Raw genomic sequence first — 72089 nt, 5'->3', positions numbered from 1 at the left:
AATACCATCAGTCTAGCGGCCAATATTTCGCAATAATTCGTTAAGTGTGTAATTGAAAGGAAGCTGATGGAGTGTAGGCGGTAGTCGTCGTTAGGTTGGGGTGGTGTAGAATGTGGCAGCTGCAGACACGCACGCTTTAAGAGAGGCGTGCTGATGCCGCTGTCTTTGTTGTTCGCACAGCAATTAAGTTTTGAATTGATTTTTTTATTTTTAATTGAAATGTAAGCAAATCTATTGCTTTGATAAGCTCAGTGGTAAGCTGAAAACTCAGACGGATGAGTTGCGCCAGCTGGGCGGAGTTGAGCTGAAAAGTTGAGTGCACCATGACATTGAAATTGGATGCGTTTACTGACTCATAGATGATGAGAGATTGAAGCAATTGAGTTGAAATAATAAATATTGCATGCAACCGCAGCTGGGGCTTTATTTATGTTATTGTTTCTATAATAAACTAATACTTATGTACATTTAATGATTGCAGCAAAAAGAAGGCTTTTCAATTCAATGTCATGTGTTTTGTGAGGCGGTAGCTAAGGTTTTTTCGCGATTGATTTCAGAAGCTATCAGCTTAAAACAATTGAATGAATTCAATAGAAACAATACAAAATAATACTGGAAAGAATAACAACAGCTTGCGGCTCAATGTTAACTTTTCGTCAATATTTTTGTACTTAACAAAAGTGACAAGGGCACATTTAAATAAATATACCTTCCTTTAGAAAAACGTAATGTTTCCCAACTGATTGATTGGATTGAAGTGCTTAGTGCTGTCAATCAAAATTTACATAAATTTAGCAGCTCATTGAAAAAAAGTTGTTTGCAAAATGTATCCGTATACATTTTTTTCTGGTACTGAGCTAACTATACGAGGTGTAGCTACTAAATAACAATACTGCTTTGCTTTGGCTCAAATATATTTACTTATCACCAACACCAATATACGTCCCTTCCTCATATCTTTAACGCTCAATGCAAATCTTCCAATGCTAGCAATCGAGAAGTCTTTGTTTAGCACTGAGATGTTGTACCTGGCTAGAAACCCTTTGACAGACATGTTTAAGCCTTTTACGGAGTTCAGCAGATACGGGAAAGTACAATAGTAATGCTAACGAATAGTTTAACTTTAAAACTGAAGGCTAAAACGAACCAGAATACCTATTTTTTCCTATTATTATCCATTCTTGACGTGGAAGAGTGATTCGAGCGCCATCCGAGCACCTTATTTTCGATAATATTGAAAACGTTTATGCCATGTTCAACCACTTAACATACAATTTTTTACTTTTTAAAAGATTATAAGTTTCATGTGAAATCTCACAACAATACGTTGCCTTATTTGATAAGTGTATCATTTTCGGGCGAGTCAAGAAAAAAATTCTAATACATTTCATGATTCGTTTAGTGAAACGACAGGTACAGAATACAGAAGAGATGGCTTCGCGCTAAACATCTGGCGCCGCTGGTATTTGGAGCATGCGTACTTCTTCTAGAACAGCTTAGTCCCACACTGAATTAACAGGGACTTCTGTAAAAACTCGCATGACTCTGCATATTTCGTATTGAAAAAGTGGTGAACATCATTTTCTGCTTTCAATTGGAACAAATTTGTATCCAATTTGCAGATCCAGAACGCTGACACGCAATGATATTGAATGAAATTAAAAGAGAACGGCTAAATGAAATCGAGGCTGACTCCGTCGTTGAATTATATGACGATGGTCTAGGGCTTCTTTTCCAGAGTTTCTATCAGCGATTGATATTGTGAGAGGCATCATTATCGCCTACACTGATGTCTTAAAGATGAACGGCTTGTGGGGATTTGCAGATTAAATAATCAACCCCCATCTAACTACAGAGCCTTTCAAGCATGGACGAAGAGCTTTTAGGTGATTTCTGTTTGGAGGATTTACAGAATAGGTAGTCGAATCGTATGCCGTCTGAGTATGGAGGCTTTTAAGCAAAGATTCGAAATAGAGAGGACAGACCGATGCACTGAAGGCAATAGGACCCTAAGAAGTGAAGTTAATAATTGTAATTTCTAGTGATTCAATTAAAGAATAAGATGGTCAGGCAAGTATCAGAAATTGATATTAGCAAGGCAGATATGTAAAACTTTCTGTCTGTCTGCCTAACCATTTGTACACACACGTATATTCCATATATGCACCCACTTACCTAGCTACCCAGATATGATATCATTAAAATAATCAAAGTTGAGCCTTCCCGCGGGGAGCGTCTGCCAAGCGATCAACCGAATCGGCTGGTGGGGGAAAATGATCGTTGGACCTTCCCCTTCCACTAGAAACCGGTCCCAGTTCGGTGGCAAGAGCGGTGCCGTCAACATCGCTCCGCGCGTGAAAGCTGTTTTAAAAGTGTGTTAGGATTTTGCAGTGGCGAAAATCCATTGCGTGTGGGGAAAAGAGTCGTGAAGTATTGGAAAGTGACGAACAGGATAATACTTTAGACAATTGTATCACAGGAGATGAAACTTGGTGCTTTGAGTACGATCCTGAGGGCGAAAGAAAGAGTGCGGAGTGGCACACCAGCCAGTCACCGCGATCCAAGAAGGCGCGCATGTCGAAATCCAAGGTCAAAATCATGCTGATCATCTTTTTCGACTCTCGAGGCATCGTCCACAAGGAGTTTGTACCTACAGGAAGCACTGTAAACGCGGCATTTTACAAAGAAGTGCTCCTTCGGTCTCCTCCGGGTTTCTTCTTGTTCCCGCGCCTGAAAAGACTCCATCAAGGGGATCCAAAAAACTGTGACAGCCAAATTGAACGCGATTCCGGCGGATGAGTTTAAAAAATGTTTCCTGCAGTGGAAGGACCGCTATCAGCGGTGTATTGACGCTCAAGGGTCCTATTTTGAAGAATATTAGTTGTATAAGCCAAAAGGTTTAATAAAACTGCTTAAAAAAATAAGGCTCATTACTTTTAAATCAAACCCTGTATGCCATCTGTCTAGGTGCAGAGATAAACTTAGACTTAGAATGAGCGAATTGCCATTCTGAGCAATAGTTAGCCGGCACTCAAGGCCCTGCCATCCTATGAGCTTACTGTTCTTACTGGTTCTTTGGTGCTCACACTCACCAACGTAAACGTACGCCCATATCAGCTGACGCTGCACCATTAAGTGTATCGTGGCACTGATTCTACTAGGAACGTACAATCGCATTCGGCTAATTTAAGTCCCAGGATACAGGGTTATAACTGCAAACGAAGTAACGGACGCATTGGTGAGAGAGGCTGTGGCTGCGTCATTAATAGTACCCGAGTCCTTCCTTGCTATGGGACAACACACCATCGCGAAGAGCTAAGGCTAAGGGAGATTAGCTTGGACCAACGCCAGGCGAAATCCTCATTGGAAGGGTACAGTCAAAGGAAGTTCAAAAAACTCATAACACTGCTCAAGGAATAACTGAGAATGTTCACGGGTATTCTCACAGGCCACTGAAGACTGCGTGGTCATCTGCACATGATCAGAATATGGTGAACCGATTCTTGCCGATTCTGTGACCAATCCAATGCGATATAGCGTGGAGAAGGTTGAGACATCCCAGCCAACTACAGCCAGAAGAAAGGCACGTACGCTTAATCCAACCAAGCGCTATCCTGAGTTTAATAAGGGATCTGGGACTGGATGAGGTACTGTGGTGAACACAGCTCAGTGGTGCAGACCTCAAAGCAATGTATTCTATTCTAATATAATATGTATGTATGTAAATATATTAATGTAGTTAGCCTGAGCTAGTTGCATATTGAGATTGAGTAAAATTGGGCACTAAGAATGTTCCCTATTCATAAAATAACAATTTTAAGAAATTCCAAAATACCATATTTTAGTGATTAAAATGGAATATTTGCTATAATTTTGTATGTGGAGTAATAAAAATAAAGTGTATTATTTAAAAAATAGGCATTACATCCCATCTTTTACTCTAATCGAAGTTGGCTTTTCAAATTTTGCGAGCAACGTACATTTAGTTTTCGAGTTTTTTTGTTATGCACATTATTAGTTTATTTTTGACTACACCAACACCTGTGTTCACAACAATATCAGCACGACATATTGCAAAGCTATGACTATTTATTTATTTTTTATTAAATTATTTTAATTTTTTTATACAAAGATATTTCATACTACAATAAAAACCAATTTCGGTGATTTTTCAAATTTTGTGTTTTTTTCGCTGGCGATCAAGTGCATTTTTTCTACATAAAAAAAATTTAGAGCATTCGTTATATGGAAGAAAATGTATGCCACGGTAAAAAAACAAGTTTCTATAATTAATGTTGGGCCACTTTGAACTTGTGCAATATTATTCAAGAAATTATTAATTTTTCAAGAAATTGTGATGAAAATTTTTTTGTTTTAAATTTTTTTTAAATTTTTTTTAAATTTTTTTTTAAACTTTGTGTTAAGTTTTAAACTTTGGGATGATGGCGGCCGCCGTAGCCGAATGGGTTTGTGCGTGAGTACCATTCGGAATTCAGAGAGAGAAAGAAAGAAAAAGTTTTTTCTAATAGCGGTCGCCCCTCGACAGGCAATGGCAAACCTCCGAGTGTATTTCTGCCATGAAAAAGCTCCTTATAAAAATATTTACCGTTCGGAGTCAGCTTGAAACTGTAGGTTCCTCCATTTGTGGAACAACATCAAGACGCACACCATAAATAGGAGGAGGAGCTCGGCCAAACACCCGGAAAGGGTGTACGCGCCAATTATAAATATATATATATATGTATGGTTTTTGTTGTAGTATGAGCTATGTTTTTATAAAAAAATAAAAATAATTTGATAAAAAATAAGTAAATCGTGAAATCTTTGTGATATGTCGCGCTGCTATTATTGGGTGTTTTTGGCAACTTTTTGCTATCGAGAAAAATTTATCAAACGATATGTATTTTACCAGACGTGACCCCCTGTTACCAAAATTTAAAAGGACTATGAAAGAACAAATATTTATCTCAATTGCCGAGATAAAGACTGCATCGCTGGAAGAACTCGCGCCTTTTAAGAAATGAAGGAGCCTAATTTTATTACTTGGAAATAGAAACTCATGTTGTTTTTTGACTTTTAGAATAAACTTACCAAACTATTTTCTTTGGGTCAAGTTGTGTAAGGTAGCGAAATAAGAAATCACTTGGTATTCACTCACCTGAAAATAACAGAAAATAAATTAAATTAGTCAAATAATTCTAACTGAAGCATTTTAAACAAATTTTGAAACCAAAATGATTAAGTGGGCTTGTGTATACAAAAATATACGCTTATTAGTTAGGAAAAAATCCAATTCTTGCTGTTCCGGCAACACTCTAATTTGCAATTATAATTGGGCCAAGGAAACAGTGCGCTGACGAAATTTCAAATACTTGTGTTGTGTGTGACTAGCGAGTAACTTACCCATTACCATAACCAAGTGTTAGGGGAAACAATTGAATTCAATTTCCATCGTAAAACAATAAAATAAATATTTTTCAAATGCACTTGTCCAATGCACATAGCGGCTATTTTTCTTCGTCATCAACCTGTTTTCTATCCCCTCTGTTAATTCAGACAATCCTTTCATCTCACTGCTATTTCATTTGATCACTATTGTCTGGGGAATTGAATTTTAACACGCCCACTGGCAATTGCTACAATAGTTAGTTGGCGTTAATAATAATCACCGATAGTGTTTGTGGGTGCGCTTTAATGTTGACTACTCGTACAGTTGGTCGCGCTTTAATGTTGCAATAAATGTTTTTCTCTGTGAACTGTTGAGCGCATTTACGGTATAAAGGCTGTTTGGTGTGCTTAGTGATTGCCACCTATGTGAACGTTGTTTTTTTTTTGTATTAAAAAACACGAATGTGACCAACCAATCCTCTTATGAATGTGGTTGATCTGTGTCCACTTATAGTGATAAAAAGCGCATAATCGATATGGGAAAGAAACACATTAAAGTATTTTTGACAATAGAGTTGCATACATAAGTACAAAACATACATTAGGATGGCTCAAAGAAAAAAAGTTGCTTGATGCTGCCCTCTAAATTTTGTATTATGACTAAAATTATGAGAAATTTTTTATTATTATTCTTATTATCGCACACCACATACCGACTTCTTACAGACCAATAAGTCTGCTTGATATTTTATCGAAAGCCTTCGAAAAACTTTTATCAAATCGGCTCAACCCTATAATGGCACAAAGAAATCTTATCCCTACACATCAGTTATAGTTCAGAAATATTCATTCATTCATTAAATAATTCAGCACTGTTCAGAGAATACTGTTTGCCGTCTTCCTAAAAATATCATAAGCATTTGACAAGGTATGGCAAGGGGCCCTGCTATGCAAGCTAAAAATGAATATTCCTCATAATTTGTTTATGCTGCTAAAATCCTACTTACAAAACTGTCATTTTCGAGTTAAAATAAATCAAGAAGTTACCAAACTCTATGAAATCAATGCAAGCGTGCCCCATGGAAATGTTCTGGAATCAGTACTTTATACGCTTTCCATTGCCGACCTTCCTTTAACAGTAAGCACACATACAGATGACACTGTGGTAATGGCTAGAAATAGTCACGCTTCTACTGCTTCTAATCAACTTCAGCAAAACCTTGACAGCTTTAGCACATGGCTGAATAAATGGCGTATAAAAATGAATAATAACTGCGAGACACTCCAAACGGACCACGCTAAATACTCAGGTATTCATAACATATTTTGAAAGCGAAAGCAGCTTGGAATAAAATTTCGTTCTCTTCATTAGCTAATTACTTGGCCAGAAATCACAGCTTTCGGTGGACAATAAGTTGCTCATATAAAGATATACTGAAACCAATATGGACATATGTAGTGTACATTTGGGGCTCAGTGCAGACGTTTGTCTGCAGCGATATAATTCCCCGTGACCTTGGAGTGCTATCGGTACATGAAGAAATTAGCAACATCAGGCATCATTGGCATTGCTAGTCATCTGAGTCCTTGGGCGCCAAACCCTTCACACCATACCAACGTCCCTCGCAGACTAAAAATTCGACAAATATTTCATTCTAATTCAAGTTTTTAAATATAATTTCTAGAAATATATTTTTATGCACTTTTATAGCTTATTAAATTTTAGTAAAATAAATTGCAAGTTCGAAGTTGCCAAACAATTTTGTTTTCCTGTTTTGTTTCTGTTTTCCTTGATTTTTCTTTTCGTGACGGTGTTGCGCATTTTCTCGCAGAAAAATTTCGAACCCAATTGTTTCAGCGAAATGGAGAGAAAACTTTGTAAAAGTCGCTGGTTTTCTTGGACTAAGCTTGAAAATAGTTCAACTCTTATTAATCGTATTAGCTTTCTCATATTGATAAGACTCCTCTTTCGTGCAGATATTTATTTGAATCAACGTTTCCCAGAGTTTGAGATTCAAACTTTAGAAAAATTAAAGAGTCTTATAAAACTGAAATAAAAGTTCTGTGGTAAGACTTCCATCGTGATTTGGCTCCAATGAGAGTTGCCAAGTAGTAGAGAATAACATTTTGCTTCTCTGAAAAATATTAATTTTTGTTTCAAATTTAAATTCACATTCGCTAAATCAACTCGTAAAATAATTGATTGCATCGTTTTCTGTTGCTTATTAGAGGCAATTGTAATAATTTTTTAATGCAGGGACAGCTTTATATATCATATTTATATTATATATGTAACATATCTTATACTTTTTGTAAATTTGGAACAGAAATTACATGATCACTTTGATCAAAACCTTCAATAATTCACTTTATTTATGATTTATAAATCATGTATACTTCATTAGAAGGGAAATATCTACTATAAGCCACTACAAACACCCACAATTAAACTCTTAATTGCATTGAGCTTCATTAATGAACTCTTCTTGGCTACAATATAAATAATTTTAATAAATCAGTTACCTCTTCAGTCTCAATAAAAAGTGCAATACCCAAACCCACAAACGGCGATAGTCTAACGCGGGTGGTAGCTGCTTTGTTTGTGTAGTAAACTCGATTACTTGATTATTCACAATTAAGCAACGGAAGCAACAACAATATACCTATATATGAAAACTGTAACAAAACTGCACCAAATTAGTTCAGCTACCAGTGTGATACCTTAAGTGAATTTCGAAATCATCTACAAATACTGGCACATGCAACTACATTTGGCTTAGGGTCTTTCAAGTTCAAGTTTCTTTTTAAAAATCTAATTAAACATATAAATATTGTAGCTGGAAATCCATTATAGATTTGTTGACATATATAGCAGAGGGTATAAAATTAATCAATATGATGATAACTGATATTTTTACTATTTCTAATATGACAGAAAAATAAAATTTTACAAAAAAAATCCATAAATATTTCCTAAAGTATATTTTATTCTAAAAAATTAGGAAAGAAATATGTGGCTTTAAGAACTCTATACTAATTTTCGACATTGAATAGATCTCAAAATTATTAATTTTGTTTCTTTTATTTTTCAGTTTACTTTTTTTACTGTTTCTAATATAAAAAAAAATATTACAAAAAAAATTCCAAAAATTTTATCTAAAGCATAATTTATTATAAAAAATAAAAAAAAAAAATATTTCGCTTTAAAAACTCTAACTAAAGGGTAAGACTCCGTCAGAAAATATGAGATTTGCAAGTGGTCTTTCGATTTCTTTGAAACTTTGGGAAATATTAGTTCTAGGTAGTTCCTCATCATGTTGGTCTCCTTGTCGCGGGGATGAGGCTTAAGTGTTGGTTTGACCCCCATATCATGGGGACCAACCCAATACGAACTAAGAGGGAAGCTCCATATGAGGATTGGCTAGCCATCATGGCAAAATTGGTGGCCATCCAATCACCATATGAAGATCACCGTACCGACGCACCTGTTAATCCTTAACCCTCATCATCCCATCATCTCCTCTCCTCACCCCCCCCCTAACCCAAGGTGTCATGCGACCCGTGCCTATTGGGTGGTTTGCAGTCAGGGGGTTCTCTGTCCGACTGTATTTCTACGGAGCTACCTCGATACCGGGTCACCTCGGGGTATAACCATGACCTTGCCGTGGTATGGGGCGCTGCCACGGTCGACCATCATGTTTCCCCTTCCTTTTTATAAGATCACCATGTCTGCCACGGTGGACGGTGATCGTAAGAAACAGATGGAGTCTTTCAATCAAAAAACCTCAATGGACAAGCAGTCCCTAAATGCAAAGGAAGCTATAGCTTCCATCCCCAAATCTGGACCAAACCAGATTTCTCTTAGTACGACGGAAGCTGGGATAACTAAACCTAGTGGAAGTGACAGTACATCGAAGCCCTTCACGGCTAGCCCAATTCGTACGGCGGAAGCTGGTGCTGAGGACAAACCTGGCAACAGCAGAAGTGGCGGTACTCACAACAAAACTACGGCCAAGAAGTCAACTTCCTCTACCACCAATACCGGGACTAGCCCTGGTAAAGGTGGCAAAGCTGAGTCTGGAACGACTGATACCTCCGCAGTAGCAGAGCCTGCACGGCATGGCTACAAGGAGAGACGTGCTGCCTTCAGGCTACTGGAGCGCCTGAAAACGATTCCAGAGGGGGAGTGGTCTGTTAAACAGAAGCACTCATTCAGCTGGGCGACAAGGGTAACGGAGGAGTCCCCTCGGGGCTCTGAACCGAACCCAAAACGTCAGTTGTCGGACGACCCACCCAGCAACCCCAGCACGTTGAAGAAGCCCCGAATCAACAAGACTTCTCCAGCTACGTACAGCGAAGCTGTCAAAGGCCAACAGCTATGGGCGGTGGTTGATAAAAGCAACCCTGACGGCACTATTTCGCCTGACAATTGGAAGAAAGTGGAAGCCAGGCTCTCAAGCGTCTTCTTCCAAATTCTGAAGGAGCATCCTGGTCCAGCTCCTTTCTGTCGCGATAGTGGATGGCATCAGAGTCATGTGAAGCTAATCGCCTGTGCCGATCAGAGATCCACTGATCTATACAAAATAGCCATCTCAAGGATTGGCGAAGTATGGCCTGGGTCTAAACTCGAGGTAATTTCAAGGGATGACATCCCTAGTTTACCAAGAGCTAGGGCCTGGTTACCAGCGGAGCCATCAGACCCTAAACAAATCCTTGAGATGCTTCGGGTATGCAATCCAGAGCTTCCTACATCGTCTTGGAAGGTCACAAAGCTGGACGATCCCAAGGGCGAGTACCGAAGCGCTACTTTCGTAGTCTGCAAGGACTCGGCGGACGCACTGGCGCGATTGGACGGTGTAGTAAGCTATGGGTTTTCGTCCATAACTCTGAGGGTCTACAACAAGGACAAGGCGCCTAACTTAAAGGACCCGGTTGGAGCTGAGATAGGCCCCACGGCGGAATCTGGCTCCGGTCCTAACACTGCTACAGCGCTACGGAAGGCATCTACTGACGGCAGTATCTCTTCCTTGTTAGATAGAGTACTTGATACTACTCTCACTGATGAGGAAGAGCTACTGGCGTCAGATTCAGATGAGCCCAACAAAACGGTGGTGGAGAGGAAGCCCAGTAACCATGATGTTACGGGTTCTTCAGATTAACCTTCACCACTCAAAGGTTGCGTCCGCCAACCTCATAATCTACCTGGCCAAAGGTGGACATCATATTGTCCTGATTCAAGAACCATGGGTATCACATGGACTTGTGTGCGGACTAAGGACTCAACAATATAAACTGATGTATGCTCGCAACAAAGGTAACCCTAGAGCGTGCGTACTAATAAGAAAAGGGATAAATGCTTTCATGCTCTCTAATTACAGCGACACCGATCAATTGACCATTAGCCTGGAGTCGGGAAATGAACGGATGTGGCTATCTTCCTGCTACCTCGCACATGACCACGAGGAGCTACCGAGATCAATATTCAAAGATCTGGTAGCGCAGGCGCAGAAGCTTGGCGCAAAGCTAATCATTGGTGCGGATGTAAATGCGCATCACGAGATATGGGGCAGCACTGATACCAACGCTAGAGGTGAGTGTCTCTTTGATTATCTGATAGGTACTAGACTACAGATTTGCAATAAAGGTAATAAACCTACTTTTGTCATTAGTAATAGACAGGAAGTGTTAGACGCTACTTTTGCTTTTGACTCCGTTATTAACAGAATTAGGAACTGGAAAGTTTTGGAAGAACATTCTTTTTCTGATCATAGATATATCTCGTTTGAGGTTAGCAAAAATCTACCGAAACCTAAGCCTGGTAGAAATATCAGGAAAACAGACTGGGAAAGGTATATAGATTGTATCGGGGCTACCCTAGGAACATGTCCATCAGCGGTGCCACAAAGCATAGAAGGACTAGAAAATTTGGTTGACAAGATTACCTACACCATGAATGCTGCCTTGGCGGTAGCCTGTCCCATAAGAAGACTGAGGGGTAAACCCAAGCCTAAGTGGTGGACGGTTGAGCTAAGCGAGCTTCAAAAAACAAGCCGAAGCGCTTTTAATGAGGCAAAGAAAACACGTCTCGATGAAGATTGGAAAGGCTATAAAGATGCCCTGAGAATCTACAAGAAGGAAATCAGAATTGCCCAAAGGCAATCTTGGAAATCCTTTTGTGAAGAGGTTGAGGGGGCAACTGAGGCCTCCAGACTTCGTAAGATTTTAGCGGGAAGCCCTCAAAATTGGGAACTGCTACAGAAAAGTGATGGCACTTTCACTACAACCAGTAAAGAGTCTCTAGAACTTTTACTCGACACTCATTTTCCAGGCTGCTCAGACATTACTGGGCATGACATGGAAGATACAACACACTGTCGTGAAGTCAGAATAGACGCTATTTCTGAGGATCGGCTCTTATGGGCGATTGAAAGTTTCAAACCTTTTAAATCACCGGGCCCAGATGGCATTTACCCGGTGGAACTGCAAAAGGCCACCGGATATCTAGCACACGGACTACTAGCAATCTTCAAAGGTTGCTTTCTCTACGGTCATATACCTCTTAAGTGGAGACAAGTCAAAATTGTTTTCATTCCAAAAGCTGGTAGAAACTCACATACCCATCCAAAAGACTTAAGACCGATATCTCTCTCCTCCTTCCTATTGAAAACTTTGGAGAGGCTGATAGAATTTCACTTAAGCCTAACTATAGATAGAAATCTTATCTCTACGTCACAACATGCCTACACGAAAGGGAAATCGGTAGAGACAGCTCTACATAACCTTATTTACACGGCAGAGAGTTCACTGCACAAACAGGAATTTACTTTAGCCGCTTTCCTTGATATTGAAGGGGCCTTTAACAATGTTGAAGGAGGGGCAATTACTGCAGCACTCACTGATCTTAGGGTAGAACCGGGCTTGGTAGGCTTCATTGGCAAAATGCTAAATAGCAGAATCATTGAAGCGGAACTAGGAGAATCGGTGCTCAGGAGATTGGTAAGTAGAGGTACACCGCAAGGTGGAGTCCTCTCACCGTTTTTATGGAACGCAGTTGTAAACAAACTTCTGTTAATACTGGAATCGGTGGGCTGTAAGGTGATAGCTTACGCCGACGATGTTGTTATTGCTGTCTCTGGTAAATTTGTATCTACATTAAGAGACCTAATACAAAATGCTCTAGATATACTTTCTAGGTGGGCAGGAAAGTGTGGTCTAGGAGTCAACCCAGACAAAACACAACTCATATTGTTCACTAGGAAACACAGAATCCCTCAGCTAAGTCCAATTACGCTCAAAGGGGAAGCTCTTGTGATTTCGGAAGAAACCAAGTACTTGGGACTAAACATAGATAGGAAACTGACTTGGAAGTCAAACACCTTAGAAAGGGTCAGGAAAGCGAACCTAGCTTTTTATGCCTGTAAGAGAGCTTTAGGGAAGACCTGGGGAATTAAACCTAAGGTTACTCATTGGCTCTACACTGCTGTCGTCAGACCCATTCTTCTATATGGAAATGTTGTCTGGTGGTGTGCTATGCAGAAAAAAACCTATTCTAATTTATTGAATAAGGTGCAGAGATCAGCGGAACTAGCAATATGTGGCGCCATGAAAACCACGCCATCCATGGCTTTGGACATCATGCTACATCTGCCACCCCTAGATCTCTTCTGCAAATACTCAGCGGCCTGCGCCGCTTTAAAGCTCAAAGCGAGCTCACAGTGGAGAACTGTCACACATGGACATTCAACCATTTTAGATTCCTACACGGATATACCCAGTGACTGTGATTATCACCCTCCCATTCTTTGCTTCGAAAGGAATTTCCTAATGAAAATCCCTTCTAGACTGGAATGGCTTGAGGAAGATCCAACACCCAATACACCCGTTAAGATCTACACGGACGGATCCAAAATGGACACCGGTGTAGGATCAGGGTTATTTTGCGAAGAGCTTTCTATTAGTGAATCCTTTAAATTACCGGATCACTGTAGCGTTTTTCAAGCGGAAATAAACGCTATTCATGAAGCCTTAAAATGGTTAAAGATAAACAGAATATCATCAACGGATATCTGCATTCTATCAGACAGCCAAGCTGCCCTACGAGCCCTGGATGCATTCCAAACAACATCAAGGAGTGTCTTACGTTGTCGCCAATCTCTAAATGAGATGGCCAAACAATATCGTATAATATTATGCTGGGTCCCAGGCCACAGAGATATACCAGGGAACTGTAGGGCAGACCAACTTGCAAGAGAAGGTACCTGTATGCCAGACATAAGTAATTTTATGGAGATACCTCTCGCAACTTGTAAGCTTCTCATTAAGGACGCACTAATCAATTCTGCAAATCAGAGATGGATTAGCGCTAACACCTGCGAAATTGCTAGGCAAACATGGCCAAGGCTTAATTTACGTCTGTCCAAGAGTATTATAAAACTGAGTAGACTTCAAATCAGGACCTTAGTAGGGGCCCTCACAGGACATTGTCTCATAGGAAATCATGCAAGGAGATTAGGCGTATACACGCATGATTTCTGTCGTAGCTGCAGAAATGAGGAGGAATTGGAAACAATTCAACACCTTTTTTGCACATGCCCAGCTCTAGCCAGAAGCAGAAACCGATTTTTAAAATCCTACTTCTTAACGAACATAGATAATCTATACACTTTAGGTATCAACAACCTTTTACGCTTTGTCAAAAGCTCAGGATGGTTCAATATGGAAAGGGAAATGTAGCCCAGCCCCCGCGGCTCACAACGGACCCACTCCGTGGTCTAAGTGGCATCGTTGTCTCTATGTGCGATGCGGCTGCCAAACCTACCTACCTAGTTCTAGGTAAGATACATTCAAGCCTAAAAGGATTTTGAAAAATTTTCAAAATTGAGTCATCTACGCCATGTTGAATATCGGGACCGTGTTTTTTCAAAAATCAATATTTCTTGAACCGGTGGATGGATTTCAATGCAATTTACAGACAATATAGAAACAAATAAGTAGTTTAAATTAGTATTATGTAAAAAAAAAATTTCGAAATTTTGACCAAAAAAAAGTCAAAAAATTTTTTTGAATCAATTTTTAGTTGATTTGGCCACTTTTTTAGATTTTCTGTTATACACGTAACGATTCCTTATGATTTAACCTTTATTTTGAAAAAAAAAATTTTATGGTGTCTATAATAGTTCTCGAGATATTGCGATTTTAGTGGAAGCGAACACCGTGAATTTCGCGGTTACGCAGCGCAGGAGTAGAAAAACGCGCACAGACCTGCAGCAGTCTGCTCCAGTCACTTCATACAGGAACACATAACGCAGCGCGAACCGTGCGTGCGTACGCGAAAGTGCGTGCGCGCTTCCACTAAAATCGCAATATCTCGAGAACTATTATAGACACCATAAAATTTTTTTTTTCAAAATAAAGGTTAAATCATAAGGAATCGTTACGTGTATAACAGAAAATCTAAAAAAGTGGCCAAATCAACTAAAAATTGATTCAAAAAAATTTTTTGACTTTTTTTTGGTCAAAATTTCGAAATTTTTTTTTTACATAATACTAATTTAAACTACTTATTTGTTTCTATATTGTCTGTAAATTGCATTGAAATCCATCCACCGGTTCAAGAAATATTGATTTTTGAAAAAACACGGTCCCGATATTCAACATGGCGTAGATGACTCAATTTTGAAAATTTTTCAAAATCCTTTTAGGCTTGAATGTATCTTACCTAGAACTAATATTTCCCAAAGTTTCAAAGAAATCGAAAGACCACTTGCAAATCTCATATTTTCTGACGGAGTCTTACCCTAAAATTTTCAATTTTGAATAGATCTCAATATTATTAATTTTCTTAACACTTTGCACTTTTCAGTTTCCTGTTTTTTACTATTTCTAATATAACATACGAAAATGTTAACACAAATGTTATAAAAGTATTAAAACGAAAACGAGGAATAAAAAAAAAACGCATACAAAATTTAATAATAAAACTGTTAAAAATAACGGAAACTATTTCGCTTTAAAAAGTCTTGGCTACAATTTTTGACTTTGAATGTATCTGAAAATTATATACCTATATATTTTTTAAATTTTCAGTTTATTTTCGTTTTACTATTTATAATAAAACAACAACAAAAAATTATAAAAAAATCCATAAATTTTTTCTGAACTGTATTTTATGTTTCGCTTTAAAAACTCTATACTAAAAATTTTCGACATTGAATAGATATGAAAATTAGTAATATTTGTTTTTTGATTTTTCAGTTTACTCCTTATGCTGAAAATATTTGAAGCATTTGTCATTCATTCGAAACTCCATCTGCGATTATCAGTAAAACCATTCAAAGTGGATTCTAAGTATTATTAAAGAGTTCTCGTATGAAACGGTCACTACTACAATATTTTCCTAAACCCACCTTCGACAAGCTGTTCAAGACTAACATCCGCTCACGCAGAGAGTGGCAAACTCAAAGGCCATGGAAAAGAGGGGATATACATTTTTACACGGGTGAATCAAAGCTAGAAAATAAGTAGTAGGTTTTTCCAAAAGAATTAGGAATAAAGTTATATGTTCGATTTCCTTCTGTTTTAGCCATAAAGGAGGTAACTGTGTATCTTCTCGGATAACTAGGCGGCCATCAAATCAATGGAGGGTACAACTGCTAAGAGCAAGGGTTGCTCAGGAATGCGTGACAGCTCTAAATGATATTAGCACCGTCTTCAAGGTCAGCCTTATATAGATTTCGGGACATAGAGATATTGCAAGGCTGATGAGCTAGCCAGAAAATGTACTAGTCTTGCCACTGCTTGAAAATAGAGTCTTATTGAATACTTATTGAATACAAAATAATATTCTGCAGGAAGTCAATAGGAAATGAAGAGAAGAAAATACTTGTGTTACAACCAGACACACAAATAGACAAGAAAAGATCAGGAGAATTGCTCATCATTTGCCGCTCGCTAAGGTTGGCGAATCGAAGGCGGTTAATATGTTACAGGTCCATCCAGGATCACCTTGACTAGAAGCCAGTGATGGTAAATGTAAGGAAAATTCCCTACATGTAGGGATATTTGTCGAAAAAGAAGGACAGATATTTTTAAATTCTGTAAATGTAGGGAATTTTCAAAAAGGACAGAAAAAATTTTACAATAGCGGGAAATATTAAAAAAGTTCATTTAAAATAAAAAGCCGCAGTAAGATTTCATGCCAGTATTTTTTTCCTTATGGCAGCATACTTTTAAAGCGTTAATACGGCAACATTGCCATTTTTTCTTCGTTAACGCTAACGCGATTTTTTCCTTGCGCGAAAATTATTAGTTGTGCCGCGTTTTTTTTTTTTTTTAGTTTTAGGAGAAAAATTAGTATCGGAAACAAAAGTTCAATAACAAATGGCTTGACGACGACAATTTTAGTGGCTGGTTGAAAGCTGTGGCTAACGATCCATTCAAATGCAAATGCGCTGAGTGCGACAAAGTTTTGAACTGCGGCAATTCTGATTTGCAGAAGCACGCCGAAGCAAAAACGTACCAAAAAAATGTGAAGACAATAAAAAAGACACCTAAAACAAACAGTTTTTTTTAAGAAAAGCCGAGTAATCCAAATGGTTCCAGAAATTTCGAAATAAGATTTAGCATTTTCTTCGCTGAGCATAATGTCGCCCTGCAAGTGGTGGACCATTTTATCCCAATCTTAAAAGTAATCGTGCCGGATTCTGAAAAAATAGAAACGCTGTCTTGTTTTAAACAGAACTGAATGTAATGAAAAAGTGTAATTTTTAGTCTTTTTGCTGAATTTTTCTTCACATATGTGCTTATAATATAATATATATGTGTACCTATTTATATATATTTTTGAAATAAAAGTTTTTATTAAAGTGTCTTATAAAGGGTGAAAATAGCACCAAGCCCAAAACTTATGCAAATAATTCAATTTTGACGTTGCAAGTGCCTCATTATAGTGTAAACACAGGAGAAAAATATGTGGGGAATTTTGTAGGGAAAAATTTTTGAAGCTTAGGGAAAAGTAGAGAATTTTTTTGGGCTGTGTAGGGATTTTTCAAAAAATCATTTACCATCACTGCTAGAAGCACCTGATCTAAATATCGGGAGAGGTTCCTTAATGAGACATGAATCAGTAAGTCCATCCAACCACATTGAAGTTTTTTAAAATATAAAAACTCTATTTGCAATGCCGGAATGATTTGCTCCCTTCTCTAAGGCCAATGCCATCTAATTTAATCTAATTCTAGTGCATCGGCTATTGCGGCCGTGATATCAGCGCAAGATAACTTTCTGATTTGGTTTTTCTTTTTACAGAATTCTGTGTAATGGACTAAGTTTGTGTTGGTTCGATCAACTCTTTGAATATTTTGAAGGTTAACGCTATTTGCAATTCTTTATTTAAATACCTGCTCTTAGAAAATGTTAAGCACAATTCTATTTACGTTCACTATTCGCATGAATTGTTTTAAACTCTAATGCTTCTCGTTTTTTTTTAATTTATTCTTTTACATGTTTATGTATTTAAATAAAAATGAAGTATGGCATTGCGATTTCTGTGCTTAAGATATTTAACAGCTTCTATAGCTGTGAGTGTGCGTGCAGATGCGCTGCGGGTGAGTTTAGAAGATGATTCGCTACTTTTTGCCAGGTGGAAATTATGTAGCGTTCGCTTTTTTCGCACTTTGAAATTCAATGCTTTCAAGCGTGTTTATTGATGTATAGTGTGGCACTTATTTACAGATATTTTTTTAGCTGTTACGGTATATATTCCGAGTATGGCGTACGTAGCGCTGTAATTAACTTCTCGGGTGTTTAATTATTCTAAGGTTAGCAAGAAAAAAAAAAACAAAATAGTGTGGCATGGCATAAAAAATTTAAAGATGTTAGAAAAAAAAAAAAATAATTCGATGTAAGACAAGCATAAAAAACTGAGTTATGAGTCACACAATCTTTGAATAAATTTGAAAGGAGCCAAAATTTTGTGGAAAATTATATTAAATGAAGAAGTAATTTTTTTTTAATTCAAGCATAATATCCTAAAATTAAACAAATGTAGAATGCCACAATCGCTATTATAAATGTAGTTGCATAATTTCAGCATGTACATGTATGTACATATATACATATATATGCATACGTAAATATATTATAATTTACGCGGCAGTCACAGTCTAGCGAAAATCTTAAATTTAATTTTTCAACTGTTCTCCGCTCTTCAACATGTAATGCTTAGAACTTCTTCAAAATATTTGTTTTTCATGAAGTTGGGCTTCTGTTTACTTACAACTCGTACTTTTTAGTTTCTGTTTAACGAGTTATGGAACTTGTGGACCACACAGCCTACGACGTATTCAAAAACTACGAATAAGTGTTAAGCAAAAGTTATTGTCTCTACATTACGAATGCTCATAGATAATGAATGGCTAAATCGTAAAACCTCACAACACGAACCAATGCAATGCAATTCAAAAATGTGACGGCTTACAACAAAATTAATATTTTCCATGACACTGCAGGGGGTATATATATATTTAAATTTTTTTTTTTTTCAAACAACAAAAATGTCACTTTTCTTGTGTTATTATTGTTACTAACACTTGACTGCTTAAGCAGTAATTAAACAGTCAAAATAATGCAAAATATTTATACAGATAAACATAAAAAATGTATATAAGTACATATAAAAAATCTATAAAAATATAAAAAATGTATAAAAGCTACTTATGCACATTTTTAGTAACCCTTGATAAAATTGCATTTCCGCCATAAAACCGCGCGCGATTTTAAAAAATAAATGTTTGATAGTCGGCAATTAAATACGTTTATACTTACGTAATAATAATATACAATATAATATAAATATTTACAATATATATGATATATATATATATATGTAAATAATTAATAATAAATGATAGAAGGAGAGATGCAATGAACCGAGACGTATGAAGAAATATTATTACGGAGGCACTTTCTCACCCTGGGCTGTAATGACCATAATGATGATGATAATGATACTTATATAATCGAAGTTTCTTTTTGTATTGTCCATTTATTTATTGCGAATGTTATTAAACAGACCTTTAACAATATTTATAATTAAAACTAAGATACGCTACGAAACATGCATGGTTCAACCATTCCTCAATTTCTGCTTTTTAGCATTGAGATCTATTGTTGATTCCCTCTTCAAACTGTTCATGGAAATCGGAAGTAACTTAGATTTTGTAATATTAAAAAACTTAAACACTCCTCTACAAGTGCGAGGCGGCGCAAAATAAATCATTCCATTTTGTTTTTGAATATCTTTGAGTGATGAAAATATTCATTTTAACCTTTACGCGCTACATTGCTTGTGTGTGTGTATTGTGTGCTATCTATTTCACAAGTGTCCAATATGATACACGTATGGCACCATTTTTAAAAATTATAAATTTTTCATGGGTGCTGATTTTTTTTAATATTAGAAATGGTGATCGTATTGGCATTTTTTCTTAGTATAAGAAAAAGAAGAAGAAGAAAACGGAGATTCTTCATTCTTCAACCACAACCATATAACTCAAACTTTTAAACTAATATATTACAAGTTATACAAAATTCAACAAAAAACAATCGACTTGAAATTTTAGTAAAGTAGACGCAAGTTTGAGGTGGCTAAAAAATTGCTTGATTTTCTTGTAAACTGTAAACAGAAGGAAACAAACCAAACAGATGCAAAAGGAAGGAGGAGCTTTAGATTAGAAGATGACGACCAACAACACGACCAGAGCGCCCCCGATCTACATGACCTTAGCCACCGCACCAGCTCGCCGCTCGTTAAGTTCTCGTTTAGCGATGAAACCGTCTCCAGGGTACCCTGTCTAGCCAAAGGGTGGAGCAATGAACTGTGTAAATAAAAAATTGTCTTCTCGGTACAAAAACATCGTTATAGTATACCTAAAGGTGCGACTGTAAACACGTTTGGGCGAAAAAAAAATATTACAAATTTTTTTTTGGAATTACCTTGAAAAAATACTTGAGACTTAAGTGAGTATGGCAATTTTTTCTTTCAGTTCAAGATCCACTGAATTTTAATTAAAACTGCCGCCACCAGCTACCAACCTAAGTAGGTATATGATTTGGCATATGAGCCGCCACCATATGTGGGATCAGTAAAGAAGGAATTCCATAGATCAATCACCTATATGTGAAGATAGTACAGAGGAGTGCTCACACTACAAATTCCGTTATATTGTACCCAACTTCAAAAGCTTACTTTGTGCCTTCTAAGCAACGTAAGCAGCTGATTAGTGATGTATGGTAAACAAACCGGAGTAAGTAGTTTTGGGCTCTGCTGCATTGTACACAAAAATAAACGCTTACTTCTTCCAAATTTTCTCGTTTTTTGATTGCCAAAAACTTACGCTATCTCTCTTTTTAAATTCATGACTATCTAAGTTAGAACTTAAGCCTAACATTCACGTCGATGGCGCATCAATTTTTTCAATACATAATTCCAAGGGGGTAACATTCAACAGTTTGCGCTTCTTATCTGGCAAAGTAGCACTTGAGACAATATCAGAAAATGTTGCTGGTGACACAGAAGGCGTTCGGCAATTTATTTCTTCGTAGACTGACACAATTCCGAAATGCTTGCGACAACCACTGGAACTGACGGTATACCACGATAGTCAGTTCTACGTAACCGGAACGAGCCGGACTAATATCCGGCTACGGACTGTCACTTCAGCAACAGTTCCCAAATGTTTATGGAGAACGTTTATGCTACCACAAGAACAACAACAATGGTATACTCATATCGACAGACCTTTAGCGGCATTCATCGAGCATCTATTAGCACTCTCAAAAATCTTGATCACAATAATGCCGTGGGGATTCAGCAGACCTAGATCAGCTACTTGGCGAGTCCGAGCTATGTTTCTGAGTGTTGAAGTTGTTTATATTCCTATCTATCCAAAATGCAGCCCGACATAACAACTATCTCTTTACTTGCTTACACCTTTCGTGGATATTTAGCTGAATTATTCCTTATATTTGTGGTGAGTCTCTTTGTGCCGCCTCCGACAGAAATGCACGTGTAGGTTTACCCTTGCGTGCCGAGGAGCGACCGCTGTTAGAAAAAAATGTTTATATCGTTTAGTGCTTCATGCACACAGTATATTCGGAACTCGGGCTCTACCGAATAGTAGTCACGTATCGATCTATTTGGCTACGGCGGGCGGTAGTAAAAGAGTTGCGACTAATTCCCATCATAAAATTGATATCCCATCCTAATTTGGCCTTCGCCGCTCGCGAATGTTCCGTCAATAGATTTTTTTTATTTTCACATTTCTTTATGCAGGTATTTGGAAACCGTTCTGGAATTATTTTCCAACCTATTTTGATGCATGGGGGAAATTGCAAATACTCAATAGCAGCGAAGTGAATAAAGAATGCAAATGGAATGGCAGAAATTGATTTTTTAATCACTAAAAAACTGCTATTAATTACCTGTGAAGATATTAGCAAACCTGCAAGCATTTGTACAGACACTCGCTTGTATAAATATATGTGTGTAAGTATGTATGTATTTCAGCTGAATTTGCCATAATTTCAAACGTTTTCGGCAAAATCATTAAATTGCCTGCTGCTGCACAATTTATGACCACATTTGACCCACTTTATGACCCACAAGCGCATACAAAAAACATTAAATAAAATAATATAAAATCAGCAACGCTGTGGACGATGTCAGTCCAAGCGGCCATTCTAATAAAAATCATATTTACTTTTTTTTCTTGTTGCTGGCCGAAAATGTTAAAAACTACTCAGCGCGTACCGAATTTTATGTTCATTGCGATATTATTTTGCAAGCAAAATTTTTTAACCACGCATAAAATAGTAATTATTGTAAAATTTTACGCCAATGTTTGCTTTGTTTTTTCTTCTCCGTTTTAGCTTCGAGTACTTATTACAATTAATTACAATTTTTCGTCATGTGCTGTCACATGAAATTTAATATAATTGATGCCCGCCAGAGTTTTTGTCATATAAATTTGAGTACAAGAAAAAACTTCGCTATATATTAGAAAAAAACATGTTTTGTTTTTGCTTCTGTGGTTTATGCATTTAATTACCAGTTGCACTTACTTCTATTAAAATGAATTTATTAAAATCAAATTTATTAAAGCGTTAAACATTTTTTATGCGCAGGTATGTCGCGATGTGGTTGGTAATTAAAATATATAAAATAGTCAATAGCTACATTTTTAGACTTAATTACATGGTTTTGAATTTATGTAAATTGTAATTTTTTAAGGTTGTTGGGCAAAAGAGGGCAAGAAGGGGGCACGTAGAATGGATAATTTTCAATAAAATCAAGTGACCTTGGTTGTGAGCAGGCTCGATAAATTAAGGTGGTTTAGCAAACTTGTCCACTGCGTTAAAGCCAAACAAAATCAAGGTAAGTCGAAATTGGAGGAATTGGAGCAACGGAATGGTTTCATTGAGCCTACTCAGGAATTAACTCTGGAAACGATGTCGATATGGGAGCCTCAACCGTGTACAAAACTGCCAAGATTATGCTAAGGACTTTAGCCCTGACGGGTAGCGGCGTAACTTAACTTTAAAATTTTAGAATTTATTATAAATTCAATTCACTAAAAACTATGCTAAGGACTTAGAATACGAAAACTATAAACCTGATTTTATCACTCCCTAGAAAAGGCTGCAAAATATTGGTTGGAGTACTGACGGGACACTGTCTCATCCCACATCACGTAGCCAAAATGGGATTAGCCCAGAGCGATGCGTGCAATAAGTGCAACGAAGCGAATGCTAGGGGTACTTTGGAACAACTACTTTGGCACTGCCCTGCTCTTCGTAGAATTCGACAAATGTGCCCAAAATAAATGTATCCGGAAGTTTCGTTAAAATAAAAGATATACAGTATTTTTAAGTAGAGAAAATCCGCACCACCCTTCGGAAAAAATAAAATAAAATACAATAACAAGGGAATTTTCCAGCAAATTCAGACTTGCATTTTATTTTACTAGAACGTAACAAGCTTTAAGACTGCATGTCAAAATTTGTTGTAGGGATTCTAATCAAAACCCATGGAATTATATTAGGATGAACAAATTTGTGGCAGCTTTGTAATTTTTGCGAAAAATTTGAAATTTGGACTTAAATGATTTTTTTTAGACAATGAGCTGTATTTTGTAAGAAAATAATGAATATTCAGAAAAAAAAAAGAAAAATAGTAAAAACTTATCAAATTGTTGACGCAGCATCTTTTGTCGCGGGCTGTACACATCTCATATCTCACTTTTTGGCTATTGCAAAAACGAATATCTACCACAATTTATTATTATTAAATTTAGAGCTATTGCACCACACATTTTACCAACTTTCAAACACACTTGACAATTTAAAGTGACTGTCAAAGTGATAGTTCAAGTGTTAGTTTTCAGCGCCTACGCAATTCGTTGCTTCACTTACACACACACAACGCCATACAGAAGTACACGAATTGCAAATGCATTCAAATGTGGATCAGCAAATGCATGAAGCCTATGAGTTCTATTAGGGCAACAATAACTCGACTAACGGTAACTAGCAGTTGCTATTGATTTTTATAGCGCCTCTTTCCACCTTTATGTGCCGCTAACCACAGGCATTACTTGAGCGATTCAACTAACTCTCACAGATTCATACATTGAAAAATTTTTTTAGTATGGATGTAAAAGTAATTTTTACGTAGATGCATGCTGCTAAACACTCACTGCCAACATAAATACTTGTATGCATAAACAAACACATTGGCAATTGCGAACAGGTGGGTGTCTAATTGAAATAGCACCATTCACTTTTCACGCTCTATTTGAGCAGGCTGGCGGTAAAGATAAGAAAAGGTTTTGTGCAGCGGTGTTGGTTTTGATGTTCGAAAGAGACAAAGCAATGAGTTACATGATCTGTAATGCAGGAAATACATTGAAATAGAAGAAGTGAACAAATTCAATAAAAAGATTAATTAATCTTAGGCAGTTAGATTTCAAATTATGAAAAGAAATAATAAAAATTGCTATGATTTTCAATTTGAAGCTTCTAATTGTATCATTCTATAGTAGGTTGAACATATAGTGTTCTGCTTCGATTTTACTAGTAGCTACATATGTATTTCGATTACCACAAATGAAGGAAGCATTGCCCTCAAAGCTACAGGGTGGGCCATATAGCGTTTGCTTTTTGAACCACCTGCTTTTTTGAGAATGGAAACACAAATGACATGTCAAATGTGTTCATAATTTACTTAAATGTTTGACATTTACGAAATGGGACGCTGTACGCTTGAACAATGGGCAGAAAATCGTTTGATCTCAGATGAGCTTTTTTACCGAAAAATCATCTTTTCTGATGAAGCTCATTTTCACATCGGTGGCTACGTCAATAAGCAGAATTGCCGCATTTGGGCGAATAAGAATCCAAGAATGATTGCCGAGAAACCAATGCACCCACAAAGAGTGACTGTTTGGTGCGGTTTATGGGCAGGCGGGCCGTATTTTTTCCAAAATGAGGTCGGTCAGGCAGTTACTGTGAATAGTGTTCGCTATCGTGAGAGGATAACGAACTTTTTATGGCCCGAATTGGAAGATATGGATGTGGACGATATGTGGTTTCAACAGGACAGTGCCACTTGTCATACAGCCAAAGTTACACTCGAACTTTTGGCTACCGTTTTTAAAAACAGATTAATCAGCCGAAATTCCGATATCAATTGGCCGCCTCGGAGCTGTGATTTAAGCCCGTTGGACTATTTTTTCTGGAAAGCCGTTAAGGACAAATGCTATGCGAACCATCCAGAGACGATTGATGCTTTTAAACACGAAATCGAAGTTGCCATTCATGAAATTGGAGCCCAAACAATCGAAAATGTGCTTAAAAATTGGGTTGATCGAATGGCCTACTGTAAAGATGAGAAATGAGAAATGACAATGTTCAATCTTCAAAATAAAAAAAAAAGTTTGAAAAAATATTGATTAGTTTTTTTTGATAGCCGATCCAAAAAGTAACTTTTACATGGCCCACCCTATATATATATATATATATCTATACTAATATTATAAAGAGGAAAACTTTGTTTGTTTGTTTGTAACGAATAGGCTCAAAAACTACTGGACCGATTTTAAAAATTCTTTCACCATTCGAAAACTACATTATCTACGAGTAACATGGATTACATTTTATTTTGGAAAAAAATAGGGTTCCGTAAGATATTTGGATTTTTCGGACACAAACTGAAAAAAATCTTATATATAAAATAAAGTCAACTTTTTGTGTGTGTTCGCTAACCGGCCGTGTCTACACCGAATTAAACCAAACTTACACACATTGTTAAGAAGGTATTGAAGATGGTTTCCGTATAGTTTGGATACCTATTGGTGGATAGGGCTCGAGATATAGGTCAAAACGTGGACCCGGATAACCTTCGGATGTGTATGTACAATATGGGTATCAAATTGAAGCTGTTGGTGAATGCTTTAGTACAGAGTATTTTTCATGCCGCTCCGTGACTGGGGTCTCGAGATATAGGTCAAAACGTGGACCCGGGTAACCTTTGGTTGTGTATGTACAATATGGGTATCAAATGAAAGCTGTTGATAAGTGCTTTAATACGGGGTAATTTTCATACCTATTGATGACTAGGGTCTCGAAATATATGCCAAAACGTGGACCCGCCGTGTCTTTGCACCGAATTAAACCAAACTTATGCACATTGTTAAGTATTGAAAATGGGTTTCGTAAAGTTTGGTTGTAATTCGGAGCAGTGGCAACGGGTACAGCGTTCTTTTGAGCTAGCCATAATGGCGCTTACTTTTTTAACGCTTGGGGTGGAACTGAACTGTCAAATTGACAGTGTGAGTTACAATGTGTCAATATTTCTTTCTGATTTGGATGCCATAAGGAAAAAACGTAAGTGCAACATGTAAAAATTGTTTGTGAATTTTTTTGGAGTGGATTTTGGAACAGTGAATAATTTCTTACGAAATTTGAGAATTTAATGTGAAATCCGAATGAAATTATGTGTTCGTGGAAAAAACATTTTTCTTCGTTTTTTTTTTTTGAAAAATATAAATGGATAATGGTTAAAAAAGCTCCAATGCTTAATAAAACATATAAATTGAAACGAAAAATTCATGGATGATCAGGAAAAAAGACGATTGTTTATTCATATGCGGTGATTTGAAATTTAAAAACAATCTTCTTTTTTCCTGATTTTCAATTTATATTTTATATTTACTCAAAAACAAATAGAAAAACAAAAAATATTGTTTATGCCAAAGCGCTTGAATAAAGAATAAAGAAATAAATAATATGAAAACCATATATTTTCTGTTCTAAACCATATCTATTCTATTTTAGTGTGCCCAGCGAAGGGGGCCGGGTTTGCTAGTATATATATATAATTGGCGTATGCACCCGTTTTGGGTGTTTGGTCGTGATCCTCCTCCTATTTGTGGCGGGCGTCTTGATATTGTTCCACAAATAGAGGGTCCTACAGTTTCAAGCCGACTCCGAACGCCAAATATTTTTATAAGGAGCTTTTTCATGGCAGAAATACACTCAGAGGTTTGCCATTGCCTGCCGAGGGGTGCCCCTATTAGAAAAAAACTTTTTCATAATTTTGGTGTTTCGCCGAAACTCGAACCTGCGTTCTCTCCCCCATTCGGCTCCGGCGGCCGCCTGTTTCAAAGTACTGTGAAGAAAAAAATTTATATTGTGATTTCGATGATAAAATAACTTTTCTTTAAAAATAAAAAAAAGTGAATTTAAATGGGCAAAAATATATCGATGCTTAAAATATATACACACTTACACTTAGGTAAGTTTTGGCTAAATGTTTGCGTACAGAGAGGACAAATTAAATTTAATCAAATTTAAAATAAAAATCTGAAAACATTGTGTATAAAATGCGACACAAAAAGTACAAAAATACGATGCAAAAATTATGAAAGAGGAGAAGCTGTAGAATGTTGGACCTCTTGCCGTTTAGGAATTTACTTTTTTTACAGTGTATTGAAGTTTTCTCAATTCGGTCTAAACTTGGTCTCATAGTTAGGTAGGTAGGTGAAAGGGTTGAAGTGGCACTCCCCAAGTGGTACTAAAGCGCCGTGTTGATACCATTTTGACACCTCCTACAGACAGATATCTACAGCCAGCCAGAGCTGTTGATGTAACGGAGAAGATTGATGAGTTTTAGGTTTGAAGAAGAAAAGAGCACCCAGTGACATTAATCGTCTACCTGTGAAACCCGGACATTTACGGAGAAAGTGCTCAATGGTGACATTCTCTCCACCCAGCTTCTGCAATGGGGGTTAAATGGTAAACCTTGCTTTTCCGCATGTGTGTGTTCGTACAATGACTGGTTAACACAGCTACGAGTTTGGAAATTGAACAGCGTAGAGTTCCAAGGACTTTCTAAGTCCTCCTTCTATTGTACTGAACCAAAGAGTTTTCGAAATTGCACGTGACGTGGAACCCAGATCAAAGAAATTTTATCTGCAAGCGTAAAAGGGTTGATCTCCTCTTTAAAGGAGTTGACTAGTTTGGATCTGCACCAGAGCCTTGATCGCGGCTTGACTATTGGAGATAATGTTAATACCTCCCTTGCGCCCACGCTCTTTAAACATTTTGCATGCCTGCAGGATCGCAAAGATATCTGCCTGAAACCCACTAGCAGTATTCGGATTTTAAGAATATAGGTAAATTGGCTGATTTAGAGAAAACTCCTGCTGTGACTGCCGATTCCATCGTGAAGCCGTCGGTGAAGACAGAGGAGAAAGATTCGACACACATTTTCCTCTCATTCCAATCCTGCTCATTTGGAATGATTGCCCTAGCACGACCCTCAAACTTCAGTTTGCTGATCAAGAGATCTGTCGGAGAAATACGGTGTTAACTGCCAAAAAATGCTACCATGTCCTTTGACAGATTATCTCCTGAGGCCAACCTCCTTCAAAATGATTGCCCTTCCCAGTTTAGTGATATTATCCGAAGTGATTTCCACCGAACCAGGCATACATACGTCAAAATTGGCAAAACCACTGCATTGTTCATTCACAGCACGAACATTTTTTGCCGAACATAGATTTGCAGGAATCATTTTAAATTTTGGTGTCATATTGGTGTGAATTATTTTAAAAAACTTCTTTACGGTTTTTAATTAAAATTTCTAGAAATTTTTATTTATATATATATAATTGGCGTATACACCCTTTTTGGATGTTTGGCCGAGCTCCTCCTCCTATTTGTGGCATGTGTCTTGATGTTGTTCCACAAATAGAGGGACCTACAGTTTCAAGCCGACTCCGAACGGCAGATATTTTTATAAGGAGCTTTTTCATGGCAGAAATACACTCAGAGGTTTGCCATTGCCTGCCAAATTTAAAAGTGAAAAAATGAAAAAGTTTTTGCAATTTTTGAAGAATTTGGATAAAATTTAAAAATTGGCTTTATGTTTTTTCTCTTTCAGTAAGCTATACTTTTATAAAAAAAAACAGTGAACAGTAAAAAAAAAAATAAAAATAGTCAAAACTGATCACAATGTTGATGTGCTTATGATAGCGTAAATGATGTGTGAAGGTAACAAATCGTAACAAAAATTGTTGCAGTTTTTTCCCTTTATTACTCGAATTAGAGTAGATTAAACCATATTTTGCAATATCTGCTAATAAAGATGTATTATCTTCTAATATTTTACTCAATAAATAAATACCAAAAAAAAAAGAATTGTATAAAATGCAAAATTAGATCATAAAAAGGTGAAAAAAGCTGGAATATTTCCATATATGTATAGTCATTCAACAACAAAAAACTTGAAACATAGCAACGCACGCCGGGTATGCCTAGTTAGAAATAAACTTTAAATAAACTTGGTTTTCATATTGCAAGTTTTTCGTTGCATTTTTCTAATATTTGCATTTGTTTTGAGGTTCTATAAACCCAACTGATGTGCTATATATGTAAGTATGAGCAATAGATATGCCTCTATTTATTTATACATTATTCATTTCATTTAATTTGTTTTTGAATTTTTGCATTCACATCGTAAACATCTCACTCTATAGCTGGCGGTTGATAGCAACACGTTGACATGCCGCATTGAGTTGACTGGCCGGCGCTTGCAGTCACCTCGCCATAAATCACGTTCATCTTTGTAAAAATGTAATACGACTGGGCGCACTATGAGCTACTGTGCTACAGTTGTAGCAAAAAATTCACTTCGCACAAAAGCAAAAACCAAAAAAAAAAAAAAATTATAATCATCAGGAAAATCATTTGTTGTCGAAGCGATTCGGCATTTAACGCCAAGCCAACGGCATTTCACTCTTCAGCGCGTATGTCGGCGAACTGTTGCACTCTGCTGCCTCCGATGCCATCATTGCCTTAACTTTTTCTTCGCTTCAAACAGATCGCTGCTGTGAGATCTTAACCGGCATTAAACGCTGGCGGAAAAATGAGCTATCAGCAGTAGTTAGCAGCAGCCAAGATCAACTACCTCGTTCATCTGCCCGCCCATCTTTGCAGCTTTGTCAGCCACCTCGTGGTGTTGTGGTCTCATTGTTCTTGTGCGCTTCATAGCTGTCACACTCGCTGGCGATGCGCAATGCGCACGTGCATTTTTTTATCTTTTAATTTTTTTCTGCCTGATATCTGTAGTATTTCACTTGTACGAGTACTGGCATAGAGCGCCCGGATTCTTCTTATGTCTGCCAAGCATATCAGCAACAAAGATGTTACAGCTACCGGCACACGTTGTTCCTCTTACTGTTGTTTTTGCTGCTTCTGCTTGTTAGTACTGCTGTGGCACGCTAGTTGCCGTGGCAGACCGTCCTTCCATTCCGCCCTCATCATTTTACATCTATGGGTTTTTATTTGCCGTTTTCTTGTCGCCCGCTGCCTTGCAGTCTGCAGTCTGCCGATTGTTTTTCATGCCGGCGGTTGTGCTAGAAAACGTGTTGTCTTGATTTATGGCTTTAACCCAGTTATGACACAGATACATACATTCTCGTATGAACAATTGCAGTTGCTGTTGTCGCTGTTGCCATTCATTGCCGTTGCTCTTATTGCTGCCTCTTAATTCGTTGTTGGTGCGCTTGCAAGCAGCTCTTCGCCTGTGGCTGCTGTGGGCGGCAAACGATTGCACGCAAACTCTTTGTGTATTTGAAGGTATGGAGGTATGTATGTGTGCTTTTAATTTTGTACAACATATGTTTTTGGCTGTGCAACAATTTCATTGCTTCCGCAGCACTTTCGAAAAACTCGGCTAGCACAATTGCGTCGATTTTATTTTGCTTTGTGCAAATATTTTCGTGTTCGTACCAAATCTTCTTCCTCTGCACTTAATTCTTTGCAAATCTTCTAATCCATTTGGATTTATGTGACTTCTCGAACAATGCAACAAGCAGGCAATACGAAATCTGTTGCACCGACTACATTCCGGGTAATGATTGTGAAATATCAGAGGCAGTAACAGATATAACAACGGTAATAATAAGAGTATCAATGGCATTTGTAGTAGCTGTTGGCCATTCCACGGGCAACTTTCGGCCCCTCACATGCACCTTAGATGCACATGAAATCATTTATATTTTCCATTGTCGACGGAATGTTTGGCATTTTCGTGTTATTTATGGAACCGATTTTTGGTTTTTTGTTTTTCTTTTTGGCTTATCCAATTTCAGAAGACATTGCCTTACATGTGTCTACTTGGATTTCCATGTATTACGTTTACATTTTGATTGCGAAAATATACTTCTTTTCGATGAATTGGAATTCTAAGCGAGCAAATCCGCATGCTTGTTGCCAAATCTTTATAGCGTTATTGAGCTCAGTACCCAATTGCAGATGCTGTGAACACCTTTTAGAAAAGGAGGCTGTTGAGCACTTTATCTCTAAATGTATGGGCTTGGCAGCTTGCTCCTTTCTACGAAAGCCTGGGGCAGTGAGCCAACCCAAATTGCATCAATCGTCTCCGTTATACCAAAATCTCTGGCTGGCTCTAGATATCTGTCTGATGATGGTCTCATAATGGTATCAAAATGACGCCTCAGTTTTACTTGGGAAGTGCCAGACTGGTACTTCAACCATTTCACATACCTACCTACGATCAATAATCGTTTTTATAAAAATCTAAAAAGAACTTTCATCATTGGGAACAAAAACTATTGTATAATATTAAAAATTATAATTTCTTAGTGTACTCGTATCCAACCCTTTGAAAATGATTGGAGCATACATTTACAACTGTCGAAGCTCAGTAGAGACCAAATATTTGTATTGAATGTCAAAATACTGGGTGCATACGGTATTTGAGGACAAGTATGTGTAACTCCCGAAATCACTAATTAACATACTTGCTGTTTTGCAGATAAGATATGGAGGACTGCAACTTAACTCAAGAAATGACGCGGCATGCAGTTATCGTCGCTTGTTGCACATCACGCCGATATAGAAATTTTTAATTTTCTTAAGTGCGCCCGTTCATTTGTTAATAAGGTTCGCCGTGAATTGGAAATATTAGGCGGCAATGCAGAATCTGTTGCAAAACGGGAAAACCACGAGAAACATTCTGATATTGCATTTTGATCTGCGGAATTTATTCAACAAGTGCAAGCGATCATTGACGAGGACCCTTCAAAATCATTGAGGGCCTTTGAGAGGGGGTTAAGCTTTCTGAGGGTCTTATTCATCGAGTTGTCCATGAAGATCTTCTGTACGTTATGCGCAGAAGATAGTTTATGTCGGAGTTAACTTGAGAACATCAAGTTATCCGATCAGAACGCCTTCTAAACAAAGTTAAACACCTCGTGAAATACTATGGTTTTTTTCTGATACACATTTTTTTAATCAAAACAAAAAGACCAGCAGCAGAAATGACAAATGGCTCTGTTCTAACCCTCTAGAGATTCCTTTTATCATGCACCCGAAGTTTCCAGTCACGGTTATGGTTTTAGGTGTTGTGAGCAACATGTCATGTCACAAGGATTTCGGCTCTTCAACTACACTATCGCGAAGAGCAGCAATATTTTCTGCAGTACGAGCTGTACGAGCATGCACTGGTGTTTTCACATCTCCTACAGATTCGGTTTGCTCAAACTTTTGCACAATTTTTCCGGTTGTACGCACATTTGGACGATTAAATTGACCTAAAAAATCACGAAGTGCGCGATTTGATTTGAACGCCCGTTTTCATAATAAGCCTGAATAACTTTAACGCGTTGCTCGATTGTGTATCTTTCCATGGTTCAAATTGAGTTAGTCTGAAATTGAAAAATGTCAAATGAAATGCAGAAAAAAACTTGACGTTTAGCTGTGGTTCACATTCAACATCGGCTCTTGAAATTTAACCACCCTTTATTGCATCTTGTTTTTAATTTCTCAAAAATTTTTATAAAAACGTTCAAAAAATTCTATTCAAAGTTCATAAGAGATAAATACTGTTTTTTAAATAAATTTTTTTAAACATTTTGGGAGTTTTGGTTGTCTCTAGTTTTATTTTATTTTTGTAAATAAAGCATATGCTTTCATTTTCTGGATCCTTGTGAACAAAATAATAAGAGGAAATCAAATTTAATCGATCTGTAATAGTTTTTTACCAAATCTTATGGAAATTGCCTTTTTCCCATGGAAATTCAATGACAATTTTAAAAGCGTTGCGGTTGGAGGCACGGATAAATATTGAAGCCAAAAAAATAAATAAATAAGAAATAAGTGCCCCCATGAGAGCATCAAGAAACAACTTTGTTTTTGGGCTGTCTAATGATTATACACCTGTGCTCACATATATAAAGAATTTCACTTCTTAACTCCCTTCGAAAAAAATTTTTAATGATATTTTTTTGCGTCAAAATAGTTCATTGCGTAACAAAAAACATTTAAATCAAAGATCAAACCTTTGTATAATATTCAGAAAAATTTAAGAATTTCCAAAAAATATTTTTTTTTAATTTCCAAAAATTTTCTAATTTTCCAAAAACTAACAAAATTTCCAAGAAATCGTTTTTTTTGAATTTCCAAACATTTTCAAATTTTCCAAAAATTAAAAAATTAAAGAAATTTTTTGCGAATTGAGTTAAAATTAAACAAAAATTTTAAAAATTTATAAAATATTGACTTAATTATGTTAGGACAAGTGTGGGCACACTTTTGAAAAATCGAAAAAAAGTCAAAAATATTTTAGAGAAAAACTATTATCATTCATAAATTTGGTTTCTGATTTTCGTGCTAAGAACATCTTACTGCAAAAAAAAAAATAGCAGGTGTTCGGAATGGAAAAATTTTTGCGATTTTGTTGGGCCATATAACCAGCCAAAGCATGGCCAACAACTTTCAGCTACATTGCCAAATAGAAAAGAATGGAAGGGAGATCAGGTTGCCGAAAAAATACCAATGCTTTCTACACTGATCGCTGCACAATGGACTTGGGAGGGTAGAAATGGAGTTTATTCGGAGAAGTTTGTGCCATTTTAAAGAATATTGCGTGTGGAGGTTAAATAACGGCACTCCGTTAAATTTTGATTACAAGTATATTTTCTTATCGTTATGCTCAATATAGGAATATCCCTGCTGTTTCCCTCAAACCATCCATGGAAATCCTCCCTCATTAAAAACATGTCCTTTCCATTAGATTAGGCTCAATTAGATCGTCATCTATGATCCCGAATCACATGGTTTTATTTGAACAAAGGCTAGATATTCGTATATTTAACAGAACGCATTAAAATCGAGTCTTCAGCACCAACTGAGTGGACTATACTATAGTCTGTAAATCATGTTTACCCAACGTCACCAAAAGCTTAGCTCTGTCTTTGTGTGGATTCCCGCAAAATATTTTAGAGGTGTTGAGGTTATTTGAGGTTATTCTAGTAGTCATAGTGATTTTGTGATAAAAGGGGTTTCTGCGAATATAGCCAGGCTGAGCTACATTCCACAGTCAGTTGCGGGACAAGTTCAAATTAAAATAAACAACAAATTTTTTTATAGGATGACCATTTAATGATATGTAGGTGTATATCCTATCTATATCCTATCCGTATGAAAATGGGTTTGTGATTGACTACCTTTCGGTAGGACATAAAACCCATTGTGGGCATGAATCATGAAATCATGGAAACGTTTTTTTTTTCTTCTGTTCTAAGCAGACAATGGCGAACCTCTGAGTGTATTTCTGCCCTGAAAAATCGGCCCATAAAAACCATTTGTCGTTCGGAGGCGGCTTAAAACTGCAGGTCTCTCCATTTGTGAAATAACATGAAGACGCAGATCACAAATTGTAGTAGGAGCTTTGACAAATACTCAAGGAAAGCATGTATGAAATGGAAATGTACGAAATGAAAATCATCTTGATGTTGGATCCATGTTGAAATATTCCTTCCTAAACACGTGAAGCGTGCCTGTTCAGTGAATCGATGCTGACCAAATTCTCGATGAAAAGTGACAACTGAGCACAAATTTCGAAAATGTATTTTATTTTTTGTTTTTTTTTTATTTTTTTTTTATTTTTTATTTATTATTTTTTCTTATTTTTATTTTTTTTTCCAAAACTTTGGAAACAGTGAAACGAAGCATTATGAAATGACACTCGTACCTATTCATACAACCCTCTTTTTCGTCTTTATTACTTCATGGTAGTTTTTCATTACTTCACTTGCTTTTCTACGGCGGAACGGTTTAGACTTTGATAAATGGTTGTGAATTTCATACATTTTTACAAATTACTATTTTGTTGAAGCAGCAAGCCTCAGAAGTATATTTTCCAATACAAACTGTGCGAAATGCTTTGACAATTTGATGTCATAAATATCTCTCACAGTGCTGATATAATATTTTTGCGAAATTTATCAAAGCTTGTTTGCCATCTGTTATATCAATAATGTAAAAACTATAAAAAAAAAACTTGAAAAAGTAGGTAAAAAAATTTTTGTTAATATCTTAGTTACAAAAAAGATTTAAAAACAAGCCACACAAATTACAAAATTTAATAACTTACAAGTAGTACCGTTACAATACATCGTTCAACAATTTTTGCAACTCATAAATTACCTATAGCAGTTACGAACTTTGCGCAGTAACCAAAAAAATAAAGAACATCCAAAGGACTGCTGCAGTAAAGGCTTTGAAATCGTACAACGGTCAATAAACTCGCAGTCAGCAACAACACAATTCAAGAGCAGTAAAATTGCATGCAATGTGTTGATGTTGCTGCTTATTTTTCCTTTGCTTTGTTAACTGTTGCATTGTCAGGCCAACGTTAAGGTCACGAATACCCATCAATTGAATTGCAAATGTTGTTGTCTGGATTTTTGTTGTTATTAGCTGGCCACACGTCTACAAATACAATGTGTACTTTTCAAGCCACATCTTCAATTTAAAATATTTTTTTTTCGTATTTTTTACTTTTTTATGTTTCAGGTATTTTCGTTAGTCTGCTTTTTGTTTTTATTTCATTTTTATTATTATTTTATGTTTTTTTTTATTTTTGCCCTCTATGTATAGTTAGTTGATTCGATTAGTTTCCATTTTACTTATTTGTTTTGGCACTTTTAATGGCCAGCAAGAAAAAGCAACAGCAAATAATGGAGCTACCGCACAGTCTACATATTAGCCTGGCTTGGCTTGAATGCCGCGGTTCGGTTCGCTTGGCGGTCAACCAATTGGCCAAAAGCCAGACAGCTGTGGCGGAAAAACAGTTAGTACGACAGAGGCCATCGAATGTCAGTTTTTGTTTATTCAAGAGTTGTCATGAATGTTTTTGTTTTTGATGGCTAGTGTTGGCTAGTGTTGTTGCTGCTACCAGGAAAAACATTTGCGCTTGCTCACTGCAACAACTGTTTGGCAGCAAACGATTTACGATGTAGCCCAACAAGCGACAACAGCAAGAAGCGCATGCCTCTTAACACAATAAAAGAGCAACAACAACAACAGCAGTAGCTACAGTAGACGCGCAAACATCGTGTTGATAACTGAGTGACGTCTTGACATGTGACGCGCTGAAGTGCACTCGATGTCAGTTCGAATAAGGTACGATTTCGCCAACAGTTAGCCAGCTAGCGGCTCGGTTACAAAGCGTTTCTTCAAATTTTTCGGTCTTTCTGCAAATGATCTTTCCTGCCGTCGATCTAAAATATTGATTTTATTGTTGGTTTTAAAGTTTTTCCATTGTTTTATTACGCTTTGGCGTGGAATTTTAATTAGCTGCGTAGATGGGTGTGTAGGAAAAGCCCCTTTTAAATTAAAAAAGAAAAAAAAAATATGTGTTAGAGTTTTCGAAACCCTCAAACCTAAAATAAATAAAAAAATTACGTAACCACAAAAAAATTATTTAGGCACTTGAAATATTTTAAATTAAAAATATTTATTATGCAACAATTCGACTTCAAAATATTTCAATCTTGTCGCTTGGTGGCTTACGCATTTTAAAATTAAACAAAAAATTTATTACTGGTACTTTAACAAAAATATGCCGTTGTGAGTTGTATTTTTTCTAATGTTAATTCAAAAAATAAAAAATAAGTAAACAAATAGTCAAAAAAAGTTTATTGCTTAAATTTAAATGAAAGTAAAAAGTGTCACTGCTCTTTAACAGCAATAAATTTATTCAGAAATTTATGTTTTTGGGTTAGCTCATAAAATTAGGCAATATTGTGACAACGCATTAAAAAATTTCAGCTCCTAAGCATACGGATAAAATAAAAAAGCTTACACATTCGGGCAGTGGTTATTTAAGCAGATACTTTTTTATGAATTTTATTATATTGCTTATTTGCGTCAATGGTACCATAATAAAAGTTAGTTTTTTACTAAGTTTTTAGATAAGTATGCAGAAATGGCTGCAGGCTCTGAAGCTCAAGCGCGTGAAAACTTCATGGTGTTATCTATTAATAGCAATTCATTAGTTGAAAATATTAATTTGCCTTATCCAAACCGGATAAAGAAGCAAAGCGAATATGTCTGGTGGTGAACGAAGACAAAATGAAGTACCTCCTGTCATCAAACAAACAGCCGGCGCACTCGCGTAGCGGCACCCACGTCACTGTTGACATTTATGATTTCGAGGTTGTAGAAAACTTCGTTTATTTAGGAACTAGCATTAATGCCGATAATAATGTCAGCCTGGAAATCCAACGTAGAATCTCTCTTGCCAACAAGTGCTACTTTGGACTAAGTAGGCAAATGAATAGTAAAGTCCTCTCTCGACGAACAAAACTAACACTCTACAAGACTCTCATCATGCCTATCCTAACGTATGGCGCAGAAGCGTGGACGATGATAACATCCGATGAAGCGACGCTTGGAGTGTTTGAGAGAAAGATTCTGCGTGAGATTTTTGGATCTTTGCACGTTGGCAACGGCGAATATCGCAGGCGATGGAGCGATGAGCTGTATGAGCTGTACGACGGCATAGACATAGCGCAGCGAATAAAGTTCCAGCGGCTATGTTGTTGGGGGAAATGTCGTCCGAATGGATACAAACGCTCCAGCTATGAAAAGGACTGGCGCTGAAGCTATTTTTGAAGCTATTTTTCCCAACGTTTTGCTTTTTTGAGTTGTGTCATTATTGAAGCCAATGGGAAGCGATATGTACAGTAAAAAAACAAATCTGCAAACGTCCAGCACAGTATTTAAAGCTCTTTGCAACACTACGTGTAATGAGCTGCAATTCCATATTCTTATTGAGACACCCTTGGGTGTTAGCGCGACGCGGCATACGTATATTCAAAATTGTATGAAGATCTGGTCGTCAAGAAGATTTTTTCACGTTCATAGTTTGACAATTACCACAAATGTTGAAGAAATTCAGTCGCGGTTTTTCAAAGTGCGAACCGGGGAAAACAGCAATCGGGGCTAGTTTAGTCCAACAAAATTCGCTCGCGGAAGAAGCACCTCAAAGCAAATAGTCGCCTGTTTTTAGAAAATCTGGTCATGTCGCGACTGTACCACTAGAGAAACTTAAAACAATCAATTCTATGCGGTACACAACCAATTGTTTGCCAAAAGCTTACGAAATATTACGGAAAATCAACCACTGAAGACGAATCATCCTTCATCAAGACAATGTGAGCTTTACCGTATCGGATCACAAAAGAGAGTGTTTTAGCATTCAAAAGATCGAATTAATGGGCCATTTGCCTGATTTGGCACCTATTGGTTTCTATTTACTCCCGAACATCAAAAATAAATTGCGAGTTCAAAGTTTAAAGCAGCTATTGACGCCTTTAAGCAAGTGGTTTTGTGGGTATCTATTTACGCATGGCAAAAGTGTCATTGGGTCAAGCGAATGCAGAAGTGTATTGACTTCCAAAGAGAATATTTTGAAAAAAAATAATGCCATTTTCATTTTACTGTGTTATAATTATTCGGTTCAACCTTAGTAGATATATTATAATTGGCGCGTACACCCTTTGGTTGAGTTTCTTTTTCTACTTTGTGATATTTGCTTCTTCATGTTGTTCCACAAATGGAGAGATACACAATATGACGCTTGCAAGCCATGAAAGGCATATGAGAAGTTTTTTAAGCCTAAAATTAACCGCTAATCATGGGACGCCATCCACACTGAGGGTTCAAACCAGTGCCCAAATGAGTGTTGGTATCAATTCTATTCGGTTGTGGCGAGATAATGACAAAAGGGTAAAAAAAATCGAATCTATAGGGTGATCAATTAAGAGGAGTTTTTTTCATTTGCGTTTTTTTTACAGATCGCGCGCGAGTTGTGGCAAACTGTCATCGTGGATTTGTTGAACAGCGTTTGGCATTTCATCATGGAAAGACTCACACCGCAACAACGTCTACAAATTGTTCAACTGTATTATGAAAATCAGCGTTCTGTGCCATACAGCTCGTGAAACAATGACTTTATTGAGAAGTCATTTCGGAGAGCAGCTGATTTCACGTTTAGGACCTGTGAGTTGGCCACCAAGATCTTGTGATATCACACCTTTGGACTTTTTTCTTTGGGGATTCGTGAAGTCCAAGGTCTATGCTGATAAACCAGCTACGATTGAAGCTATGGAAGCCAACATTACGCGTGTTATTCACGACATACCAGTCTCCAAATGCTCGAACGAGTGATTGAAAATTGGACCTTCAGAATGGACCACATTAAGCGTAGTTGCGGCCAACATTTGAATGAAGTCATATTCAAAAAGTAAATGTCAAAGAATGTCCTTTCAAATGATAAATAAAAGTTTTGAACATAATTTACATTTTTGTTTTTTTTTTTAACTATTGAAAAAAGCACCTCATGATTGATCACCCTATATAAGCACGCATATCTTCTGAACTATTCTACCGTAAAATATTAAACTCTGAACATGTTTGTTTGAAACTAATGTTTAAGATAGAAAAGTTTAAAATTTTGATGGAAATTTGTTGAATTTTCCAAAATTTTGTACGAAGTTCTAGAGTTTGATTTTTATGGTATTGGTGTAATATTGAAGAAAAAAAAAATTAAAAATTAAAAAATAATAATTATGCTCGCTACTGTATGTATTTTTAATAGATGGCAAATAAAAAGGAATATTTATTTTAATGCCACCCCCTAAATATGTTTTGGAGCAAAAATATGAGACACATATTTCTTTGTAATATATTAATTAATTTCTTTGTAATACCTTCTACTCAAATATGAACGAGACAGTATCAATAAAACGGTCCGCGGATGACATATGGCAAAAATAAATTTTTTGTTTTTTAGTAGGCTTTTATAAGCTTACATGGCAAATTTCAGCCTAATATGTCACATAGTTTGTTTTCTGTGCTACTGTAAACAAGTTAAGCTCGAGTGTGTTCTTCGAATTTAACGATGGAAATTCAAGTTGAACAAAGAATTTGTTTGAAATTTTGTTATTCCAACAAAATTTCGGCTTCAGACGCCTTAAAAATGTTGCAGACAACCTACGGGGACTCTGCTCTATCGCGTGCACGTGTTTTCCAGTGGTAGAGGGCCGTACATCAACCCAAAAAACCACGCCAAAGTCGCTCAAAAATTAAGGTTACGCTGACTGTTTTTTTCGATTACGAAGGTGTGGTGCACTCGGAGTTCCTTCCGCAAGGCCGATCGGTTAACGCTGAATATTATTTAGACGTTTTAAAGCGTTTGCGCGAGAACATTCGTCTTAAAAAGAAGGAATTGTGGGACAAGAAGTCATGGTTCTTGCATCACGATAATGCACCAGCTCACACATCACGTCTTGTTCGCGATTATTTGAACAAAAATAATGTTAATATCGTTTCGCAAGCACCGTATTCGCCTGATATGGCTCCATGTGACTTTTTCCTGTTTCCCAAGCTCAAGTTGCAGCTCCGTGGAAAACATTTTGAGTCAATTGAAGTCATAAAAAAGAATTCGAAGAACACACTCGAGCTTGACTTGTTTACAGTAGCACAGAAAACAAACTATGTGACATATCACGCTGAAATTTGCCATGTAAACTTATAACAGTCCTACCAAAAAACAAAAAATTTATTTTTGGCATATGTCATCCGCGGACCGTTTTATTGATACCGTCTCGTTCATATGTAATTAGAAGGTATATATTAAGTAATAAAAATTATTTAACAAAATGGCTCTAGTGACTTTGAAGATTTAATTTTTAACAACTTTTGGATTTCGAAAGATTTTCAGAGTCGGGCGTTGGCGGCAAGGTGGTAGGTTAGGTTAGGCTATGGTGATAGTCGGTTTGTACGATCAACTCACTTTGACCGTACAGGTCCGTTGTGATACCATTGTGAGACAGTGTAAGATTGGTATCATCTCCACGCCAGATAGTTCCGTAAGAGAATTGAAATAATATATTATATACCCAGACAACCTGCTCTGATTTTATGTAAGGCTGAATAATTGCAAAGGAAGGGCTCAGCTGTTTCTTTTTCTACCTCATCTCCAGAACTTCTACAATATTGTTGGGAAAAAACTCCTACTCTGAAGGAATGCCTGTAAAAAAGCCAATGATCGGTTATACAAGCCACGACCTTCGAGATATTCTCTCTTGAAAGGCTGAGCAGTTCTTTTGCATTTTTCTTATTTATTTGAGGCCATAGTAGTCTAGCCGTTACGCATGTGTCTTCATCTTCTTGGATAATGTTTTTTTGAACTATTAATTTGCTCATGGCCATGGACCTTTCCGTAGCGCCATACTTTTACGTCTAAGCGCCGAGGCGTCGGCCACGTATTTCCCTACAAGATTTAGTGCAAGTAAATTGATTAGCATTTCCAACGCGTTATTTGGGGTAGTCCTTAAAGCACCAGAGAGGCATAAAAAAGCTGTTCTTTAGACCTTACTCTTGTTAACCCCCATTTTATACCGACTGTGTTTTTGCAAGTTTCTCATGCATTGTTGACTTTCTCTCTTTCCTCAATATGTAGGCGACAAGGGTAAATATAATATTAAAAATATATATTCGGTCGGTGCAAGGTTTGAAGAATACGGAGAATACGAAGAATAGATGCTGAAGGACCTTCCCTTCGAGCTCTTGTAGTGCGGCTTTGAAGACTTCTGCAACATGGGGCCTCGCGTTGTTGTGAAGGACTATGGTTTGACCATGTCGATCAAATCTTCTCAGTCGAATAGCCTCATTCACGCGGTGTAACTGGGCAATGTAGAGCTCCTTTTTGACCGTGGAATTCTTTCACCATGCCCTCTCAGTCCCACCAAACATATATCATGACTCTCGGCTTTGGCGTATCTTCTGCAGCTACCTTTGTTTCGTTGAGCTCGTGAGGCACTCAGGCTAACATTTTTTCGATAAATCTCATTGAATGAAGGTGAATCGTTTTATGATCGCAGTTCATTTTTTCCGCCAATTCACGACTGGTTCGGCGACCGGTCTTCTTCAGAAGTTATTTCAGACGTTCTTCATCGAATTCAGAAGGCCTTCCACTGCGGGAGGTGCCATCGATGTCATTTTCGTGCTGTAGAATCGCCAAAGACACCTTCTCCATACACGTTGCAAATCTCCCGGGCTGCTTCACCCACTTCTGACAAAACTACAATTTTAAGTAGGTAAATTGTAGTGTCAAGAAAAAAATTGTTTTGGTTTTGGGTGTTTCGTGGTAAGAGTGGTATTCGAACCTGGTTCCATATAAAACAATTCTGTGGTAGTCGCCCGATGGAGAGTGGGTGCCACAAAAAAAAAAAGAAAAAATATAATATAACGTCATGAAATTCTGCGTAGGCAATTATTGAAATTACACCACCAGAATTACACGTCAATACAGAGTGGCTATGTTTTTATCGATGCAATTAACGTAGCTAACAATCGACAACTGTGAAAACACAAAGCCACTTGTAGTCTGTCAGTAGCGGCAATCAGACAATGAACGTTAAATATATATTAGTTGTTGCAACCAATATGTGGAGTGGGCATGTGTATGTGCGTTGGCAATGTGCTGTCACTTTTTACTCCTGCGCAACACAACAACAAGTGTACGTACAAGCATGTGCGTGTGCTTGCTGACAGCCGTGAAAATGCTCGCACAGCAAATTACAACGCCAAACTGCGTGAAACGCTCTGATCAAATGCCTCAAGCCATTTAGTAGTCTTGTTTTTGCTTACAGCCTCACAAAAGTCTTCTCAGATCAACGCATAATTTTAGAGCAATCATTACATGTTGTGTTTTTTCTCTGCTCCTTTTTGAGCGTTTCTTTACGCAGCCATTTAAAAATAACTGGCGGCTGTAATTAGATTATGCTTTTTTTTATTGTTTTTTTTTAATAACTTCAAACTTTATTTATTTCTACGTTTTATTACCAACTAATCGTTGCGTTAATTTGCCAAAATGCCTTGTAACCAAATCGGCTGCTAAGCCAGCGCATACAAATTGGTGCGCCAACCAACCAGCGAAACAGCCAGCCAGTTAGGTAGTCAGCAGTTAGCCCGCCTAGTGTCTACTTGAAAATTTATTCAATCAGTCAACGTGAAAATTATGACAGCCCCAACAATAAACGCAGCATTGGCGATGCGTATGAGTCGCTCTCTTTCTGAACTCTTCATCTCGTCAAGATCACTAGCACAGCTGCAATTTTAGCTGCCATTGCCAGTCTTGCTAGGTATGCTTTGCTGTAGCTTTTACTCGTACCGTTGCTGCTGTTATTGTTGCTAATCTTGTGGCGTCAATTGCCGCCAATACACGTAATGACGACGACAACAACGCGAGACAAACTGGCAGCTGAAAGGCAGTCGAATTGAAGCGATCGATGCTATACCTACATCCATACATATGTACGATATGCGTGAGACTCTATACATACTTACACATGCATACAAGAATGTATGTAAAATAGTATGAGCTTGACTGCTTGCTTGATTGGTTGATTGGTTGCTTGGTGGTTTCAGCTGAAATTGCTGAAACTGCTGCTGCTTATTGAAATGGCTGGTGGGTTGTATGTGTGTTATGACGTTGCTAACTCGCTGTTGATTTGGGGGGTTGCTGTTGTTGTTGCTACCTTTCTCACTGCTGTTGCCGTCGTTTGGTTTAAGGCCAAGGCAGATCGCTCTTTACACTTTAACAAGTTTGATGTATGCATACTTTTGCTCTTGTTACTTTTTTTAAAGTTGTTGATTTTTTTTGTTTTTATTATTTTTTCACTTGATATTTACAAACTAAATATGTACAGATTATTCGTAGGCACCAATTTTCATTCTCACGTGCTCTGTTAATTTCTGAAATTTTCGATATACACTTTGTTTTAATGATAAGTTTACTTTGCATTCCATTCATATCAAATTCGACTTATATTTATCCACCACAAATGGCCGACGACACTGCTATTATGAAGGCAGCAGCAGATCTCATAGAAACCTCTTCTAAGCTCCCAATTAGCATAAATAAATTCTCTAAATAGCTCCGGAGCTGGCGAAAATAAATCTTCACTTGTGACCCTTGCCGCAAAGGGAACCACCTGCCCACAAATCAATTTATACCTGACCACAGTCCCGTAATGCGAAACTGCCAAATACCTAAACATTCATTTGGCTGAAAAAGGAAAGCTCTAGGATCAATATTTCATGTATTGGTTGTTCAACCGTATATCGTCCGTCTCAATGGAAAACCCAGTTTATTCTTTACATATCTGTGCTTAAATCAGTCTGAACTTATGGATTCCAACTGTGGTGCACAGCATCAAATTCAAAACTTGGAAGTTCTGTAACGGGACTAAAAAATTCCTTTAATAAAAGAGGAAATACAAAATTTAACAAGCAAATACTGAGATCGTCTGCAATTGCCCCCATATGAACGGGCCTCCATTCTCATGTCATCATTACGTAGCTTTGTAAGTTTAAATGTAAAACACCATTCAGCTCATCTAAGAGCTTTCTATAAATGTTAAATGTGTTTACTAGAAAGGATATTTCACAGGAAATATAACTTAAATATTTAAATCAACGTTACTTTGTAAATGAATTCGACTATTTTTGCGTAAAATGTTTGCGCAAATGCCTTGAAACTATTTTATGATCGATCTTTAGCTCTTGGGCGATGCTATGACTACTAACAAGCCGCTCAACATCGATTATTTGTGTGATATTATCGACATTTTCTTTAACATCAAAAATGCCAGAAAATACTCGACGAAACCAAGATTGCTCATAATTAGCTGTTACAGTATCGGCACCATAAAGCCTTCACGATTTCAGCCGCCTGGTTTGCATTTTCGCATTTCCGCCTTTATCAAAGAAATACTGCAAAATGTATCGAATTTTCTCTTTGTTGACTTCTATTGTTAACACTCTGTAACTCACAACTAAATAAAACAAACAAAAAAACGGGGAAAAAGTTTAATAGTATGAAATATCACCTTGACAACGAGTATAAACCTTAAATTGTTTGATCGATACTCTACGAGATATCGGTCGCTACAACCATCTACCGAAAAATAATGGATTTCTTGTTCCCCAAACTAATATTATATTTATCTCATAATCATGTAAGAAACCAAAAAAGATGTAGATGTTTTATTTCTTTCAAATTTATTCTACTTCCTGTTTTATAAAAACGTAAAAAAAATAGTTCTGCATTCAAATAAAATATAAGCAATGCATACTACAAAAACTTTATGTTTGATTGGTGAAATGTAAACCCATTTTTTTATAACTGAATATTTCCTCTCTCATCTGATATATGAATATGCAAGGTGGCGCAAAATTAATCACCTTTTCAATTTTTTCTAATGACGTGGTATGACAATCATATTTGACGTCTTTGAACTAGACAGCTGCAGTATACAAACAGATAAGCAATGGAGCGCTTAAATGCCAAAATAATGATTTCCATCACTCGAAATAATTTTTTTTTTTGTAATACAAAAACAAACTCTCTTTATGTTCGAAATGCTCCTATTACTAGAGGCCTTATTAAGTTTAATACAAAAAATTTCTAAATTTCTTCGGATAGACTTTTCTTTTTCAATAGATCAGCTATTGAAATTTTTGAATATTTATTATAAATAATTTAATTGTAATTTCTTTTTTAATGCCTATTAACCTTAAAATATATTCACTTAGCCTCCAAGTATAAGATTTTATTATATCCATTGGCTTAATAATTAAAAAATAAAATTGAGTGATTAATTTTGCGCTACCTAAGCCCTTTGAGACATTAAAGTCTTTTAAAAAATTTAATTGGTGAGAAATTGAAAAACTGAGTATACAGCTCTATAAAATCCATAATTTCACGTGTATAAGATAATTTTTGTCGCTCGGTTTAATAAATTAATTTCTTTAAAAATTTTTGTAAAATAAGTCATTGAGATCTCACTTCCTGTTATTCCTCAAAATAAAACTCTTGTCAACTCAGGTTCAAACTAGAGCCTTGAGAAAAACTTGATTAAAATGTTCATTTCATCAACCTGGCTTAATGGCTAGAACTTCCCTAGGCTGTATCTCCTAATACTAATACTAATTGACTTCAGACTATGGGTGAGTTCTCAAGACATTTAGTATTATTTAAGGGGTTACAAAAATGGATTTTAAAATCCATATAACCCCTTAAAATCTGCCAACTTATTGATCTAGCAACGAATCAGCCGAAAAAATATTATTTGAAATAAAAAACAAAAAACATGCAAAGCAAATCGGCAATAACAACCTTAATGACGCAACGATGCGTGCGGCAAACGCTTGACAGCTAATTAGCTTGGAGCTCAATAAAAGCGCAAAAGAATTAGGCAAAACTTCATGCAAATTTGGCAAGAAACTACGCCACTAGTTAGTTGTTAAGCAATCAACAAAAATGATGAAAAAAAGAGACATTTGCTATATGTACGAGTGCATACATATTTAATTGCACTTGAGGAGTCTTTCAGCAAAACGAAAATGTGAATGGAGCTACCTACAGAGTAAACAAAAAAACTTTCGTCACATGCATACTAATCGCCAATGTGTGCATATACATATTCGTGCATAATACATGTGTGCACGCATACATATGCATGTTTGGCTTTAATTACTTGTAAATGCTTATAAACACATTTGTCAACGCTGCTTCTTAATTACCAATTGTTAGTGTAGAAAACTTGTTACTTATTGATAAGCTTGAGTGACAAGGCTAAGTAAAGGGGCGGAGAATTGCCACTCAACAATGCGACTCTTCACCTGCCGCAGCGTGGGTGTGACACTTATGGTGCTTTCAAAGCAAATTGCTTCATTTGAGCAAAATGTTTTCAATCTGTTGCTTTTGTTTCGACTTTCAACGACTTGAACATTCATTTGTTGCTTTGCTCATCGTAGGCATATAATTTAATTGAGCATAAGTATAATTGAGGTAGCTCATAAGTGGACTTATTATGCACTTAAACACAAATTATGTGCTGCCATTGGCACTTAAAAAACAACAAATAACATTGTTGCCCAAATTATGCAATTTGAATGATGGAAAATGACTTTGGCAAGCGTGAAAATGATTATGAAATAAATATATGCGCTCGATTTGGATTTCAAGGGCAACAATTTGACGTTGAAAAGGAAGTAATGACTTAGTCGAACTTATTGAAAAATGTAGCAAAAATTGAAAAATAAAAAACTACCTCGAGTACTTATGAAAAGAAAAATATTGAGGTTCATAGAAGTAAACTGTAAACTGTGAAATAAAAGTTTTTCGTATGTAAGTTGCACCGGATTTATTTCAGGCTCTGCTGTGGCCGATGATATATAAAAAGTTTTGAAATATTTTTAGCGTTAAAACAGCGAATTTTGGAAAAATCCAATTGCTTTGTTTAAAAAATACTTAAATAATGGAGTAAAAATTGCACTAAGGTGAAAAAATGTATAAACACTTATATTTTCAATTTAAACTTTAAACGCTTTTTTTTTTCAAAATCCTTTCTTTATCATAAGTCGGCTGTCTAACAAGTTTTGACCAACTGACTAAATATTTTAACTGTAGAGTTGCATTTACATAGTTTTTTACAAAAAATTGCCTGAAGAATTTTGAAGTATCTTTAAAAAAAAAACACTGTTTACGTATATTTATAATGAAAAATTCCTATATTATTCGAAAGCTACTCGCTTGGTCGATCTTCGCGTTGTTCACAAAAAGGCTTAGACGAAGAGAAACTGGGCAAGAAAAAATTAGACAAAAAAAATGGAAATAATAGAATATCCAAAAATCACCACCCCTCTGACAAAAATATTTCATGCTTTTTCCGCCTTTAAAGAGACCAAGGTTAATAGGTCACAAACAGGATTCGGAATAATTTATGATTTTTCTGTGGTGAATATTTGGTTCTTGTAAGAAAACATAAGACAATTCTGATGGCTTACGTATGTACGAAAAAAAATTGCAATATTTACCGGAAAATATATAATATAAACAGTCTTTTTTCAAGAAATTATCCGAAAACTTCTTGAAGCTGAAACTCTTTATCGAGCTAAATTATTATACTTTTGGGTAATTTAATGCAGCAAACTTGATCGGAAGCATAACATCATCCATTCTTGCGCCGCTCTAAGTTTATGTAATAAAACGACGGTTGCATCTTTATTTTTCATAGAGTCGCTCTCCTTTAGCCCCATAAAGACTCTTGGGCTCTTGTTTGTGTTTATCTAGCATATTTGTGCGAAATATTGTCTATTGTCGTGGTTCTCCTAATTATAAGGGCCTACACTCTTACTGGACAGTCCGTAGCAGTTGGGTACTTCGCGCATACCAGTTTTTTGCGTTGCTTCCCTTTGTGGGTTGAAAGCATTTCCTGTGTCATTCCATACTTTCCTTGCATTGTTGTAAAAAGTGGTTAAACCTAAAACATCTATAGAATTGTGATAATGCTATTAATGCTTTTACTTGAATCTGTCCTTTATCCCTTCTACTAGGGATTAATCAATATAGGTAGAGATAACTTGATATCCGCTTTCAATTCCTCCATTGAAATTTCGGTTAGAATGTCAAAAATGATACCTATTTTTGGACGATTTTGATTTCGTAGTCTCTATCTATCAGATTTTTGTTACTGCAGATCTCGTTAGCCACCTACGCTCTGTTACATACTACTTTGATCCTAACGTAACCCTTAACTCGTCAATTTTTAATTTGTAAGTAGATTTGATGCTGCTATCACATTTATCAGTTTTCTTTCTTGTCCGTCAGTGTTAGAGTCTATGAGTGCAATAAATGATGGTCTTGGTCGTATCAGGGTTATTATTTTCTGGTGGTATTTTTTGTAGTCGTTAGGGGTTTTATAATTAGATTGCTTTCGAAATTTAGGCTCTCTTTTGTGAGCTTTATGATTCTTGTGCCTAGGTTGGCTCCTTCAGCCCCCTGGCTCCTTCAGCCTCCTCCGTTCATTTTGCGCTTGCATTTCGCTATTTTATTGGTTTGCTTTTAATTTCTGTCTATTAATAATAATACAGCTTCAAAAAATTTGTTTTCTAAGTGTTTCTGTGTTTATTACTTAATTAATTCCACATGTTTAAATTTTTTGTTTATTTTTTTTGTACTTTGATCAAAAGGAATCAGGTGCGTGTGTGACGTATTTGTACTTAGAGAATGCTTTCTTTAAGATTGAACACAAATTCTCAGAAAAAGTAGTGCCGAATTATTTTTAATTTATTACAAATATAAAAATGGCTATCTGTATCTTACAAAAATTACCACTATGTTTATTTGGTGGACTTTTCTCACTTTCAAGAAATGTTATTCTTAGTCATTAAATGCACTTCTAAAGAAAATATATTAAAATTAATTATAAACAAAATATAGAAGCGCTACTAAAAAAGCAATGCGGCAGGGAAACTGTTGTGGAGTAGTAAATAGCGATAAATGAATATGTACTTTAAATTATAACTATGCATACTTGCAAACCTGTATACTATTTTGCGTCTCCCTCTTTTATCGTTTATACAATGTTAGCATTCAAAGAAGCAAGAATTAGCATTGCCATGAATTCTTTGCAATGCAAAAGTACTTCATCAAAAGTGGCTTTTTATTGTATCAGATTTGTTTTTTATTTTTATTTTTTAAAATTTTTTTTTTATGTGATTAAAATTTGTAAAACTTCGAATTTTTGCAAGTATTGTACATGGTTCGAAATTTTAATTTATATGGTTTTGGTAGTAAAATGAACTATACTTTTTTAAAAATTACTTAAGGAGCAAATAAATTGTGAAAAGTTTTCAATAAGTCTTAGTGTTGTAGTTATTAAACGCAGTATATTTGGACCCCTTCAATTATCGTATATTTTTTTGGGGGTTCTTATTATTTCCACCAATTAAGCTCAACAGCCGTTAACTTCGAATAATCATTATTTCATTTAACCGATATACTTATTTAAGGTTCAACAAGGAGTGATATAAATATCCATCATAGCAATCGTGAATTTTCACATACTTGATATATAGCCAGTTAAGGGGTTATACGCAGTTATGACTTTCAAAAAATCGTTTTTTTTTTATTTTTTTTTCTACTGTAAATATGCATATTTAAAAATACACAGAGAAAAGTTAATATAGTTCCGGTGAATATTTTTGAAGTTATACGGAAATTTGAAAAGGCGTTTCAGAGTGCTTGAAAGTGCTTTTCAAACTTTAAACGCGTTTTTCTCAAAATGGTGTTTTCAAAGTCGGTGACCAACATTACTCGAAAACGTCTAAGCCGATTAGTCTCAAATTTTAACACGAGCTTCTTTATTATATATTTATAGTAATTAATCGAAACATTTTTCTCACCGATAAATATTTTTTTATGAACAATTTAAGGCCGAAATTTCGGTCAAAAATCGCCATTTTGTCAAAAAGATTTATTTCGCTTATTCCTTTGATTAATTACTAGATTTAAAATTATTTTAACGAAATCTGTTTGGTTTTTTTAATTTTAGAGGATCCAGTTCAGAGATCTAGTGGTCACCGCAAAACGTCTTTTTTGAGAGGAGCTTCCGGAGATCAGTTGTAGCTACTTTTTAAATAAATATTTTTACTAATACTAAGTCTTAAAATACAGTTAGGAGTTAACATAGTATGTGTACACATTTTCTGATCAATAAATTTAAAAGTTTTCTCAGAAAAAATTCTGGAAAATTCCCTTTGTTCGGCATTCTAACTGTATATAACCCCTTAATGCTAACGCATACTGCTCAATTCCACTCTTTCATTTTGTTAACCTCTAGGCGTTTTTCTTGAAGCAGAAAAAAAATTGCTTCACTTTATTAGCCTAAAATTTACTAGTTTTCGGTGTTAATAGAAAAATTCAAACCGAATAGATTTTGCTCTTCAAACACATCATTCATTTTGAACACACAAATCAGTTGAATTACTCATCTACTTTTTTTCATTTACCAAATCAATTACAATCTATGCGCCGTCAGCTCTTCTGCAATACACCTCATTCGTGCCCACAATCCGACGCTGTTGACCTTGCCACCTTCAACGTTCGCATAAATCACACGCACAATTTGCTGTTCGCGAATTGGTTACAGTTGGGGCGTGTGGCATGCTGATGTTGCATGATATGCATGAATGCGGCACACTTCAACCGCACTGTGCTCATACGTGCATGTGTATATGTGTACACAAATAGAAAATAGGGGCCAACAGCTGGCTACTCAACTGCTGAGCGCACTCACTCACTTCGTTGTAATTTGTTTGCAATGTTTGCAAATTTGGCCGCGTTCGCACATTTACATTACAGCGCCTCCACCTCTGTCATCGGCGCAGTCACGAGCAGACAATTCGATTAGCACTGGCGGCCAGTGGCAGCTCCTCAGGGGCACTATACGCAATACCTCAAGCAACGGGTGGTCCGCTATGCGGCCTATGTATGAATGTATGTGTGTAATGTATGCTTGTATGTGTTTTCATGATTAGTTTCGACGATTTGTCTACTTTTGGTAAACAATAAATTGTTTTGTTAAAAATCTCAATTGTGTTCATTGTTTTGTCTTTTTAATGCTTTTTTTTGTTCATTATTCTGTGCTTTTGTGCTCATTTTCCGAACAGTATTTTCAATAGCGAAATGTGAATGTTGTTGGCAAGCTCCAAGCAAAGATATAACTGTATCTACATATACGTATGTATATGTGGTATCAGTACTTTTGTATGAGGCTCACCGGGAATAAAGCTACGTACGAAGAAAATATTTCCTTCGCAAAAGTTTTGTTTCGCACTCGTTAATTTTTCCTTCCTTTTCATTATACGTTTTTTTTTCAGAAAAATATTTTTCACGAGGAAAAATTAATTTTTGTACGATTTTTTGTGTTACTATACTTCGAAGACACAATTAACCATCTGGGGGGAAAACAATACATTGGTATCACCAAATCCAAAGTCTTAACTACATTAAGTCATGAAGAAATAGCGTGGGGGCTGTGCCACGATTGTGCGGTTGCTAGACATGGTGGCATGCTTCTTCTTTATTGAAAATTAATAAAATAGTGAGCATGGAAAATAACTAGCACTTACAAAGAAGAGGAATTTCGTGGAGGGGTATCTACTGTAACAGTTGTCTGTTTGAACTCGCTAATCTCCAGAGCAAATTAACTAGCATAAATTGACTTGCAGCCACACACAGATGGAGTTCATAGTCATGCGTTTTGAAATAGTTCACTCGCATGATGCTTGTTTCTATTGCGAATTTAATGAGACATACTGCTGAAATATCTTGCAATCCATCAAACTGTGGTGCGCTCAGATATTTTAAGCGTGTTTTGAATAACGCAGAACATCCGCAAAGAAGATAATCCATAGTTTCTCTTGAGCCCTGCTGCCTACGTTTCCTGCATTCATCGCTGTTCAAGGTTCCTATCTTATAAGCATACTCCTAAGTAGCACGTCTATTAAAGTTCTGCAATCTCTTCGTATAAGTGATAGTATAAATCAAGTACAACTACGATCCTCTTGTTTACACATTTACTTTCCCATCTTATTCGAAATTTTCTGATCATATTTTCGTCTAGTTCATTATACAATGTTCGTATTAACTTTGGAATTTCGGTAATAAGATCCGAAGATAGAGAGACCCCGTTTTTCGCTATATGGTTTACTATCTCATTCTCTTCAATGCCCTTACGGAACCCAATTGATGAAATGCAGCTTATAATTCTACTGCCTGTCTGAAGAACTGTCTTTGACTTAATATTAAACGATGTAATTGCTCTGATGTCTGCCTGACTATCTATGTAAAAGTTAACCTTGGAGTTGGTTCCAGTAGTAACACGAGTTAGGTCTGCTGCCTTTTCAATTGACGAGACGAGATGTAGAGAGAAATTCTTTTAGCAGGTTATAGATTATTTATTATCCTGAATATTTGACTCTTCAGCTGGTGCTCGGATCGAGATATTTTAAAATGTCCTATTTTTGGTCCATTTTATTTCAAATTCATCAAAATTTATATTACTGAACGGAAACACTAGTTAACAGTAAAAAATAAAAATAAGAATAAAAACCAAGAACCGATCATTCAATTCCTATCGGTCGCAGACTCTGAAAATCTAAAAAAATATATACCATTTACCCTTTTTTTGCTAATGTAGAACCCTTGTTTGATGATACCTTTCAAACTAAATACATGAAATACTAAAAGGTAACGAGACAAAATGTGCTCAAGTTGCCCTTACACTCAAACGAAACGTTTGCCCACCCGCTAAACTCAATAATGAAATTATTCCCCAAATTAATGTTAAAAAATATCTTGGCACGCACCTCGACAGCAAGCTTACAAGGAAAACGCATATTTTCACCAAATGTCAAGCTCTTGGAATTAAACCCCGAAACCTATACTGGTTTACTCAAAATTCTCATATTTCTCTCAAAAGTAAGCTCTCGCTCTACTCAGCTCTCTTAAAGCCAATATAGACCTATGGCAAACAACTCTGGGGCACTGTAGCTAACATCAAAATACTTCAAAAATTCCAGTAAACGAGCCTTAAGAATGATTAAAAATGCCCCATATTATCACAAATGCCCAAATACATCGTGGTCCCAAATTTCTCACAATAGCTAAAGAAATATAAAAGCTTGCCACATCTTACAATAAAAGACTCATAAGCCCTTTAATCACAGATATAACTCTCAATCTAATCTGCTTTAACGGACTGAAGAAGAAGTTAACAATAGACTTTTGCTAATAAGCAAAAATTTAGGGAATGGTTGCACTACTGGGTGCTTTCTATATATTTCTAATAAAATGTCTTACTTTTAAGTACACATTTTGCAGATTGAGAAAAAAAAAAAGAAAGAATGACAGAAAAAAAGTAGGTTTTCGGACTCATGAACCGATTTCACATAGGGATTGAATTTTTTAGCCAGTGTACTCGTAATTGATGACTACACCCATATACTTATATAAAAATACTAATAGGAAACTTAGGTAACTAACCCCACAGGTGGCTCAAGGCTGACATTGGTTAACGTTTTTTATTCCGCTTAAATGATGGTTAAGGTTGGTTGGTTGAGGTGCTGTCTGGGTGACACGCCCCAGACTCAATTAACACAAAAGGTGCCATTTTGGTACACCACTAGTAAAACCACTGTTGTTATTTAGTCAAACCATCTTGATTTGACTATAAATCTGTCTATGTTATCTATTTACTTTCCTGCAATTTCTACCAAGTTGTTCATTGAGAATTTCCTCAGCATTCCATGTCGTAGCACACCCAGACTTGGGTACTCACACAGTTACTGTAAACTTATTGCGATCAATAAATTTTAGAAAAAGTGTTTCTCTATACCAATGCTTTCTCGATAGGTACAATTAAAGTTCTGAGTGCACTTCTATCGTGAAAGCTTTCTTATATACAGCTGTGCTCAGAAACAACTCAGAATAAAAGCAGCGCGACATATTGCAAAGTTTTGATTATGTTATTTACTTTTTATGGTTTATACAACAATAAAAGTCACATAACCATTAGTTTAAAAAAAATCAATAAATTTTCTTCAAATTTCAAATTGTAAGTTACAATTTTTCTACAACTTTTTAGTCCGTTCAATCCTATTTCTACATGGACATGCTTTAAATTGCTCCAAAATCGGGTCAATTTTTTACAATTTTTTTGCTGGCTCTCTAGCGCATTTTTTCCATATGTATGGAAGAAAGCACCCAACACACCGGTAAACAAAATTATACAAATCAATGAAATTTTTGAAGCACCAGAACTAGCACTTTCTTATATCGAAATTCGATGGGCTATGAAACTGCATGCTCAAAATTTTCATAAAATTCTGTGTAAAAATTGTAAAATTTTTATGCAAATTTGTTTAACCTTTTTTAAATTTTGAACGAAGTTTGAAGCTTGAATTTATATGGGGTTTGTAGGAGAATGAACTACGTTTTCATAAAGAAACCACTTAAAATAAATAAGGATACATTTATTGTCAGAATATGCCAATGAGACTTTATTACAGTTATTTAACCCAGTGTATGTAACCGTAAGTTGTATACGTAGAAAACATCTTCCGTTATATTTTTACGAAATGCCATAAATCTTTGCACAATATTACAAAAAATTCTTAAATTTTTTGGACAAACACATACAGTTTTACGGCATGGAAGCAATATTGCATTTTTAATAAAAGTTTGTGTCTCACTTTACAAAATAATTCTTCACAAATGTCTATGGTTAAATGTTCGCCATACCAGCTACCATTATGGCGAAAGAATTCAACACTCAACATTCAATTCAACATTCGTTATGTTTTAGTTTCGAAACAAACTAGCATATCATACTTTATATTCCAACAATTTCGTTACGAAATTCAACAGTCCATAAAAACTGTACTCAAAATCTGACGCCATTGTTCATTTCATTACATTGCTTGCCATATTTTGAAAATCGTATAATTTATGCGCGTTTTTGAAATGTGTGAAAAGTACACAACTGCACTACGCTTACTTAAGCAAAAACGTAAGTGTACATATTTACTTTTAGTTAAAGCTGTACTTTCTAATTGTAAAAAAGTTTACTGCCTAAGAAGCAATTACAAAAATCACTTCAGCAGCAACAACAACAAGGGTTAGGTGCACTTGTATATTTCGTATTTTTCTGCTTCGGTTTTAATGAGTGTTTAGTATAATTTGGTTAATGGCTCATTGGTTGCACGACTATTGCTGCTGCGGCGGTGGCGCTGGCTTTGTTGCCCGCTGTCACTCACCCAAATTGTCGGGCATTGCCACCACAACTACTCGTATTTAATCACAGTATCCAACGGTCAAGCGGAGTAGAGATTTCACATACATACGTAGACATGTACAGATATGCATATTTGTTAGTATGCGTGTGCTTTAGTGGAATATCTCGAATCGTCTGCATGCTTAAGCTGTTGGTTGCGCGCACTTTTGCTATCAGCCAGCAGCAGAGTTGCCAATCCTCGAATCACTTTTAAGTACGCCCGTAAGTCAACTAAGTGAAGCGAACTGAAGTGAAGTGAATTAAGGCATAGTATACGGGTGTATGTTTGTATGTATGTAAGCAGTTGCAGCTTAATTGGCTTTAAAGAAGCGAACTCGCTCGGCTCACTAGAAACATAATAAATAGGCGTCAAATGAAAAGTGAAAGACGAAACTGAGGTGTGCCCCTACGCTAATGCTATTACTCGTACTTGTATTTATCCCACTTTGCCATTTTTTTGCTATGCTTTGATTGCGGCGCTCTTTACTTCGGCCATTTACTAAATGGCTGTAAAACTTGCTGCTTTACTACCAATTTCCTGTGTAAGTTGGGGAACGATTTTCTAAATTTTATTTTTTATTTATTAAGTATTTATTTTAACTAATGAAAATACCACTTGGAAGAAGCTTAGCAAGCGGCATTCGTTAAAAGTTAAGTTTTGCGAAAGCTTTCGCCAGTTCATATAACTTGGCATAACAAAGCGTATTCGAAATGAGATAATTTTATAGATGGTCATTACCCTAATGAAAACAACTTAGTATGGCTTAAAGAAAGTGTGCGAAAGAAAAGATTTTTAATGATTGGAAATGTAGGCAATTAGAAAAAAGTAATATTGTTAAGAAAAAAAAAAATAAAATTGCTGTGCCTTGATGAAACAAAAATCGTAACAAAATCCCAGAAGGATTTTTAGCCTGTAAATATATATTTTTTACGTATTTGAAGTTGGTAATTTTTAATTCGTACCTCATATTCATATGTTGTACCCTATTAATAAAAATAAATATAGTAATTAGTTGCTATAGCGCCGTTTGGTGGGCGCATATACCACATTGCAAAATTATAAACATACAATTTTTTTATATAAAAATATACTTCACATAACACCGAAAACCGTATAACTTTATAGAAATTTATATAAAAACTTATGCAAATAAATTCAAGTTTTTAACCAGATTTTGATTTTCAAACTTAGTACAAAATTTTGTAAATTTTTTCGAAAATTCAACAAAGTTTTAAACTTTTAACCAGAATTTTCAGAATTTTTTTCAGGTGTTGTATAGCAAAGTATGGTATAACAAAGTGCAATGTTCAATTGAATACAAAATACCGTTAAATTGAAGGTTTTTTTTTTGTTGGTAGAAAATGCGTGACGCTTCAGCAAAAAAGTTGTGAAAAATCAACAATATTATCTTAAACTAAAAATCAATGGGCTATAAAACTGCATACCTAGAAACGTTTCAAAAATATTAGTTAAAAAAGTTAAAGTTTTTGTTCAAATTTGGTTGAAAGTTTCGAAAGTTTACATTTTTTTTAGTTTTAAAAGGTCGAAACATTTTTTGATAGTTTTTGTTGAAAGTTTCGAAAGTTAAAATTTTTAAAAATTTGAAAAGTTTGAAACATTTTTTGAAAAAAGAAAAAATTAATAGTGGTTCGGGCAAGTATCGCTGGAATTGAATTAGCAGATCTGCGTGCCGAGCTCGCCGGAAAAGAACCTTTAATCTCTTTTCAGTTCCTCGACAAGAGGGACTTGCATAATTTAATTTCTTCACAACAGCGTATAAAATAAATGATTGAATGGAAATCCATCCGACACCACTACACGCAAATTAATGGTGATAGAAAAGCACCCACGTACCCATCATCATGCCGATGCAACGGTATCAAAGCTTTCGTTCGACTACGCTTAGGGCATACCATAGCCACACACACATTCGTATAGGCTATCTGGTATCAGCCCCCCATTATGTCAGTATTGTCCTGCGTCAACATTCTCCATCACACACCTGCTCAACGAATGTGCACAGTTCACGTCAATCATAAGCAACATATTCAACTCCGACAACGCCATTGATCTCTTAAAAACCACTACACCCGAAAACATTGAGAAAATTGCCAAATATCTAACGCCAACGGATCTTCGTAAAGTAATTTAACTCCCTGTAGCTATAGCTCTAAGTAACGTATTGTTAGCAATTTAACTGCTATCTCAACTCAGTAATTTCCTATACTTTTTATATAATGTTTCATATTCACACATACTTTTTTCATACCGGTGAGCCGAAGGCCCTGCCAGCCAGTGCAAATGCATTTTTGTTTGCGTTTTTATAGAGATGACACCGTGCCAATAAATTATGTGTGTGTAATTTCTTGTGTTTGGTAGTTTCTGTTACTTTAGCCAACTCCTCTTCACAAATATTTAATTTCTCTACCTTTAGTTTATATATTCTCGAAGCCTGACGTCATAGCGAATTCGGAAGACGCAATCTCTTATTCTCTCTTTCTTCCTTTCATTCTGAAATTTATGCCAGCCGATGTTGCATAGATTATTTTATTATTGGTATTAGAAAAAATGTAGACGTTAAATGGTTTATAAAAAAAGCCATTTTTGTAAAACCAAATACTTTAAATTATATTTTTTTAATTAAAACTAAGTTTTTATTAAATAAAAAAATCGTATGACGGTACAAAAAACGACAAAAAATAATGAAAATGGAAATGAAATGCTATCATCGTCACTCTGTGGGTAAACTTTCGTATATTGAATACTAGAAGTACGAGCGGTGCATGCGTGTGTATTTGTGGTTCTTATCATTATCCATTAGTTTTCTTTAGCAATAAATCTCCTCATCGAACACGGAGACATAAACCTGCATTTTGTATTTCTGCCTTCGTATCGGGCAAAGTGAAATAGAGAAAAAATATAGATTGAAAAGTCGCATAGTTTATCTAACTCGGACAGTCCGGACTATGATACTTTATTGGTCAAATAAAGTAAAACAAAACCTCAGAATTTTTTTGCAAGAGTCCCGATATTGCACCAAAAATTGCATTTATTGTTGACTAAAAGAAGGGATACGTTAAACAATTTTTTTTCTTACATGAAATTTTAATTTCGGATAGGTATCCTTGAGTGATATTTGATATTTGAGGGCACACTTAGGCCTTAAATTTTCTAAAAATTTGCTAAAGCACATTAGGATCTGTAAACTATTTTAAAGTCATATTATATATCATAGGTATATGCAGCCGTAATATAAATTTGAAGTCCATCTCTCAAATATTTTTTTCTACAGCTATTTAGGGTAGACATGTTTTGATATTCTTTAGAAATGGAAAAATTGGTAAAATATGGTGCGATTCAGTATAATTTATTAACACAATTAGTAGGTTTTTTATTTGTTTCTTATTTTGGTGAGTGCCATGCATATTTTTATGTTTTGATTTTAGCTTACTTGACTTATGTTTTGATTTTAGTAGGTCGACCGAATAAAGCAAGCAGATTCCGAAATTTAGAGCGGATGGAAGATCTTACACAGAAATACAACATTTTCTTTCATGTTAAGCAAAAATGATTTGAAATGCAATCAAATTTGTGGAAAAGTCGGAAATCGGAGGAGGAAAACGAAAAGTTTCCCTGCAAAATGATTGCCGAATTGTAAGGTGATCCAAAGAGGAACTCCAGCTATAAAAATTAAAAAAGAGGGGAATTTAAATATATCCGACTTGACTGTACGTAGAAGACTACGGGAAGCTGGATAAGCTGCGAGCACACAAAAGAAAGCATAAGGCAAAAGATTTGCTAAAAATTTGCAAGAAAACATGCTAGCTGGACAGCTCACAATATGTTAGACGTCCACCTGTTGCCGAAAATCAGCTAAAATTCGCTCTAAAAACCATTGAACATGAGGGCTCAAAAATAATGGTATGGGAATGTTTCTCATATTATGACGAAGGCCTATGCTCCAAAATTGATGGCATAAAGGAAACAATATTTGTGTGGAAGTAATGCAAAATGCTATGTTGCCGTATTCCAGAGAGGAAATGTCAATAAAATGGGTATGCTAACAGGATAATGATCACAAACACACGAGTCGGAAAGCCAAGGATTGGTTTCGCGCTAATAAAATTGAGGTTATGGAATGGCTAGCTCAGTTCCCCAACACAAACCGAGTAACAATCAACCACTTTAGGAAATTGCTAAAGATGCGCAAGATGCCCGCCGTTGTGCTGTTGTAATAAAAAATTTGGGAAATTCAACTAAATTTTAATTTGAACTTTGTATCTGCATCGTGAAGCTACCCAAGAAAGGCGACCTGCGTGTCTGCGGCAACTGGGGAGGAATAACCCTACTTAACACCATCTACAAATTTCTAGCCGCGATCATAAAAAGCAGGATCAAAAATATCGAATGCTCCTTAAAAGACGAGCAAGCTGGTTTTCGCCCTCACTGAAGCTGTGTTGACCAAGCCACACTTTGGATCAGTTGAGTAGCGCTGCCCGCTCTACATGCTGTTCGTAGACTTGAAGAAGACGTTCGACACTATCAAACGAGACGCAATATGGCTGGCACTTAGTAGAAAAGGAGTTCCTGCCAAGATAATCCGCCTCATCAAAGCTCTCTACGAAAACTCCGAACTGGCAGTGCTCTACCAACGCAGGCGTAAGGGAAGGTCGTCCTGTCGTCCCTTCTCTTCGCCATCGTCCTTGATAACGTCATGAGCAAACTGACCCTGCGCAAAAAAGGAATCGTGTGGAGTTTCATCAGGCATCTTGAGGACCTGGACTTCGCCAAGACCAAGGCTATGAGAGTTAACCACAGTAATGCAAGGCAGATATTGTTGGATGGATGCCCGGTGGAACTTATCGAAAGCTTCTGCTACCTCGGCTGCATAATCACGGCAGATGGTGGAGCAGATGAAGATATCAATTACAGGCTAAACAAAGCAAGAGCGGCATTCGGGCGAATGCATACAGTATGGGGGAGTTCACAAATCTCCAGGCGCACTAAACTACGAATATTCGACTCATGTGTAAAGTCCGTATTATTGTACGCAAGCGAAACATCGCTGGTCTCTAACACCATCACACAGAGGCTACAATCCTTCATCAACAAATGCTTCCTCATCATCTGCAGAATATTCTAGTCAAACACCATCAGTAACGACGCACTGTTGAGATTAACGAATGAGGAACCCATCCCTAGGCAAATCAATCGTAGAAAGTGGCGATGGATAGGTCACACGTTGAGAAAACCTCCAGATAGCATCACGATAATGGCACTGGACTGGAACCCGCAAGGGAGCAGAGGTCGCGGTCGACCAAAAACGACTTGGAGAAGGTCGATGTTGCGCGAACTAGCAGATACCGGAATCTCATGGGACGGTGCAAAAACAACAGCACATCACCGTGTACGAGGGAACAGTCTTGTTGAGGCTCTATGCTCCCGGGAGGAGTGAACAAGAAAAAACAAAATCTGCAAACTTCATCAATGCAGTTTTTCTTAAATTTTTTTTATAAACTTGGTCAGAGTGCGTTACTTATCTGATCACTGTTATTTTAATGCTGACTCCGAATGTCTATTTTTTTGTCGTTTGCTTTCTTTATAGAACTGATTTAAATATGTGTTTAGTGAAAGAATAGAATAATATTTCAAAATAATAATAAAAAAAAATTTAATTACATCAGAGTTTCACAATTTTTTTGAAAAAGTCTAATATATTTTTGGTATTGCTAATTTCGTGTTCATAACTGTATATGTTTAATGAAGTGACAAACTTATGATTTGTCAATCAAATGTCATCAAACTTTTTCTTAACATATTCAATAAATTATATAAATACCTATACTTTGTATTAAGCAAAATGAATTAAAACAAAAACTTCAAGTTGCTTATGTTTTCATCATAGGTCGCATATTTTCCAAATTATTTAGGTTTATTAGAAGCCTTGACTATAAGGTTTTCTGACAAAATATTTTAAGCTGTATTAAAAATACTAATTGAAATGCATTTTCTTTTGAATAAGCCATTGTTTGCATATGGAGGCATACATGTACACAAACAAATGTATACACTACACTGTTAAGCAAAAACAAAATTTATTCTGTGAGTAAACAAATTTAATTACCAGCTGACACATCTTGGCACAGATAACTAAAGCAGAAGAGCAATGGTGTACAAACCTGTAAAGACATAAAAATAGGCTTAGTTAAAAAAATATTCCAAGCTTAGTTTAGGATATGCACATATATTATATAATTATTGAGAGGTGTTTCTAGCTAATTAAGCTATTAAAAAAGCATTTTATGATTAAAAAACTAGCTAGCTAAAAAACGTAAATCTACAATGCCAGTTATAGCAAAAAGCCACAACCTTCAAAGCGAAGTCAATATTTTAATGAAGTTCAAACTTTCCCACCAGATGAGTAATGACGACGAACTGGTTTATGTTATGTCGTTAAGCATCTTTAGGCAAAGACTTCGTTTGTTATGTTTTGTTGTACTTTTTGCAGCTAAAATACATTGAAAAGGGCCAAAGTCTAGGCAATAACTGAACTCAAACTAAAATCAAGATAACATCATTTTTAATGAGGAAAGTAGAAAATGCATTATTTGCAAATACAAAATTGGCTATTTAAAGAGGAAACAGCGGACAAAGTCCTAACGCGTTGGAAGCGCCAGTGGAAGAAAATTCATGTTCAAAAAAAAAAAACAAAAAAAAACCAAAAAAAAAAAACAGCGGACAAAGTCTTAACGCATTGGAAGCGCCAGTGGAAGAAAATTCATGTTCAAAAAAAAAAAAAAAAACGCTTTGAAAGGCGTAAATGTATCATGTCGGACGTGGCACATGTCTGGTTGACTGGAGGCTCATACTCGTATTGTCAATTGGATGCTGCCGAAAACTTTCAATTAATTGAAGAACAGTCTCTCTTTATGACCAATACCTTGGAACGATATTAGCGCGAATTACTAGACTTAGATGCTTTTCAGATATTCTTTTACTACGCAATGACTTAAACAATCTAAATGAGTTGAGTTTCAAAAATAAGTTAATACAGGGTGGTCCATATGGCGTTTGCTTTTTGAACCACCTATTTTTTGAGAATGGTAACACAAATGACATGTCAAATGTGTTCATAATTTACTTAAAGGTTTGACATTTACGAAATGGGACGCTATACGCTTGAACAAAATTGGGAAATATTGAAAACCTATTTCCAAAGTGGTGAGTCTTCTTCTTCTTCCGCGGTTACAGTAAATGGCGAGCGTTACCGTGATATGCTCAACTAGTTTTTGTTTCCAAAAATTGAAGAGGATGACATGGACGACATTTGGTTTCAACAGGATGGTGCAACTTGTCACACTGCCAAAGTTACACTCGAACTTTTGGCTACCGTTTTTGAAAACCGCATAATCAGTCGAAATTCCGATATCAATTGGCCGCCTTGGAGCTGTGATTTAAGCCCGTTGGACTCTTTTTTGTGGGGAGCCGTTAAGGACAAATGCTATGCGAACCATCCAGAGATGATTGATGCTTTAAAACACGAAATCGAAGTTGCCATTCATGAAATTGGAGCCCAAACAATCGAAAATGTGCTTAAAAATTGGGTTGATCGAATGGCCTACTGTAAAGCCAGTCGTGGCAGTCATTTGAACGATATTATTTTTCATTCATAAATGACAATGTTCAATCTTCAAAATAAAAAAAGGTTTGAAAAAATATTGATTAGCTTTTTTTATAGGCGATTCAAAAAGCAAATTGTACATGGCCCACCCTATATAAAAGAGAGTTCTCAAATGACCCTGCCGAAACTCAATATCGTATCGCCACAATGGTTTTTTTGCAATAACACCACTTCACCACTCTTGAATTTATATTTCACAATCGCCAAGTATTTATCGATGGGTTGAATCTACGAGAATTTCGGTGGGTTTAAATCATTCGATACTACGTGGACATTGTTGCTCTGGCATGATGGATGAAGAGTGGTGACGAATAAATGGTGGACATATTGTTTCAAACTCACATTGATATAAATAGCTGACATCATTGTTGAAGAAGTCTCAAACGGCCTGAATTGTAAGCAGTTTTACTGCATAGCCACGTTTGGGTAGAATTTAAAATTGTATGTGTTTTCTGTCTAATGCAGGACATTCACAAAGAATGTGTGCTGAATTTTCATTATCCGTTTCACGGTGATGATCACAGAGCGACCAATTTTGTTTAAGTTACATCTCTGGCTACAGTGGCCTGTAAAGTAAAAAGTCTTAAGCCTACTCTGCTATATAAAAGTAATTTATCAGAAGTTTCTCTGTCCAATGTTAGAAATTGTATTCAACGAATTTCTTCTCCTCCTATTCGTTAATGCGGCCTTTTGTAAGTTCGCAGAAAGGCTTAGGACCAATAAGAGCCATGTTTAGCCCTTTTTTAGCCAGATGATCAGCGCTTTTATTAACTTCATATCTCACATGTCCAGGAACCCAACCTAATAATACTGTGTTCAAGTTCCCTAAGGTGTGAAGAAGGTTCAGGTATTTATTTACCATTTTTCAGGTGGCTATAATTACAGAGCGGCTTTCGAAGTTGCCTGACTATCTGGAAGTATGCACATGTGTGTTCCTCTCATTTTTCTATGAAGACAATCCCTCACACATATCTCGATGGCACGTATTTCAGCCTGGAATATTGTTGGGTAAAAACCCATTCGAATTGATTTTTTTTTAATTTAGGCCCATCGAATGGATGGACCACGTTCAACTATCTCCTAATTTCGGCCCATCAGTAAATCATATCTGAGAACCAGGTTTGAAGTAGATATATATTTTTTTCTCCACGCCGTGAGTTCATTAAAAACAACTTGAAAGTTCCTGAAGAGAGCAACAATATTTTAACAATTTTATAAATGAGTGAAAACCATTAATACTTTTTTGAGGTGTAAATTTTTCCACACGGTTTCTCACATGAATTGCATGCATATACAGTCTGTGTCAGAAAAAACGAACTGGTTTTTTTTCTTGTAATTTCAAGATATATTTCGTTCTGCTTTTTGCTGCATAATAGTCCCACTCAAGGGCTAACTCAGATTAGTATCGTTCGAAACTTTCCCGTAAACGCAACCAAACAAAAATGAGCGAAAAGGCCGAAATTATCTTACGCTGCGGGTGCAAAAGCGATCAAAAAATCAAAAAAGTTTGTTGTGATGTGGAATCAGTGGTATGAGGTGTACAAAAATGTTGATGACTTTTTCGAGTGCGGCTTGGAGCGAGTGAGGACAAAAAAGCAGGATAAAGTGATCGTCCAACTTTTTAAGCGGGCCCCTTCTTTGTGACTACGCCAAGCACAATCAGTTCTTTCTAAAAAGGGAATAGATGGGAGTATAAACACCACCGAACGACGACTGAAGGAGGCGAACATATCCAACCGTCCCACATCACCAAAACCACTACTCTCAGAAAAACTCATTGAGAAACAACAAAACAAGAAAATTTCGTCGCAGTAATGGAGTGGCCTTCCCAGTCCGCAGACGCCAACTCCATTGAAAATGTACGGATAATTATAAAAACGCATCTTACCGGAAATTAAGTCCATGATTTAAAGCAACTCGTGCGAAGTTCGGAAAATGTGGTCCTCTGCTGGTCATGCCAAAGACGTGGTCATGCCAAGACGATGCTAAGCTATACTCGACAGCGACTCGTAGTTTTGTACATACTTTTATGTAAAAAACTTGTAAATATATATCTTTTATACTTCAATAATAATTGTGTTTCTTTTTTCCGACACAGGCTATATTTGCTTTGAAAATTTCTGAAAAGTTTACTTAGTTTGCTGATATTTATTTTCAGTGAAATAAAAGAAAATACCTGTTTTTTGTGCTTTCCTTTTAAAAAAATTAGTCTTAAGTAAGTAGAAAAGTAGTTTGCAAATATACACGGCAATTTTTTTTTTTAATTTTTAGTCGAAAATGGTTAAGTATTTCTTGCTTGTCAAGTAATATCCCACATGCAACCATTTGAATTCGCATCCCAACCCACCAGTGCTGTAACATGCAACATTGTAGCTGCAACAAGCTTTCAAGTCTTCAAGAGTTTGCTTTAGTTTTTTCTTTCACATTGCTTTTGTGCTTCAAGGTCGCTTTGCTTTCGTAATAACAACATTTCAACCTGCACTAACCAAGCCAAGTGTGTTCCAGTCAGGTTATAACAGCCGTGTAAAAGGCACAAAATCAAAAATAAATACATACAGAAAAACTGCAACATAGCCAATTTTCGCTTGCAACTCATAAGCAGGAACATCTCTCTTCATTACTTTGTTTATTTATTTCTTGCTTATTTTTTGTGTGTCTACCAAGTGCCATGACAACTTTTCTTTAACCGTTTATGGGTTTTTTCAATAAAATACTATATATGAATACTTTTCTTCAATTCATGAATACCTTGCATGTCTTCCTGTTGCCACTAGGAGATTAAGTATGCATAAGTCACACGATCATAGCGACTTTTTGAGGCTGCCGCCAAGTATACCGAAAAAATTGTAATGTAAAGAGATAAAATTGCAAATAAAAGGAAAAATACTCCAAACAGCTTTTACTTATTATCTTCTGCTTCTTCTAATTACAATAGCACGAGCGCTTACTTATAAAGAGATTTCCAGACTGCACCTGTGGGCGTGCAAGGTGTCATTGAACTTTTCCAACTGCCAACTACCGTTACCAGTGCCAACAGTCAGGCGAAATACAGTTTTTATACATAACATTTTTTTGCTGAGCACTGCTTATCTTTATCGTCTGCGCATATCACCTTTTATTACCCATTTTTTCTCCCTGAACTTTAACGCTTCATTTTTATTGCAACAGGCTACGTGGAGCATCGTTTTTTTAATACGCATCAGCCGAGTTTTTATCATCATTTTTTCTTCTTCTTCCTTAATTTTTTATTACTACATAATGCGCCGCAACGGCAGTGAAATTATTGTTGTGATTGTGTTTATGGTTGCTAATGATGTGACTGTTTTTGCCACTGAAGCAGCCACTGTGGATGAGCCTCTGCGTAGCATTTTCTCGTTATTAGTACCAATATTGTTGTTGCTGTTGCAGTTCTTATTATTCATTTCCCTTATTCGCCATATTGCGTTCATTTTATGTATTGCAATGGGTAGTGGTGTAACCTTGAATGAAGGTGAGCAACCTCAACTCAAATACGATCGCAGGCGCAGTGACTCTAATTGCAACAAAAGACTTTCGTAGCGAACCTGAGTTGGAATGCGCTGAGGAAGGTGGCGAGAACGGTGTCGGTAGTGGACACATGCAAATGTAACTGTAATGTGATAAAAATGTAGATTATGTAATTGGGAAAATGAAATGTACAAACAATGAGTTTCTTCCGGTCTCGTGAATATGGAGCAAAAAGGTAGATATACCAGGCGAATTAAGAGGCTATGGTGAGACAATTGTAAGGGACTTAGGAGTTGTGATATGACCATGATAATACAATGCTGAATTTTTTGTTTCTATGCATAGGAGTTCGCTAAAATTTAGTAAATTTGTTTGTTGTATTTTGTTCTAATAAAATGAGTGATAAACAAAAAAGTTACGCAGTAAATACTATTGGGAAATTGGGAAATCGGAAAACGGTTCACACGGCATATTCTTTCATTAGGGTGCGTAGCGCTGTTGCTTGGAAATAAGTCTTAAGGGGATATATAATAGTTTTTCAGAAAGTAACTATAGCTTCTACCGCTTTTTACTACAGTTGATTTGCCAAATTAGTGACGTTCTTAAAATATGTATTAAGACATTTTACAATGGATTCTACACATCTTCAACAACATAATTTCTATATTTTTATAGAACGAAATTGTGCAAAGACTTGGAAGACTAATATTAGATTAAAATCAGCTCTCGATTTAGTCCGTTGCTGTATTATTTTATAAAAAATGAATTAAAAAGGTGACTAATTTAATTTAATTTATTTCGGAAAATATTTGTTTTTTATTTTGTCCCCTTCAAAGTAATCTTCCATCGCGCTACATAAAATACACTCAAGGCACTGCTTGCTGTATTAGCATAGGGTTAAAAATAGTTAATGTTTCTTATCAAAGAACCAGACCATCTAATTGCTAAGTGGAATCGGTCTCTGGATCCGAAAAGCCCCATAACCAGGAATGTTTTGCAAATCGTACGAAACACATCTTTTACGTCATATCCAACCATCTAGTGCCGAAGTATTGCCCTTTTGCGGAACATATCTGTATTTTTTCTGTTATGTATTACTTTTCGTTATATCGCAAAACAACGCTTTAGATTGAAGAAAAATAAGGTAGATCATAATAATTTCTAATACCTGGAACATCCATTAACCAATTTTGAGTGGTATATCAAATTAAAGGTAATGAAATTTCCCTGCTTAATTTTTTATTCAAATTAAACGTTTTCAAGATATCTGCAAGGTGGAGCAAAATTTATCATCCAAAAAATGATTTTAAGTAATGGAAATTTTTACTTTGACCTTAACGCGCTCCATTATTTGTCTGTTTATATAATCCGACAAAATCCGAAGAGAGGTGTAATTCAGTAGTAAGTCGTAAGTGTAGTAAACCCACAAATGGTTCTTAAACCACAAATGGTTACTAACAGTGCAGAAGATTTAAGTATTAGAATGTGGGTGTCATGCAAATTAAGAAAACATTTTAACTATAAAACATTTTTTGAACGATGTTGCCATTGATTTATAAATTTAAAAGGTATTGTAATTGCCTTATAATATAAAGTATGCACATTAAAATAAAAAAAAATGTCAACAAAAATGAAAATAATTTGCCTTTCCCTTTGAAAGACTTATTGTTGATAAGTGTTTTATAAGTGTTAAATACATTAAATATTTTATTTTGTACGCGAGCACAACCGCGGGCACCAGGGTACGTTTTATAAGTACGCTAAATCATATCATTTGCCCTTACTTGACTTAAAGTGCGCTTATGTAACATAAATATCAAATTCAATCTTTTAACAAAAATTGCTTACTGAAATTGTAAAATAAAAGTAAGTGAGTAAGTGGCCAAAAAATATGCGGAAATTACTTCAAACGCTACAACACGAGCAGCATGTGAAAGTGAGTGCATTGAAAGCATATAAAAATTGAAAAATGCAAATTTTCCGCATACACTACTTAAAATTGACTCACTAAAATGCGGAGCTGCTGTCGCCACCTATGTAAGCGTACATACAGAAAGTATTAAAAAGTAGTAAAAATGCAAAATTAAGGCATGACTAAAAGCTTTTGCCAACAAAATGCCATTTTCCGCTCTCAGAAGATTTTTCCCTCTGTTTTTCCAGCTGCAAGTTTGTGGCTTAAGTCTTTCGTTATCATTCCTTTTAACATCTTTGGTTTCGCTAAACAGGGCGTGTCAAAAGTCACATGTGCGCTGGTATAGCAGGAAAATGTAGATTTACTGTGTAGGACAAGCATAAGAGGCGTGCACAAGCGGCAAATAGCTTCCAACGGCGGGCGTTGACACAAGGAAATAAAAATATTAAAAAAAAATGTTGGGCTGTACGTTTGCTGCTGTAGAGTGTGACAGTATTTAATATTTCATGGGTTGACAAAGGCGCAAATTGTGGTTTGAAAAAGGAGGAAAAAAAATGAGGTAATTATATGAAAGTAAATGAAGGGAAACGGCAAATATAACACCAAAATAAGTCAGTGTGAAAAAAGATACGCGGTAAATGATGCAAGTAAGAAGTACACTGGCAGCCGAAGTCGCTTAATTTGCGTGCTAAGGCTCGGGGTTCAACTTGTTGGTGAAAAATAATTATGTCACAAACCGTAGTTTTTGTATTTGAGTGTTTTGCTTCAAAGTAAGCCTACTTCACCGCAGCTTCCGTTTTGTTTTCATTTCGAAACTTCCAGTTATGTTTTTGAAAGATCAACGTTTCAATGCTTAAAGGGCTCTGAATTTGAATTGTCGCACACAAAATTTTTCAATTGCACGAAAAAAGTATGTCAAAACTCTTCTTCAATTAAATGAAATGAAACTTGTAACAATTAAAAAAAACTTTAACTTAAACATTTTTTTTTATTTTATTTATTTAAAAAAAATTTTTGTCTCCTATATCTCGAATGAGGTATATTTGACTCAAATTCATAGAGTTGTGTGGGTTTTAAGATTTTATTTTTGTTTTTTTACTAATTTGGTATTTAGGTATATGAAAAATCTTCAATATCGGATAATATCGTAAAAATGATGTCAAAGTTGAAAAAATGGGGAAAAAACAAAAAATTCCAAAACCTTACAACTACAGTCTCGTCAGTTTTCAATTTAAAAAAATTATGAACACACTATCAAAAAGGCTTGTTTTTTATTCTTTCGAAATAAAAAAAAAATTAGAAATCGGATGGAAATTGGCGAAGTTAGGAGTGATTGTTCCCATCAACCTACTGAAAAATGGTTTTTTGGCCAAAAAATTAGGTTTTGGGGGTGTATTGGAAATTTCTCCTATACCATTTTTTTAGTTTTTCTATACCTACAAGCTGTGCTAGGTCTCAACAAAAGTATATTTAGTTTTTGTTTTTGTTACACAGTGTTATATAATAAATCATATTATAAAAATGTAAAAATACATAGTAGCACTTTAATTGTGGAATCTTAATTCATACGAAAAATTATCTCTCTGGTGTCATGATCGCCTAGCCATATTCATTGCGTACACAAAATAAAAGTTGACATTCTGCTAATAGCGTTTAGTTGGTGATAAATTGTATTTATTAATTTTTCGGCACGCTATAAAAAACTATCAAAATTTACATTTACCCAAAATTCCAAAAAAGTAAAACGAAAAAAAAAACAACAAACGGAAACTGCCGGTTACAGCACAACTTCAGGTGGTATTGAGCAGCTATTTTGCAATAAGAGGGGCGCAACGACAACATTTTTGGCTGCAAATGTATTCAAGCATATTTTTGTGAATACATTTTTACATACTTAAAAATGTTTGCTATTTTTATCAACACAAACAAAAAAAAAACTATCCTCGAATTTACATATCTAACACTTAACTGCAACTGTAAAGTACCCCTAACTATGCATTAAGGAAAATTAATCTACTAATTATGTATAAGTAAGTAGTAAATTAAAAAACACATACACAGACACATGCATACAACCGGGAAACTGGATGCCATTAGTTGTACGGCGGCTGTGCTATTAGCTGTGTGATGATATTGGCAATGGAGTCATCAAAACTAGTAATTGATTTCAACACGTTGGCAACCAGCGAGCGCCAGTATTAGCAGAAGTAATGGAGCCATCGTCAACCTTTCGAAAAACGATGCAAAACAAATCAATTCAGAGGCGCAGCAGTCAATGGAGTCAGTGCCACCGCCACCAGTGTCTGCAGCCAAGCAAGGCGAGGGAAACGAGAAATACTACATGCCTGCATATATGGATGGATATGTCTATATATACCCAACAACAATAGCCCTTCATAATCGGTCAAAGCTATTAATTAGTTTCAGTTAAGCGTTTAATTGCTTTTTATCTTTGCACAAAATGAAATATGGCAGCTCATGCCACAAGTATTTTGCATATTTTTAATTTTTCTTCCAAAAAATTCCACAAGCTTTATGGCTTTTTTAGTCAATCGAGTACTGAGATTATTTCATTTTACATATATATTTTTTTATTGTCATCTCGCGTTTTGCCTTATCTGGATAAGTTCACTAATGACTGGGTACGAGTATGTGTGTATGTGCGTTGAATTTAGCGAGGTTAAATGCTAATATAATTAAAAGCTTTTGAAATCTATTTCTCAGGAATGTGACGTGTTTTTGAAAATGCATTTATATGGATTTGTAGAAAGTTTCTGTGCATTTTTATACTATTGGTGGTAGCCCATTTATTTAATTATAAAAACATAAAATTATTTCGCTTCAGTCAAGCGCAGTGTATGTGCAATTCATTGTATTTTTGCATTATGTAAGAATATTTATGCTCACTCTTAAGACATTAAGAAAACCTTTAGAAATCAATTTGCTTCCTTTTTGCTACTAATTAACCTGAAACTGGTAAAGATGTGGTCTGCT

Source organism: Anastrepha obliqua, chromosome 4 (genome assembly GCF_027943255.1).
Source record: "Anastrepha obliqua isolate idAnaObli1 chromosome 4, idAnaObli1_1.0, whole genome shotgun sequence".
In the NCBI taxonomy this organism is placed as follows: domain Eukaryota; kingdom Metazoa; phylum Arthropoda; class Insecta; order Diptera; family Tephritidae; genus Anastrepha; species Anastrepha obliqua.
The sequence above is the reverse complement of the archived record's forward strand: the minus strand, read 5'-3'. Positions refer to the sequence as shown.